The following is a 72089-nucleotide window of genomic DNA, read 5'->3' as shown; positions in this document are numbered from 1 at the left end:
ATTATTTACAAGTCGGAACCAAAAATCGCGTGGAAACCCGAAAGTCTCGAAAAATCAAACATTTTTGGTCTAAATGGGATTACGACCGTAAACGTGTTTACGGCCGTAGACTCGTTTACGACCGTAAACTGGTTTACGACCGTAAACCCTGTTTACGGTCAGTGACGAGTGGACCCCATTTTCACCCTATAAATACGATACCCCCACCCTCATTGGAACATTTCTGGCCGCATTCTCTCCTCCTCTCTCTAAGAATCTCAAACCGTAAACAATTAAAAACGCATTTAAGCTTCGGAAAACATCGAGAAACCACGTTTGGAGTCACTGGGAAACGCCTGGAAACGATTATCTCTTCAAAAACGGCAAGCAGGACCATTTTCTTGAGTTTATGGTCCACCTTCAAGAACCGTAAACCCTGTTCTTGAGTTTACGGTCCAACCATCAGAAACCGTAAACTCTGTTCTTGAGTTTACGGTCCAAATTTAAGAAACCGTAAACTCTTTTCTTGAGTTTACGGTCCAAGCCTTCAGGAACCGTAAACTCCTCTTCGACCGTAAACACCTTTTAAGTGGTGTTTTTGGCTGAAAACCCACCTCCTTCGATTCAAGCAAGTCTCGGTAACATTCCTCAACCAAATTCAAGGGTTTTCCGACACTTTATCTAACGAAATCGCTAATTTAGATGCATATACGTATTTATTTGTTAATAGGATTTCGTTAAGTGTCGCGTGCAACAACTCGGGAACCTTCTTTTCAGTCAACAACTTCACGCAACAACTGTGAGTTCATACCCCTACATTTTTCCGCATTTTTAATGTTTTTAGGGGGGGAATACAAGCTAAACATAAATGTTTTCTTTCAAGCTAAACAAAAGTGTTTTCAGAAATACACATAAAACTTATGCAAATTTCATACTTTAATTCCCTTTTGTACCATGTCGAGCATAAGAGACGTTTTCACAAAAATTGCATAGTTTTTACGGATACGCTATTCGCTACATGTAAACTATAATCGGTATAGTTTGGGATTTCTCTAAAAACTTATCAGACATGGAAACTTTCTCTACTAAACATACGCACTGGAACAGAAACCGTTTACAGTTTATATCATTGCTTTAACATGATTTTCATAACTGTAATTTATCACTATACGCGGTATACATTCGAATTTTCACTACGGTAGAACGCTACTGCATTACTTGTAAACTAGATTGTACGATACTGTGAGGCGCTACTTCACTACTGTACCCTTAGGTGTACAGGGATAAATCCTACCACTGTATAACCAGAGTCTCCTGGAGGGAGAGCATGAGGTTTGTGAATAGATCTATTCGGGACTGACAATCCCACATCTGGACTGTTAGCTACAGTTTGGCGGGCACGCCTAAGATGTACAAATGTCATTTAACATCAACGCCTGAAGAACGTTGGAAAGGTCACTAGTCATATCAAGCATGGTTATACGACTCACATTATGTATAAATCACAGATAGTTTACCAACCTGGTTTTCTTTAATAGTTTTATTTATACCAATAGAACTAAACATACAATGCATACTGGCCGAGCCAGGGTTTTCAAAACCGAATCATTTATGATACGTTTTTACATTAAAATACATATACTTCATGATTAGCTTTAGCTAGTCACATGAAGTAGTATTTTGCATATCACTACGATTTTTCAGAAACGAACATTCATGGTTGTATACGAAATCGATAACACTACGTTTTTCACTAAAGAAAATATCGGATTTTCTTGAGACTACACAAACATTTCGGCTCACTCATTAACAAGTTCTCATTACAAAATTGCTGCTTATGAACTCACCAGCTTTATGCTGATATTTTTCAAACTGCTTGTATTCTCAGGAAATCAGTAGACAGGTACTTGCGGGATTTTCGAGGAACCAAAGCATTTAGAGTTTTAAGCTTTTATTTTGCAAAACTATTGGATGTATTTCAAACTGAGTTTCAAACCGATGTAAACATTTTCATACAAATATTCACTGTAATGGTTGTGTTGCTATGATTGTTGTTATTCATTGGTTGTGATGCTATACATGACGTCCTCCGCCCCGGAATGTTTCCGCCAACGGTTTCGGGGTGTGACACAAGTAGTACATGTTGTTTAATTCACTTTAAACAACATAGTTAAAGTCCTGACATTATAACCAGAATCTCCAGCCGGGGATCGAAACAATGTGTGTATAGATCTATATTGGGATTGACAACCCCGCACTCGGACTGCTAGCTACAGTCAGACATACACGCCTGTGAGTGACAAATTGTTATCAACATGTTTTCAGTGCACTCATAGCACTGGGTCAGGCCATCTAGTCAGTATGGTTATAATAACTCATTAAAAGATATTAACAATACGTTAGTGTATAATTAACTAAACTTAAGTACTATTCCAAAGTTCTAGTTTACAAGATACAGTTTACAGTATTACATTACATTTTACAATAACAGTTGATGGATTCAGACATACTCTCAGATACTCATTTACAAAAGGATTACAAATACAGAACAATGATTTACAAATAGAACAGTTTAATGTAACTAAAACTACTTTTCACATACAACATAACATATAGGATTTTATGGAAACAATTTACATATTCGAGAAAACAAAAAACATTCTTTCAAAACATAAATACTTATGCACTCACTCAACTTTATGTTGATACTATCTTTTCAAATTACTTGTATTCTCAGGGAACCAGTAGACAGGTACACCCCGAGCTTTTGAGAAGATGGAGCTGTTATGTCTTGTCTTCTTCTTTTATACAAATTTTTTAGTTACAGTATACAATGTTGAAACAGATGTAAATATTTATACTTTTTAATACAATGGTTTTTTGTACTTTGATTACTATAATGCATGTGTTGTGATACTACAAATGAAGTCCTCCACCCCTAGACGTTTCCGCCGTCTGGTTTGGGGGTGTGACACATAATCTCCGCACGGAATGCGCCCAAACGCTCGTCCACTATCTCCAAAACACAACGAGAGATCTCCGATGAAATGAACTCCCGCAACTGCTCGCTAATCGACTCAACACCTGCACCTGAGCCGGAACCCGAACCTGAACCATCTCCCTGAAAGCTCATCTCCAAACTGAAATACAATCAAGCCAACATTTAGAACATACCCAAGAATCCACCTTTCATAAGCTTCTTAGATTCTCCCAGACTCTAACCAATTCAAGTATGGATCCTGTGCTTTCAGTAGTATGGGCCCAATACTACATTCCACACCTATCCATACTTTCCTCAACAATCTTCCTGAATCCTCTAAGTCACTTCTTCAAACCATTATGCCAGTACTCACTGAACCATACTACTAACCTATTGCAGCATATCCTAGGCTTTCCTAGGTTACCGAACCTACCCAGTCCCCAGCTACTGAAGGATTCCCATTAATGTCAACTAGCTACCTTATGAATATAGCCACATGAAACAGAGATCAGATAATCCTTCGATTATAAGACTCAACCCTAGAACGGTTGGACTCAAACAAGAGCCGCACAATAGGGTCAAATCCATCACTATGAGATTATCCAGCCTATGCCACATGTGACTTAGTATATTCACTTAGTAGCTAGCTCACATTGCTATGAGTCCCACAAAGCACAAAGCAAGCAGCATTCGGACAAGGGCAAAAACTAACCAACATACTCCAATCAGATCATTCTATCCTCTTATCTGGAATCTGTACTAGCATGCAATTCGAAGGCTAATACAATCAGGAATAACCTAAACAGGCCATCCTACCACTGGCTTATCAGTTCTAGCATGCAAATCTACAAGCTCATATAAGCATACCAAGGCATCTCTCCTAGATCCTTAGCTGTAATCTAGCATGCGAATCACATAATCATATCATATCACATAACAAACATGTATTGGTATTTTGGGAACCACTTACTTGAGCTCGGTCGATTGCATGTATCACACCCCTTTTTTTACTTAGAAGTTCTTTTGTAATTAAATGTTTTTTTATAAAATTTCATCAAGCCCTCAGTTTGAGTTCAGGAACACCCGAGAGTATGCCCGAATCCCTCAAACCAAGGCTCTGATACCAACTTGTAACATCCCAAAATTTCAGGGTAAAATTTTCATTTTTAATATAACTAAAAAACTATTGTAACTTTCTTCACACATTGAAAAGCATTTTAAATAAAACATTTGTCAGAGCTCATTCCCAGAAATCACTTATTGCAGAAAAACATAGGTGTATGTGTTGCGATCGTCCCGAGCTCCTTTATTTGAAAACTGGAGGTACCTTAAACCAAAACTGAAAACTGTAAGCACAAAGCTTAGTGAGTTTCCCAAATTCCACATACCATACATATATACTCATCCATACATGCCATACATATCATTCATACATCATAATCAATAAAGGTGCTATGTGCCGCAAATAGTCTTGCCATTATGCCACAGGCCGCCACGTGGTCTTTCTTGCCAAGCCGGGGGCCACCTCCTGGGTCTTACAGACAAGTTCTAAGATCCACCTCGTGGTTTTCCATGAAAGCATCACAAAGACAACTAGCATACATAGTACTCTACTTAGCTAAATAACATACAGTATGCCAGGAGCCACCTCCTGATCTTTCATACATAATGCCTAGGGCTAACCCCTGGGTCTTCCTACTATACATAAGCCAAATGGGCCGGCATTGGTGCCTTCGAACCATACAAATAGCGAGGAGACTCACCTCACACTGCTGAAGTCCCGCAGATAAAGCTATGGCTGCTAGCTGATAGATCCCCAAACTGTCAAAATCAAAACAACACCCAATTAATAATTGGGTTCCAATACATAACCATAAGTCCATGTTTGGGGTAAAAAGACGACTTTACCCGCAACCTAGCTTGATCCTAACCCAAGGCCCAAACACACACTCTGAAGGCCCAAAAGCCAAACAATGAACCAAGGCCCAACATATGGCCCAAATTTCCAAATTAAGCCCAAACCCTTCACATGGGCCTTACCCTAAAGCCCATCCAAATTTCCTAGTCCATATACTTGTTATTAGAGGGCCCATCCAGAATCCAAACATCTAAGACCAACAAAAAAGCCCAACTCAAAACCCAACACAATTAGGGTTTTCACATAAAATGACGATTAGGGTTAATTAAAAGCACTTAACCCATTAAGGACTTAATCCATTAAGTCCATCATTCTACTAGGTCAATCATATGGTGTGGTCGGGCGTAATTCAAAATTCAATTCCAATGGTCCAAAGTGCAAGTCTCGACAACTCCAAAACTAACATATCCAAAATTAGGGTTTACTAAACCCTAATTAGAGTTTCCAACCCAATCACATGCCAATTATTCCAATGGTTAAATTTTTTGGTTAATTATTCTTAAATAAGTCGGGCACCACCCACTACCACCTCGGGTAGTGGTGGTCAACGGTGGTTCACGGCGGTAGCCACCACCTCACGGTGGTGGTGGTTATGATTTTAGGCCAAAACCATAAAGCATTCCAAACACCTGTCCAAACGCACACACATATACACACAACCACCCAATGTGTCAGCTGGTGGAGCAAACCGCGACCAAATAGCGTCATGAGGTGGCAGCCACCACCTCACGGTGGTGGTGGTTTTTCTTCAGTGTCCGGTCAAGCAACACCTAAACACAACTTCAACTGAAATAAACACACACATAACACCATTTCACACACACAACCACTTCTCATGGTGGCTGGTGGTGACAGAAGGAGTTGCATGGGTGGCCGCCACCATGGTTGGCTGCCATGGTGGTTTGATCTTGTTCTCCGACCAACAACACACACACACACACACACACACACTTATCCAAGGACCACCGTGAAACACACCTTCATGCAAGACAACACACACACAACATGTCCTTTTTATGGTGGTGAACCTCGACCGGAACAACTGAAAGGTTGGTTGTAAGAGTGGCGGCGGTGGCTAGCTGCTGTGGAACAAGGCCAGAAGCTAGCGATGGTCGGACATCACTGACAATTGTCGTGCATGGCTGAGGATGGCAACAAAAAAGAAAAGAAGGAGAAGATAGGTGGTGAAATGACGGGAGCAGGCACACCCAGCTCCCGCGTCGTCAACTTGCTCTCGCCGGAGGAGGTGGCAGTTACGACGCACGGCTGTGACAACAACAAAAAATGATGGCGGCGCCGGAGGTGGTAGAAATAAGGGTGGCGACTGAATAGTAATGTTAGGGTTAGGGTTTTGAGAAAGTGGTCACATAAGGTCAAGATGAGGGTGACGGGTTTTAACCCGTCTCCAAATATTAAACTTAATGCGATTTTAACAGTTCCAGTCCCTCGATCCCTCTTCTTTTCAAGTTGAGTCCACTAATTACCCAAACAGCCCCTCCTCTGTGAAATATTTTGCATTTATGGTCCGGATGTTACAAACTGGACCCCAACTTCCTAAAATTATAACTTTTAGCTCCTTAACGCTAACACTGATAAATTACTAAGGATTTAAGGCTAAAATAAAATAAAATATAAAATACATCTCGTGATCTTTGGGCTTATTATTTATTATTATTATTATTATTATTATTATTATTATTATTATTATTATTATTATTATTATTATTATCCTTATTTATTTATTTACTTATTTTTATTTATTTAATTTATCTTTAAAACGAATGTTACATGGGCTACTGGACTCCTTAATTAGGAGTGGACGAAATCATATAGGGAGGCCCTATAGATTTCGTCCAAAGACTCATAAGGAGGAGTCCATGGGCAGCTTAAGCCTTAAACAAGAATTAGGGTTTCCTCCAGAAACCCTAGTAGCCCACAGCTATATAAACCCCTTCATACACTAGGAATTTCGGCCCTATACTTATTTGAAGAACCCTAGCCGATTTCTATTGTCTCTCCTCTCATCCTTCGCATTGGGTGTTTGTGACTCCATTAGAGGTGCAACACTTGGGGCACTAAGATTGCAAGAGTCAATCATCTTTAAGGATTGTCTTGTTATTACTATATAACAAGTGAGGTAATCTTCTAACCCTAATTTCATATGGTTTTCGAAAATTGTATGCTAGATCTAGGGTTATTGATTTGGTGTTCTATTTGGATGTTCAATTAGTGAAAAACTTAGATCCAAAGCAATTAGGGTTGCATGATCGCATAGGAATGTAGATATGCTCAAAACCCATCAGAACACTCGCACATCTCTTGTATGCACTAGTGGGATAAAGGATACCTAACCGCTTAGTGTTGTCTTTTGATGGCTGGGGTGTCTTCACGATTTTTATAACCAAGTTATAGGCCGATTACACAAGTTTTTCAAGTTGGATGATTTGATCAAAAATATTTTGTGATAAAGGATACCTAAGCAAGAGAAATCCGAGGCATAGATGGGATCAAACATGTCTAATTAAATTTGTTATTAGAGATCCCATAAATCTATGAATTATATAGCAATATATAATTGATAATCGATATCTACCGGGTTGAATTCAAATAGATGGGATAAAGGATACCTAACCATTTATATGTTTTGCAACCTGGATCCTAGACTTTGATAATTAATATTTTTGGAAACTAAACGGGTATTAATTATTAAAGATTAAATATTGAAAATACTATATGAATTTTGTTAAAATTTTGTAGTTAAATAATCCATTCTCATTATCATAATTTATCATTTTCTTTAATGACTAAATGAAACAATAACATTCAATATATAAAACTTCAATGAATGGGTTCTTGTCTTAAGAGAAAATCTCGTAAGAGATTTGAAATTGTATACACTTAAAGGACCTAGTCCGAAACTATTTGCTTTGAGCAATAAGCTTGAAAAATGATACTTAGTAAATGCATCACTGTGATGCTAAAGATGCTTCTAACATCAAGCTAGAAATAGTTATTCATGACTTCTAGGAAGTCTTGGATAATTTAAACATATATCTGATGATATAACAGGTCAAGCAATATTCCAAAAAATACAGTGATATTTTATTTAAAGCTAGTTTAAACATTGGAATAATGCACGGCTAAAAGAATCACCTTGTGTGATCTAGGAGGCTCATGTTTTATGGATTGAACACATTTAAGCCCAAGAAATCTACTGAAGCCCACATAGATGGATCTTATTTCTTTTGTGAAGAAACTGGACACTGGAAGAGGATTTACTCCTCTCATTTGGAAAGAAAGTCTGGAAGAGACTAGTACTTCTAGTATCTACTAGATAGAACTCATACTTTTCATATAACACTTAGGTACTTGGTACTTAAATGTTAATCTAATATTTGTAAGTGGCTTGCAAATATTTATTGAAGAGTAACCAAGCTGAGCACAATCAAATTGGAACTATACTCTAGGAGTTTAGTTTATTATTTATTCTTAGAACATAAATTAATTGTAATATAAAACAATATTTGTTTTGGAACAATGTATGTTTTAATTTAGCATGTCTAAATTTATGTCTCAGTTATTTATTCAAATGTTTGATCATTTACTTAATCGTTTTTCATAACGATAATATTCATATTCTAAAATGATTAGCTTCTATTTATGAGAGTAGACCTCTTAATAGAATTATAAAATAAATTTAAACATTTTTATAAATAAAATTAAGTTCTATATGCAAGCACTTTTTGACTTAAACTTGTTTTAAATCAAACTCATCGTTGACATTGTTATCTTTATTACATAAATGACATTCACATAATCCAACTTCAAGAAAAGAGATCTTTAAAGGCAAATAATGTAGTTTATTTGACATACGTGAACCTTATTTATATGTAAAGGATTCCTAATGATATTTTCACTAAAGTGTAGAGAAAATAATTAAGGAACTATGCACTTTGGTGTATGACTTCCTTTCTAATGAATGCCTGAGATTAAGCACAAAATACCAAATCAACTTTATTAACAACTACAGTAGTTTTAATTATATTTTACGTGGTAAAGCATAATTGTGAAATCTTTGTTGAATATTTCAAAAGTTGAAATACAAACGGGTAAGAACCATCTAATGCCTTAATGATAATAAAGGATGAATTAAATATTACTTGGTATGATTTACTTTCTAATCGGTAGAAATATCCTCTTTTAATCTTTTTAGGATAATACTTCAATCACTATTAATTGTATCTTGAATACAAATACCAACTAATAAGTAGATTAAACACTTTATAAGATTTAGTATGGAAAGGCTCCGTCCTCATCTTACTAAATGTTTTATGGATTTGAGGCCGATGTTGGACTCAAGCTTCTAAACCCAAAATCTACTAAATACATATTTGTATAATACTCTAAATGTGGCTTAGATTATTATATGCAAACCCACCAAGAATAGGTTCTCTTATTCTTGTGAAAGCTAAGTTAGTAGAAAGCAAGCTTCTAATGAAAAAGCAAGTGAGAGGTACATGGAACTTGAAGCAGCTCAAGAACCATAACTTTATGTAGTAATAGTTGGCACTAGTTTTAAAAAGGATTGTTAAAATTGAAAAATAGCTATTCACAAACACAAATTATTCGCATTAATGGTAGAATTCATCTATGACTTGAGAAATATGGAATCTCTCATTGATGAGATTTTATTAATGGTTTCTGGAAAATCCACCAAATACCAAGATGCTATGTGAGATCTTGAATCTGATAAATGACTTAGAGTCATGAACATGAGATGTAATCCATGTATGAGAATCAAGTATGGGCTTGATTAAAATTTATCCCTATAGCAAGGCTAGAATTGTAAATGATTCTTCTAGAAAGAATAAATTACATGGATAACCACATACATTTAAAGCAAGACTTGTAGTAAAAGGATTTTCTCATACTCATGTAATTGACTATGGTCCTCATCATACTCATGACATTGATTGTGATCCAAACTTTTTAACAGGTAGCTATGATTAGATCAACAAGGATATTATTTTCTATAAATTCATATTCCTAATATCAGATATAATAAATAGATTTCAAGAAATACCGCTTTTCTTAATAGACATCTACTGGAAGATATCTATATAGATTAGCCTGGAGGTTTTCTTAATCCATGTTATCATGACAAAATGTGTAGAGCTTGAGATCCACTTGTGGATATAAAGCAAACATCTAAATGTTATAATCATCATTTTATGTAAAACCGCAAGGTGTATTTTTATATCAAAATTAATAGAACATGTGTGTTTACTAAGAACTAGTGTGAGCATAGTGAAATTCCTAATCTTGTATGAATAAGACATAATTAATCATTTGAAATCACATTCTGACTAAGTAAGGTCGTTTTCACCTTGACTCGGAAAGTGTTTCTAAAATGAAAGACTTTGGAAGGAGAAGATACATTCTTGGAATGTAAAATCTATAAGGGATAGATAAAATGAATGTTAAAAGTTTCATGTCCTTATACATATATCGACAATATCTTGAAAGGGATCAAGAAACATGATTCTTTTGGAGAATTCTTGGCATTGTCATATGGCACAACTTTGAGTTAGCCTCAAAAGTACATAGCTCATAGGCTTGAACTAGATGAAATGATTCATATTCTATTTTCTTGGCAAATGAATTCATCATTTACGCCATATTATACATAGGACATGGTATTTGATCATGCTGTAAGCATGTCATAGGATACTAATTGAGTACATGGTTAAGTCACTGGATGAATAAAAGAGCATTCTAAGAGTACTTTATAAGATCTAAGAGAATGTATATGAGACAAACTGTTTAGAAAGGATCTTTATGGAAAGAGCTACACAAGATGTTAATTTCTAAACAAATATAAATAATTATGAATTATAATTGGATTTTGACTTCATTATAGAATGAAGGGTAAGTCTTGTTGGAATGAGGTCCAAGCAAAACATTATGACATACTCTATCACAAAATAAGAATACACTACTCTAGAAGTTGAATTCAAATATGATTGGATGAATGGGATCATTGAAAAACTATGTTGATTTCTGCCATTCAAGGATCACATAGAAAGCTTTATGACTACGAGAGTATACTTAATCAAGCTAAGAGACTCTATGTCACAAAAGAACACCAATCATATTCTCCATGATATTTAACTATACTTACGAGTAATGTTAAGTATGGAGATGATAGTATTCACAGAATTCACACAAAGCAATTTTCTCAAACCCATTGATAAAGTCATTCTTTTGAGTTAAGTATGAATGGTCACACTTCAGCTGTAACACTTTATTATTCTAGAAATGGGATTTTGATTTGGATTTAGTATTTGGATATTGGAACATTATAACAACTATTAGATAATGTTATGATATATTGGGATATAGTCATCACATTAACACTTGTTGTGTTCTATATTAACATGTTCAATCTATGAATAATGTTATTATTCTAAAAGTTCATAGTCAGTTATAATTATAGGAGCAATTATGAAGTAAGACTAATATGAATTGGATTGGTTGACTCTCACTAGATGAAAGTAGGCAAGTGGTTGTAACCAAGTTTCATAGGTACTTGTTGTTGGATAAGGTGTCTAAGTCCATAACTATTTCTGGTATGTACTTGACCCGACCCGGCATGGTCCATTTGGGTTGCATGGCACCATGCAATTGGATAAACTAAAATGAGAGAAATAACACTTATGGTTTATTAATATATTATAAGTTCTAATATATTAATAATATTATTTAATTAGTTTGATCAAGAATTAATTTAGAATTAATTAAGTGATCAAAAGATAACTAATTAAATATATGGGTAGATTATGTAAATCTTCCATATCTTATATAGTGGGCTAAGAGGCTCCATGGATTATCAAGTTGGGTTCCACCCATAGGATGCTCCATGGGAGTTACAAACCCATGGGTCATGGAAATGAAGAGTCATGACACATTAGGGTTTACATGGTGTAACCCTAGATGTGTCAACACTATATAAGAAACTCATTCTCCACCAAAATTGGCTACACATAAGAAACAAGAGGGCTAGAGCCGATTTTGCAAGTGTAAGATTCTCTTAAAGTTTACTCCTTTTCATTTGGTGTTGTGTGAAGCATTTGAGGCATCACACTTGGGGTGCTAGGCTCACAAGGTTTCAAGGATCATAATCAACAACAAGGTAAGTTATTCTATCTTTCATTCAAGTTAAAAATGTTCCCCATGTATGCTAAATAGGAATATAACCTTGAAATTCAACTTTGCATGATTATTAGACAAACATAGATCCAAGGTTATTAGGGTTGCATGTACACTTAGGAAGTGTTAGAATGCTCTAAACCCATCAGTGGTGTCAGAGCCTAGGTTTGTTTGTTGTTTATTTTTGTGTGCAAACACCTTGAAAAAAAATCGTTTTTCTGTTTTCTGCTCGTATGAAAGTTTGCACATTTGTTGCTGGAAATGGACTAGAAACATTACCCTAAACTGTTTTGATGTTTTAAAGCTTGTTTTAGATGGTGTAATGTTTATGCTAATCCATTTACAATGGCAATTATTAAAATTACAAGTTTTTTTAGTGTAATTTTTGATTCTTGAAAGTGTTCATATTCATGTTCTTGAACTTATGAAGATTAGATGATCATAGGAATTGTTTGTAACCTTCATGGTAGTTTAATTCATGATCATAATGTGTTTTAATGGAGTCCATAACTAGTCCTCAAGTTATGGAAAACCAAAAGTCTCACTTTTATTAAAGCCATTAAAAGAACACAAGAGTTAAAAAATGAATAGTCTTCATTTTTATTACTCAATTAATTCATAAGTTATAAGAAATGAAAAGTTTTGGAAGCTTACAAAACTTGCCCTCAAGTTTTGGAACATGTAAAGTCTTGATTAAAACTTTAGTTCCAACCCTTAGAATTTTAAAAGTTAAAATTCAACCCTTATACTTTATAATATTATAAGTTACTAATATATATATGTATAACGTCAAGTCGTCTTACCGCTAGTACGCCTCATTCACGAAGCCGGTCTATAAGGGGGGTATAAGGTTGTTGCCTATAAAATGGCAACTTAATGGGTGTCCACTCTCACCCACCGCTTCCTTGATCGGTCGAGGGTCGTTAGCCGAACGGGTAGGACAAAGACTTATAAATTCTCATTAAAAGTATGATGAATATTATAAAGTAACTAAATGCTTTTATTAAATTCCCAATCTTAGTTACTTTAGGAAAATGTGAATAAGGTGCTAATCCATGAAATTACACTTTACACTTTGTTTAAGTCGTTAGTGGAGCTCGTGTGGTTAACCGGCACACTAACTTGGACTTAACAAGGAAGGTAAAGGGTGACTTAAAGTTTATTATAGGTCGGTGGAGCTCGTGTGGTTAACCGACACATCGATTGAGTAATAAACATTAAGTGTACCAAGTGATTTGCATGGTTACTTCACACCTCGTTTTGTGATCCTCGGTATCCCAGTCACAAAACTTGGAGGGCACACTCGAGATTGAAACATGCCTTTGAAAAGTTCATTGAATCTCAAAAGAATCTAGGAATTTCTAAGAACCAATTAAAAACCTAATATCTATATTTCGTTTTTCATGGTGGAAATTGGTGAATCGTCATTCACCTACCTTTCAAATATATTATAGCTTGGATTACGGCATACCTCTTCTAAGTTATAATATATTGTGATTGGATCCTAGCCTTAATATTACATTTGGGTGTTTTATTAAGGACTCTCTTAATATCTAAACTAATCTTGTTCTCTTCTTTCAGATGTCTTCAAACAATGCTGCTTCTGGCTCTAATCCTAATGGCTCCTTTACCCTTATGAACTTGTGTGGGAAAGTCACTTTTGATGGATCCAACTTCAATGAATGGATCAGAAACATCAGGATGATTACCCGCTACGAGGACAAAGAATATGTCCTTGACAAGGAGCTTAAGGAGATTGATGAGACCACTACAACTCCCCAGGAGATCGCTGACTTCCGGGCACATGAAAGGGATGCTACAAAAATGGCATGCATCATGTTGGCCACCATGACAGCGGAACTCCAAAAGTCCTATGAGGACTTCTACCCTTTTGAAATGCACCAAGATCTGATGGAAAGATACCATCAAAGTGCACCACAAGAGAGGTATGAAATCATATGCTCTATCATAACAACCATGATGAAGGACGGAGAATCCGTCACAAGCCACATGCAGAAAATGCAAAGGTATGTGGATCGGTTGCTGAAGCTTAATGTGAACTTCCCTGAGGAGCTTGCAATAGATATCATTTTGCACTCCTTACCATCGTGCTATGATCAATTCCGCATGACATATCACATGAATAAGGAAGAGGTCACACTCAGCAAACTTCAGGGACTCCTTAAGACCGCATAAACATGTCTTAAGGGTAAGTCGGTTGTTAACACTCCTACTCCAAACTCCGCCCCGGTTTTGGCAATCGGGAAAGGTAGAGGGAAGAAGAGGAAGAGCTCTTAGAAGGGTACCAAGGCTAGGACCCTTGATGGCTCTTCTTCAAGTGGAACCAAGAAAGGTTTTGTCACTCCTTCTTCTGACCCTAAAGAGGCTAAATGCTTCTATTGCCATGAAAAGTCACATTGGAAGCGGAACTTCCCAAAGTACCAGCAAGATGTGAAGGATGGGAAAGTTAAACCCAACCATGCAGGTATTTACACTATCTTATCTAATAACTCACCCCATTCTAACTCTTGGGTCCTTGATACCGGTTGTGGTATTCATATCTGTTCTGATTTGCAGGGACTAAGAAGAAGTAAGAATGTGGAGCATGGAAGAATAAACTTAATCATGGGGAATAGGAAAGCTTTACCTGTCACCAAGATTGGAGTTTATACTTTATCGCTAAGTAGTGGGTTTAGTTTAGATTTGAATAAATGTTGTTATTCGCCAGAAATGGCAAGAAATATTATTTCCTTTCATGCATTGTATAAACAAGGTTTCACCTTTTCATTTGATAATGAAGTTGGTTCGATTAATGTTTTCTTTAATAATGTTCTTTATTTTAAAGCATTACCTTGTGATGGTGTGTATGAAACTGTATCTGTGGTTGATAACTTAGGAAATAATGTATTGTGTATTGATTCTGTTAATGATAATAACTTGGATAAAGCATCATTATGGCATTGTCGTCTTTGACATATAAGCAAGAAACGCATAGGCCAACTCCAAAAGGATGGAGTCTTGGAATCATTTGACCTAAAGTCAGTTGATAGTTGCGAATCATGCTTACTTGGAAAAATGACAAAGTCACCCTTCACAGGTTCTTGTGAGAGGGGTGAAGGTTTGTTGGATCTTATACACACGGATGTGTGTGGGCCCTTCAAACATGCCACAAGGGATGCTAATTGTTATTATTTGACTTTTACTGATGATTACAGTAGATATGGATATGTCTACTTAATCAAGCATAAGTCAGAGACTTTTGAGAGGTTTAAAGAGTTTAAACAGGAAGTCGAGAATCAATTGGGCAGGAACATTAAGATGCTTCGATCCGATCGAGGTGGTGAGTATCTTAGTTCAGAGTTCCTCGACTATCTTAGGGAATGTGGGATTGTCTCACAATTGACACCTCCCAGGACACCGCAGTTGAATGGTGTAGCTGAGAGGCGCAATCGAACCTTGTTGGATATGGTTTGTACCATGATGAGTCGAGCTTCGCTACCAATCTCATTTTGGGGGTATGCCTTAGAGACTGTCGCCCATATCCTTAATCTAGTTCCACAAAGAAAGTTGCCAAAACTCCTCATGAGATGTGGACTGGTAAAGTACCCAAACTAGACCACATTAAGATTTGGGGTTGCGAGGCTTTCGTGAGACGCGAGACTCATGATAAGCTCGAACCTCGAAGTGAGAGGTGTATTTTCATCGGCTACCCACTGAAATCCTTTGGTTACCTCTTCTACAGACCTAGTGAGAATGTGGTCTTTGTAGCTAGGAGGGCTTTCTTTCGAGAGAGAGAGTTCATAAGCCAATGAGACAGTGGGAGGCAAGTTGACCTTCAAGAAATTCAAGAGTCAAGTGGTGAAGGAACTTCAAACCCTAGCACTCAACTTGAGGAGGAAACTCCTGTTGAGCCAATTGACAAGTCTGTACCTCTGAGGCGTTCCACAAGGGTTAGGAATGCACCTGAGCATTACTATGGATTCCATATTACTGCGGAAGGTGATACACTTATCAGTGATGAGACACTGATAGGTCTGGATGAACCTAACAGTTACGCGGAAGCCATGGCAGGCCCTGAGTCAGCCAAGTGGAAAGAGGCAATGGACAGCGAGATACAGTCCATGTATGACAATCAAGTTTGGAACTTGGTTGAGAATGTACCAGGTCGTAAGACTGTAGGGTGCAAATGGATCTTCAAGAAGAAGACCGACATGGATGGTAATGTACACACTTATAAGGCACGACTGGTTGCAAAGGGTTTCTCACAAACTCCGGGAGTTGATTATGATGAAACCTTTTCTCCAGTGGCCAAGATTAAGTCTATTAGGGTTCTGTTAGCCATAGCCGCATTTCATGACTATGAAATATGGCAAATGGATGTCAAAACCGCTTTCCTTAATGGAAAGTTGGCTGAGGATATTTACATGAGTCAGCCAGAGGGTTTTGTCAACACAGAGTACCCTAATAGAGCGTGTAAGCTTGAGAAATCCATTTATGGGTTAAAGCAAGCACCTCGCATATGGAATATTTGATTTGATGAGAAAGTCAAGGAATTTGGCTTTTCTAGGAGTGAAGATGAATCTTGTGTATATGTCAAGACTAGTGGGAGTATAGTTAGCTTTTTGGTATTGTATGTGGATGACATACTACTCATAGGAAATGACATCCCAACTCTGCAGGAAGTTAAGTCCTGGCTTGGGAAGTGTTTCTCTATGAAGGACCTAGGAGAAGCTGCCTATATTCTAGGGATAAGGATCTTGAGAGACCGGAGTAAAAGACTAATTGGACTTAGTCAGAGTACCTACTTGGATAAGGTGCTGAAGAGATTCGGCATGCAGGACTCCAAGAAAGGAGAGTTACCCATCCAGAGTAACGCCAGATTGAGTAAAACACAAAGCCCTAGTACTGAGGCTGAGATAGCAGAAATGAGTCGAATACCTTCTGCTTCGGCTGTAGGATCGATCATGTATGCTATGACATGTACTCGACCTGATGTAGCATTTGCTTTGAGCATGGTTAGCAGGTATCAGGGGAACCCTGGCAAGGCACACTGGACTGCGGTAAAGAATATCCTCAAGTACCTACGGAGGACTAAGGACTGGGTCCTTACCCTCGGTGGGAGTGAAGACTTGAGAGTTGTAGGGTATAGTGATGCTAGCTTTCAGACTGATAGGGATAATTTCCGCTCTCAGTCAGGCTGGGTCTTTACCTTAAACGGAGGAGCAATTTCTTGGAAGAGTTCCAAGCAAGAGACAGTGGCTGATTCAACTTGCGAATCAGAGTATATAGCAGCTAGCGAGGCAGCAAAGGAGGCGATATGGCTGAAGAACTTCATTGGAGACCTTGGAGTTGTACCAGCTATTAAAGAGCCAATGGAAATTTTCTGTGATAGTGAAAGTGCAGTTGCCTTAGCCAAGGAACCAAGGGATCACGGGAGATCCAGACACATCGACAGAAAATACCATTTCATCAGACATCGAATAGAAGAAGGACTCCTCGTGGCAAAGAGGGTATCATCGGATGAGAATCTAGCAGATCCCCTCACAAAGGGACTGACTCGGGTTAAGTATCTCCAGCATGCTCGGAGCATAGGGCTGAAGGATAATATTAGATTTAGTAGTTAGATAACCTTGAAATTTGTAAAGTGTAATTGACATTAGATGATGAATAAAAGGTGTTTTATTTATGAGTAAAGTGTTGCTATCTCTTGTCGATCGTTTACTATATTTCTTTTGCATGTTTTGACTTCCAGAATAATTATGTTTGGTATATCATATTATTCGAACCTCCACAGTCGGTCATATGTCGGAAGTAGGTATGAATCAAGACTGTCATGATTGGTTGCAGAGGTCTAAGTTGTTGGACATGGCTACAACACTCATGAGTGCTCATAAGTTCTGAGCATTGGACTCAACCCACGCTCACTGGAATCACTTCATGGAATTTATCTCGAGTGATCGTGAGACGGTAATATCATATAAGTCTTCAAACATAGAGATATGATTTGTTACTTATGAGTTGGTTATGCATTGATTGTACGTTAACGCATTGGTAACTCGATGTTATAAAACGTGCTTTTGTGTATAATTCAATGAGTGGTAGAACAAATATATGAGTCGAAGTTTATCTGTTCCTTCTTGGATTAGAAGCTAATATCTGGGCCCCTCAATGATTTTGTTTTGACCTATGTACCGGGCCCGGTCAGAACTAAGTTGATGTGTTCAATTAAGTTCTTTGTCAAACAAATCGGAAATCGGGAAACAAACTGTTGGACACAAAGTAAGACACTGTTCCATGTATTTGTCCGACTGATATCTAGACCAGAGGATTATATGATCACTTATCTTAAATGGTGTATCATCATCTTCTCAGTTCCAGAGACCTTGAAAGAGCTACGATTGCCGATCGGTTCCTGAAGTATTGCAGTTATAGTTATTAGACTTATCCAAGTGGGAGACTGTTGGATAAGGTGTCTAAGTCCATAACTATTTCTGGTATGTACTTGACCCGACCCGGCATGGTCCATTTGGGTTGCATGGCACCATGTAATTGGATAAACTAAAATGAGAGAAATAACACTTATGGTTTATTAATATATTATAAGTTCTAATATATTAATAATATTATTTAATTAGTTTGATAAAGAATTAATTTAGAATTAATTAAGTGATCAAAAGATAACTAATTAAATATATGGGTAGATTATGTAAATCTTCCATATCTTATATAGTGGGCTAAGAGGCTCCATGGATTATCAAGTTGGGTTCCACCCATAGGATGCTCCATGGATGCTCCATGGGAGTTACAAACCCATGGGTCATGGAAATGAAGAGTCATGACACATTAGAGTTTACATGGTGTAACCCTAGATGTGTCAACACTATATAAGAAACCCATTCTCCACCAAAATTGGCTACACATAAGAAACAAGAGGGCTAGAGCCGATTTTGCAAGTGTAAGATTCTCTCAAAGTTTACTTCTTTGCATTTGGTGTTGTGTGAAGCATTTGAGGTATCACACTTGGGGTGCTAGGCTCACAAGGTTTCAAGGATCATAATCAACAACAAGGTAAGTTATTCTATCTTTCATTCAAGTTAAAAATGTTCCCCATGTATGCTAGATAGGAATATAACCTTGGAATTCAACTTTGCATGGTTATTAGACAAACATAGATCCAAGGTTATTAGGGTTGCATGTACACTTAGGAAGTGTTAGAATGCTCAAAACCCATCACTTGTCAGAGAACTAGTATTGAACTGGCTTGCATCAAGAACAACTAATGAGACTGATCGCGATCCATATCTCATGTTCAACATGATGTCTATAGCAAAGGGATAACTTATAAACTTACCTTATACACCAATTGTAGCTTTGATATTTTTGGGAATTGGGTGTTGATAGAATGGCACAAATTCGTATGTTGATAGGGGCATTGAAATGTTGCTAGACGTTCACCACTTTCTATATCAGTCTACTATGAGTCTTGCTTCATGGAAATAATAATTTTCATTAGCAAGTAACATAACATTATATTATATAGTATGAATTAATAAGTCATGCACAACTTTTTGGACGAGTTGAAACCCTTTTGTCTTTTACCCAAAAGACAAAGTTTATATTTTATAAAACTTAAGTTTATAAAATCTAAACAAACTCTTCCTTTTTATATATAATTTCTGAAAATTAGATAAAGGAAAAGAGTTATGGGCTTTCCATTAGTTTATTCAAAAGAAATGAAGCATGGGAGAAAGCATGCTTGGACATGTTTATGACATGGGGACATATGTGCTTACAATGTTAAGACATAATGGTTAATACTTCCACTTAACGCATATAAGTTTGAGGTTTGCATTTTAGCTATTGATTCATTCCTTCCCTTAATGCAAAATCTAAAACTTGCATCCTCTCTCTCTCTCTCTCTCTCTCTCTCTCTCTCTCACTCTCTCTCTAGTTTTGGTTAGAAAACTTGAAGAACACTTACATCTTTAGCTCTCTTTGTGTTCTTATTTTGATAAGAACGTAAAGCTTAAGAGTTAAGAGTTTTGGACTAGCGTCTACATCAAGTTGAGTCATTGTTGGTGTCTCAAAGGTTCCACATTCTTCATCAACTTCCAAGCCTCCCAAGAGGACCCAAAGAAATACAAAGGTTTTCATTTCTTCACCTCTTCTTTGGTTGGTGTTTAAATCGTTCTACAACTTGAAAGAAGATCCTTGGTGGGTATAAATTGTTTTTGTTATTTCAAAAATTAAAGTCTTCCGTTTGCCATATTTTTCTAGTTTATGAACCTAATTTTGAACTAAAACCCAACAATAAGTAGTTTTTAGAAGTGTTGTATCAATAATTAATAACAAAAAGTTAACAAAAAACACAATAGTTGTATCCCCGATTAGAAAAGACATAACAAAGAGCAAAAAAAATGTCTCAAATGAAAAAACACGCATCATAACATGCCATAACGCGCCATGAGACGCCATATCACACCTTACCACACGTCACACCCAACATCAATGTTATGAGGCTTTTCGTAACGGCGAGGCCACGCCTCACGCCATATATATATATATATATATATATATATATATATATATATATATATATATATATTACATAAAAGAAAAAATTAGATATATTTAATAGCATATTTGTAAAATTTTTGAAAAATCTCCGTAACTTTATCAAAATCTATCTCAAAGTAGTTTATCAAAAGTTGGTTTATAAGTGTAACATTCCAAATTCTTAGTCTGTATATATATACATCGTAAATTTCATAAAACGTTCTCTCAACCATCAAATAAAAATCCAATACAACTAAACAAATATGTTCAAACGCTAGTCTAAACAAAAGAAAATGACTATTACGCGTTGTTATCCTCTAAATAACACTTCACCTTCAAGCCTTCTTCATCCCTTTATTGCTATTGATATTGCCATCGACGAGGTTCCCTAGGATTGTTTATATTTTTAAAAATTGTTATTGACATAAAAGCAAATGAATGTTTCACTTTTTGTTTTAAATGATTATTTAACTTTTTAATTTGGACCCGTTAGACCTTTAAACTCAAAATTTATCTGTCTAAAAATAATATTTTGCTCAAAGTGAAACGTCCTAAAATTTTCAACCAAAATTTTCTTTTAAAAATCAGAAGTAGAACAAACGAAACCGATTTCATAAATATTTTAGGGAAACATCCATCAAATCAAAACTATGAACTCAAAAGTATATCAAAGGTGTGGAAAACAAATCATAACGATCAAATGTGAATACAGTCAAGTCGTGTCCTTCCCTTTATCAACTGAAGTACCTAAAAAACATTTAAATTTCAAAGAGTAAGCACAAAGCTTAGCGAGTTCCCCAAAATAATTCATATTCAATTACACATGTAATGCATACCACCTAATGGCTAGTGATGTTACATCGTTCCGCCAGACTCATAGTCTCACATTGTTCCGTTAACACTTGAAGACTCTCAACCTCACACCGATTCATCAAACTCATGGTCTCACATTGGTTTGTCAACATCTGAAGACCCTCGGCCTCATGCTAATTCGTCAGACTCATAGTCTCAAACTGATCCAGAAACATATAATACTAGTCATAAGAACAAATCGTACAACCAAACAATAAAAAAATAAAAAATAAAGACTATACTAGTCTAGTCATACATCACTACTGTTGCATCCTACCACATAATGCCACACATAGTATAGCAAGAAAACTTACCTAAATCTGAGACCTGAAAGTCGCAAACACTCACGTCCTCAAAGGAATCAGCTACACGAACCATATAAATAAAACATAGTCCAAACCTCGGTCAAATATTCAAGTCTAGCAAAGTTTGATCAATGGTCAAATTGGTCAAAAAGCTAATAGTCAACGATCAGCTGGTCAACGGTCAACTTGCCACGACCCATCTTCTGGTCGTATCGCGATCACTATACAATAAAATAGTTGCGTCACGAATCTATATTGGTCGTGTTGCGCTTTTTGAGGCGAAAACCTTCTTTCCATTAAGCACTTAATCCCTCAAGACTAAGGCTCATATTGTCATATCTGAATCGAGCAGATATCTTAATGGATAAATTTTCCAACTTTATCTAAATCCACAACTCTATCAAAGTAAAATATCAAATCCTAACTCAAAACAAAAATGGCCAAAACTATGTGCATGGCGTAGAGAGAGTTCGTGCACACTCTTTTTTTCCACCACCAAATGTCTAAAAAATCATTCCACAACAAGTATAAGGTCTTGGAGTTTCCTAAAATCCAATAACATCATGTCAAAGGGACTATAAATGACCAAAACTCAACCCAAACCTAGATCTATGGAAGAAACACATAGAGGAAGAGGATTTGTGGCTTATAGTTGTATGGAAGCAAGTGATAAGGTTGTATCTTCTCTGGAGAAAGCTTCTATTGACACCAAAATGCTACCTTCTTCTTTGAGGAACACCAAAAGCACCAAAAACACAAGGAAATAGTGGTAGGAAGCTAGGGTTCCCCACTTGAATTAGATTTTGTCCCCGAAATCCTCATCCATGAACAACTAAGGATAGTGTTAGCGGATTTCCTGTTCGGGATCCTAAGTCCACTTAGAACCCTTCCGGTGCTTTAACTACACCTTCACTAAACTAATCACCTTGTTTTGCAAGGTCTTCGTCTTATTTTCCAATAAGGGATCATATATTATATGATGTTCTCCATGCTCCCACTTGCTTAAACAACTCTTTGTAGCAAGTTCTTAAAAACTTCATAAAATATTCCAAAACACTTCAAAAACCATAGGTATGAATGTTTGATCTTCAATATGTTCACCATCTTGCTTCCATACAACTATAAGAACTTGCTACAAAGAGTTGTTTAAGCATTCATACCTATGGTTTTTGAAGTGTTTTGGAATATTGAAGACTATATATTTAGTTATTACATACCATATGAAAACTATAGGTATGAATGGTTTTTGAAGTGTTTTTGAAAACAACTTGTTTTGGAATATTTTATACCTATGAAAACTTCAAAGTTATTGAAGTGTTTTTGGAAACTATAGGTATGAATGGTATGTCATGGCGCGTTATTACATACCATATGAAAAATGGTTGTAATATTTATTTATTCTAACACTAGTTTATTACTTACAATAGTAAACAAGATGAAAACTATATATTTAGTTATTACATACCATATGAATAAATAAATATTACAACCATTTTAGTAACTTAACAGAAACAACATCATAAATGGTCCATGGCTAGTTTATGCACTTTAAATATACATTTACATATAAAACAACACTTTGTTTTCTAAGACAACTTTTATGAAAAAAAGATGCATGTAAACTTTTGGTCACATAAATAATAATTATAAACATTTTAAAGTTTATTTTCTTACCAAAGAAAATCTTCGATGTTTTCCAAAATCAACTATTATCTAAATAATACAAATAATCTAACCATGCATTAAAATAGCTCTGATACTAATTGTTGAGTTTTATTTAAAATTTCGATTTAAAAAACGATAAATATAGCAACAGAAGCATTTTAAACTTGAATAGCATAAAATTATTTTATTCTCACCAATGATCATTTTGAATGTATAGAAAGATTAACACAACCATAAGAAGAAAGAATTACAACCTTTGAAAACTCTGATTCCTCTTGGGAGCTTGAAAGTTGATTGAGTGATGGCAAGAATTCAAAGAGAATTCCTCGAGAATTAATCCACCAATAATAACCAAATAAACTAAAATTCTTGTCCTTCATGCAACAAAAGAATTTATTAAGCCTTTAAGTACATAAAAAAGATTTTGTCTTAAAGGAGAATTCAAGTATCACCATTATTTCTAACATGTGTTTAACCCTTTAAGTGACAAAAAGAGGGTAGATAGAGGAGAAGAAGTTATGTAAATCAGTGAGTGAAATAGGAAGAACAAAAGCTAGATTTAAGCCCTTTCTTTCAAGTCTTTATCACATGGGTATTAACACCTTAAGAACCACATTTCATCTTCACAACTAGCCATGATTCTAAAGCATGTCATGAGCATTAAATTAACAAAAGTGATTATATATTGTCTCCTTATCTAATCCATGGTTTATATATATATATATATATATATATATATATATATATATATATATATATATATATATATATTAAGAATTTTATAAAAGTCTTCTAATTTTCATATCTTATAAAAGCATAACACTTTAACTAAAAGACAAAAAGCCTTTAAGTCCAAAAGATGTACATGACTTTATTAAACATACCTTATGATATAAACCATGATACTTGTTATTGAAAGTATTATTTTCATAAAATAAATAATTTCCAATTAATTGCAGGAGTTATGAACAGTTATTAAGATCAAATCTTTATAAATATTCAATTGATGTTTACTTGTTATTGGTGTGGCCCTATAAGATCATATGTTATTAGCAAATATCATTCTATAATTATTTTTTAGCATGTAGATCTTTCACAGATGCCATTCAAATTTATCTGCAAACAATTCCCCTGAGTGTTACTGTTGCGAAGACCCATATTCATATATGGAGAACTGTATGTTGTATTTTCTAGAGTAACAACCGAGGATGGTATAAATGTGATAATCATGGACGAAGAAGGGAACCTAACAAACACAACGACCAACGTTGTACACAAGGAAGTACTTCATGAAAGATCTTTATACCCAAAAGTTATTATAAGATGATATTTGCTAATGACATATGATAATATAGGGTCACACCTTATAGCAAGTTACTACTAATTGATTAATTATTAAAATAATTTGATTATTAATAAATATTATCAACACTTGTATTTAAATGGAAAAACATAATTTTATGAAAATAATATTTTACCAACATATTGAGAATTATTGTTTCTAGGAACTAATAACAAAAGAGAACATTAACTAGTTATATTCATAAGAAATGAATATATAAGTTATGTACAAATTAAATAGGCACTTTTGTTGGGTTTTTATACAAAAATTAGTTTCAAAAACAAGATTTTAGCAATTGAAGTCTTGAGTATTTTGAACAACATAAAACAAGTTTATAACCTACCAAGGATCTTTTTGCAAATTTTGGAAAGAAAATAAGCACCAACGAAGAAGAAGAATAGTTTAACAACCTTTGTAGATTTTGAATCCTCTAAGGTAGGATTGGAAGTTGATGGAGAATGTGGAACCTTTGAGTCACCAACAAGTTACCAAATTGATTTAAGATGCTAGTCTTGTAAAAATCTTAAAACTCTTAAGCTTTAATTTCATAACCAAAGTATGAACTTAAAGAGAGTACGAACATGAAAGTAACTTCTATCTTTTCTTTGCAAAAGAGAAAGTGAAAGAGATAGAGAGCATCTTCAGAATATTCATGCAAGAGTTCTAGTAAAAAATGAAAGGCTTCTTACTAGTCATAAAGGTAAAACAATGTCCATAAGCTAGTTGTCTCCCATGCCTTAAAGCTAAGCCATACTTTTGTATAAACTAATCAAATCCGCCATGCTTTGACTTCTTCCTCTCAACCTACGGTTTTAGTGAAGACGAAAAGCAGGCATCCCTTTTAAATAAATAAACTAGCTTTATTTGTTTATAAAGTATAACATTTATAAATTTTATAAACTCGCTTTTATAAATTATAAATCTTAACCTTTTGGTAAAAGAAAAAGTCCTTATAGTCCAAATTGTTCTACATGGCTTAATAAATCATACCATATGATATATTATATTACTTGCTAATGAAAATTATTATTTCCAAGAAAAAATTAATTTCCAATTAATTATAAGAGTTTATTGAATATTTATTAAAACCAATTTCTAATAAATAATCACTTGTATCAAGTTGTTGTTAGTGTCACCCGTTAGTATCATATTTTAATTAGCAATATCACTTGAGCATACTAGATCTTTCAATCCCCCAGTTGCGCAAGACTCATTTTAGACTGATATAGATATTTGTGAACATCTAGCAACATTTAACTGCCGCTAACAATATATGACTTTTATTCAATTCTACCAATGCCTAATTCCTAGAAGCTTAAAGCTACAATTGGTTTATAAGGTAAGTTATCGATTATCCCTTTGTCACAAACTGTTGGGTTTTGAGCATTCTAACACTCCTATGGTGTGCATGCAACCCTAGAAACCTTGGATCTATGTTTTCTCTATTATACATGCAAACTTTCATTTTTCCAAGGTTTCATCCTAACTAGCATATCATGGGGTATATGTAATATAAAACTAGTAGAATGACATACCTTTTTTGTAGCTTTGATTCCTTAAGACTTTGTGAGCCTAGCACCCCAAATATGATACCTCAAATGCTTCACATAACACCACTAACAAACGGAATAACTTGAGAGAAGATTATATTGTACCAAAATCGGCTAGCCCTCACTTGTGTATCCTTAAGTGCCGATTTTGCTAGAGTGAGGCTTCTTTACATAGTGTGCACATTAGGGTTACACCATGTAACTCATGCCTTTCCACATTCCTCATGATCCATGGGTTGTAACCTCCATGGAGTATCCATGGGTCACCACATGGGTTTAGCCCATCATGAAGAACTATGGATCATAAGTCCACCATATAAGAATGAATGATTTACCAAATCAATCCCCATTTATTTAATTAGTCTCTTTTGATCACAAAATTAATTCCAAACTAATTCTTGATCAATACTAATTAAATAATATGATTTCATATTAATATATTAGAACTTATAATATATTAATAAATCATAAATATTCTCTTCTCACAAAAGTCTATCCAAATTGTTCCGATGTCATGCAACCCAAATGGACCATGCTAAATCGGGTCAAGTACATACCAAATATAGTTATGGACTTAGACACCTTATCCAACAGTCTCCTACTTGGATAAGTCTAATAACTAAAGCTGCAAGTACGACTTCAGGGTCCGACCAGCAATCGTAGCTCTTAAAAGTCTCACGGAACTAAGCTGTGCCATTTTATATAAGTGATCATATAATCCTCTGTTAAAGATATCAGCCAGACAAATACATGGAACAATGTCGTACTTATTGTCCAACAATTTGTTTCCCGATTTCCGATTTGTTTGACATAGAACTTAATCGAACACATCAATTCAGTTCTGACCGGGCCCGACACATAAGTCAAAACAAAATCATCGAGGGGCCCAAGATATCGATTTTAATCCTCCAAGGACTAAAAGGAACAGATAAACTTCGACTCATATGCTTGTACTAACTAATCATCAAATTGTACACAACAACACGTTTTATAACATCAAGTTACTGATGCGTTTTCGTACTATCAATGTACAACCAACTCATAGTCAACAAATCATATCTCTTGGTTTCAAAACTTATATGATATTACCGTCTCACGATCACTCGAGATAAATTCCATGAAGTCATACAAGTGAGCGTGGGTTGAATCCAATACTCAGAACTTATGAGCACTCATGAATGTTGCAACAACAATTGCTATGTCTAATACAATTCAGACAAATCTACAAACCTAATTCAAGACAATCTTATTTCAATACCTACTTCCAAAGTATGATCGACTGTGGATAGTTGGAATAATATAATTATTCTGGAAGTCTAAACATGCAAAATGAAACAATAGTAAATGATTGACACAAGACAGTACCATACTCGTAAATAAAAACACCTTTTATTTAAACATCAAATGTCAATTACATTTCAACTATTACAAGTTTCGAAAGCTATCTAATTACTAAGACTAATATCATCCTTCAGCCCAATGCGCTTCGCATGCTGTAAATGCTTAACCCTATACACTCCCTTCGTGATGGGATCTGCTGAGTTCTCATCCGATGATACCCTTTTTGCCACGAGGAGTCCTTCTATTTGATGTATAATGAAGTGGTATTTTCTGTCGATGTGCCTAGATCTGCCGTGATCCCTTGGTCCTTGGCTAAGGCAACTGCACTCTCGTTATCACCGAAAATCTCCATAGGTTCCTTAATAGCTGGTACAACTCCAAGATCTCCAATAAAGTTCTTCAGCCATATCGCCTCCTTCGCCGCCTCGCTTGCTGCTATGTATTGTGATTCGCAAGTTGAATCAGCTACTGTCTCCTGCTTGGAACTTTTGCAAGTGATTTCTCCTCCATTTAGGGTAAAGACCCAACCCGAATGAGAGCGGAAATTATCCCTATCTGTCTGAAAGCTGGCATCACTATACCCCACTACTCTCAAGTCATCACTCCCACCAAGGGTAAGGACCCATTCCTTAGTCCTCCGTAGGTACTTGAGAATGTTCTTCACCGCAGTCCAGTGAGTCTTGCCCGGATTCCCTTGATATTTGTTGACCATGCTCAAAGCAAAGGCCACATCAGGGCGAGTACAAGTCATAGCATACATGATCGAGCCTACAGCGGAAGCATATGGTACTCGACTCATCTCAACTATCTCAACCTCGGTACTCGGTGTAACATCCCAAAATCAAGACCCAAAATTTTTTATTTAATTATATTACTTCAGAAATAGCTCACAAAAAACATAAGTAAAATTATTTCAACACCAATTTACAGATTGCAAGTCTCGAACACCATAAAAGTTAAGTGGAAAAATATGAGAGTACAATCCCAGAAAACTCAATGCGAAAATCATGTGTGTGTGTGTGACGCGCTGCTACACCGCCAGCTCCTTCCCCTTGGATGAAGAGGTACCTGAAACCAAAATTAAACTGTAAGCACAAAGCTTAGTGAGTTCCCCCATCATACCACATACCAAACAACGTACATACTGTCAGACAGTTCTGGGGTGCCCGACCTACCCATGTCAAGCCATTCTGGGGTGCTGACCTACCCATGTCAAGCTATTCTAGGGTGCCGACCTACCCATGTCAGGCTATTCTGGGGTGCCGACCTACCCTCCGGTCTATCTCAACCGGACATGGGGACTATTTCACCCCTACTACTAGCATATAATATCATATCATAATCATGCTGGCATATAAACACACATCAGACAATAGCAAACCAGACAATTATCACAAAGATGATTGTCTCCACTAAACAACTACTAGTGGGCTGGCATTGGTGCCTTAGACCCACTTCTACTGGAAGGTAACTCACCTCAATATCGTGTAGTGTCTGTACTTCCCTCGATGTGAAGATCGACTCTCCTCGACTTCTCTGTCCCTACACGACAACCCTTCTAAGTTATCAATTCGTACTCACAACCCCTACAATGGTCAACTTAAATCCGGGTCAAAGTCAACTTTGGTCAAAGTCAACCTCCAGTTGACTTGACTCGCCGATTTGGTCCACCAACTCGTCGAGTCCCTATTCTATCAAAACGATACAACCCCCAACTCTACTCGTCGAGTCTAGCAAGAGCTCGACGGGTTCTCCTTCAACCATACCATCGGGACCATCTTCAACCGACTCGCCGAGTTTATCCTTGAACTCGTTGAGTTCATCTTCGTCGTATGAATGTGTTCAGTCTATGACTCGCCGAGGTATATGAACAACTCGCCGAGTCTGTCTTCATGGGTTGGGAGATTGCCTTGGACTCGCCGAGTTTGCTCATACACTCGCCGAGTCCCATGATTCCCAGGTCCATAATCACGCCCATCTTTGTTGAGTCCCCTTCTAGACTCAACCAGATTCCTCAAAAACAGAAAAGGTCGGGGAATCAATACCCGACTCGCCAAGTCCCCCAAAGTCCATGTCCATAACTCGATTTCTGTTGAGCTGATCTCATCCAAAGGGTAGATCTGACCTCCTAGGGTCGATATAACACGTAAAGTCACGAACTTTACGTCCATGCATGGGGCTTTAAGCTCAAAAGATCCAAAAATGAGGTCTACAAGATGCATGGGGCTCTCATGGCCATAAAGTTGGCACCTTTATACCATGAGAAACCTCTAAGGTTCAAGATCTGAAGCCATTTCTATACATTACACCCTACAACCTGAAAATGGCTTAGAAATGCCCCAAAGATGACAAAACCCAAGCCCTAGAGTAGATCTAACAAGTAAGAAGTCAAGGTAGGAGCTTTTTACCTCAAACAAGCTGCAAATGCAACCAAATCAGTGGATCTACTGACGTCCTCTTGAATCCCCAAGTCTTTCCTTCCTTCTTCCAACTTCAAATAACAAAGAATGGGACAAAATAGTTCAAGAACACTCAAAAGTTGACTAGGGTTTCATGGACAGAGTTTGGAGGTGATGGAGGCTGGGGTGGAGGCCTCATAAAGTGTTTAAATAGGGTGCAAACCCTCAAATTAAGGGTTTCACTCAGACAGCTCCTACTCACTGAGTCGGTCTCCCGACTCGTCGAGTAAGTCACTTAACCCCCCCCCCCCCCGATCCGCAGCCGATCCTACTTGACGAGTTGGGCCTCCAACTCGCCGAGTCCCAGTGTAAAATATGAAGTTTTGCTTGAATTCAATTACGTAACTGAAACCGGGTGTTACAACTCTCCCCCACTTATTTTAGACTTCGTCCTCGAAGTCTGCTGCTGAGTCTTGAAAAAGCTCGGGGTAGTGCTCCCTCATCTCTTCCTCCGGCTCCCAACTCCATTCCGACCCCTTGCAGTGCTGTCATTACACCTTCACCAGCTCCACCTTCTTGTTCCTCAGATCCTTCGACTTCCTGTCGAGGATCGCCACTGGCCGCTCGATGTAGTTCAGGTTGTCATCTACCTAAATATCCTCCAAGGGCACCACTGCCGAGTCGTCCACCAGACACTTCTGTAACTGGGAGACGTGAAACGTACTATGAATCTGACTGAGTTCGGCTGGCAGGTCCAGCCTATACGCCACCTTGCCCACCCGGGTGACAACCCTGAAAGGTCCAATATATCTGGGGCCTAACTTGCCCCGCTTCCTGAATCGGATGACGCGTTTCCAAGGCGACACCTTCAGGAGGACCATATCCCCGACCTGGAACTCCAGGTCTGAACGATGCTTGTCGGCATAACTTTTCTGTCGACTATGAGCAGTCTGAAGCCTGCTCCTAACCTGCTGAATCCTCTCTGTTGTTTTGAGCACCACTTCGGTGCTCCCCATGACCCTCTGTCCGACTTCACCCCAGCATATCGGGGTTCTGCACTTCCTCCCATACAACATCTCAAAGGGAGGACGATCGATACTCGCGTGATAGCTGTTATTATAGGAAAACTCCGCCAGAGGAAGGTAAGTATCCCAACTACCTCCGTAGTCTAGAACACATGCCCGCAACATATCCTAAAAAGTTTGGATGATCCTCTCGCTCTGACCATCCATCAGCGGATGAAAAGCGGTGCTAAAGTGCAGACGAGTGCCCAACTCGTCATGGAATTTCTTCCAAAATCTGGAAGTGAACCGTACATCTCTGTCTGAAATCACGGAGACTGGCACTCCGTGTCGAGCTACAACCTCTCAGATGTAGATATCGGCCAGCTTCTCGGCCGAGATGCTCTCGTGGATCGGTTTGAAATGGGCACTGTTGGTCAACCGATCCTTGATGACCCAAATCGCATCCACTCCTCGTGCGGTCCTGGGAAGCTTTATGATGAAATCCATGGTAATATCTTCCCATTTCCACATAAGGATATCCAACGGCTGCGTCTTGCCATGAGGCCTCTGGTGCTCTGTGACAACCGTCACTTTCTGGTCAAGTCAAAGTCAAATAAAGTCAACAAGTCAAGCCGGTCAACTCAATTAACCATTGTATATTAGGGTTTACATTATGTTTACTATTGTACAACACACTATCTTAATGCAAAGTATCACTTAGAGTTTTCACGTGTTTAGAAAATCTAAACCCTAATTAGGGTAAGTGATGGATCTACTCGATAAAACATTATTACATACCCTCCGGGGGCGTATAACACTCATAACGAGGCTCAATGGGGTTTACAAACCTTGCGTTGCGACGCTAAACCCTCACAAAGGTCACAAGCATGGTATCTCCAAAATCTCTCCAAAATTCCTCTTAAAATCACTTTTAACTTTTTATAATCACTCGGGGCATCCCGACCCTTAACTTAGTCAAAAATCACTCAAAACGAGGAGTTTATTTGAAAAACAGCCATATAGAATCGAAACTAGCCTTAAGGACCGAACCCCTTAGAGCCGAACCCCATAGGACCGAAGCTACATAGATCCGAAACCTCTTAAGAACCGAACCTGCTTAAGGACCAAACTCACCTTTCGGTTCAGATTAGTCACTTCGGTTCGGATCAGGCCCCTTCGGACCGAAGCTTCGCCCGCTTTCGGTTCATTTCGCCTTCGCTTCCCACATAACACTTTCGCCTACGAGCTTCTCAGACCGAACCTACTTTCAGTCCTCAGCAACATGAACCGAACCCTCACAGATTCTCTTCTGTCTTCCCGGTTTTCGAGTATCTTCGCGTTTTAGGCCCGTTTTTCATGATTTTAACATGAGATTTTCACCCAAATCCATATTTTATCATTTTCAACCCTCTAACATCATGATTTATCCATATGTTGGAGATTTCTAAGATATAATCCATAATATTGATTAGGATAAAGTGCAAGTACAAGAAGGTACTTTTGACTTTTCCCATAAAGCTATGACAACAAGTCATCCCCCATACCCACTCTATGAGAACATCCAATCACTATTCACACTTTACCATATCAAATCACTGTCCTTTCATGAACCTTCCAACACTCCATATGATTCCCTAACCAAATCTTAGACAAACATTACCTTATCCTCTAAGACTTCACTCTTTCACCAAAAGCGAACATATCTCTCTCTCATTTCCTCTCTCTCAAAACTCGAGATTTCAAGGGCTGATCTCAAGCTTTTCATCCACTTTTGGTAAGTATCATCATCCTACTCTAGAATATTCTACTCTCCTTCACTCGAATCATGGATCTCTCATACAAATATCGTCATATTTGTTCTTAGGATATTCAAATCTTCAAGCATCTTCCAAGTGTTCTTGACTTGGGAAATTCTTTTCTTCAACATCCATACCAAGAAATCACTCAAGGTGAGTTCATACCCCTATATTTTCATGTTTTCTTCAAGTTTTAGGGGGGGGGGGGGGGAATACAAGTTAAATCACCTTAACATAACTCAAACCCATACTTCAGCTTTTCACAGAAAAGTTGAGTTCTATTAACGGAATTTTATGATCATCTTAAACTTAATATCTTCCAAAACTGTTTAATATGCAAGTATTTCAGGTTTATACCTTTCTAATGACTACTTGCACATGTTAATACGATTTTTCTACAATTTATGACGATTTTTACAAAACTGCCTATCATTTCAGAAACAACTTCGGACCAGTCTGTGAAGTTGAACATTTTAACACAAGTTAGAGACTTCTAAAAATCATAATAAAAATTATGAACAAACTAGACATATTTTCTAAACTCTCAGAGTTTACGGATTCAGTTTTCAACTTCGTATGATTTTTCTGTGATTTTTCTAAAATAGTGCAGAAAAGTTAAAAACTAGTTACACAACTTACAATATTAACAACACTTTGTAACATGTTGAGCAAAGTCTATAACAATAAGTTTCTAAATGTTGAATGTATTTCTTGTTAGTTTAACATCATAAACAGAAATTAGTCATTCATGATAAGGGTTTTCATTCACTTCGAACATGTACAATAAACTATAATAGATATAGTTTATGGATTTTATATTACAAACATACTACATAAAAGGGGATTTACTTCCACCACAGAAAAGGTTTTACAGTCAAGCCACACGTAAACTCGTTAACGTAAATTTTGAGACATGACTTCATTGTACTCTTAGAACACGGGTTAAAATTCTTGTAAGTTATAACCAGAGTCTCTTGTAGGAGAGCGTGATAATTGTATATAGATCTATATTGGGATTGAGAACCCACACCCAAGCTGCTTGCAACAGCCCGACCGGCCGGTTGGGGGTGACAAATGTCATAACAGTTCCGACGCCTGAAGAACATCGCAGCAGGTCTACTCTATCATAGTATGGTTATAGTGACTCACATAGGGAGATAACGACACATATAGTTTACGAGAATTTCTACTTTAAAAAGGGGTTTTATCTATTTAAAACTGCATACATCGTTACAAAATACGAAACACACACATACATTCGGTCTTGGGATTTAATACTACGTAATATTTTATAAGGAAACTATTGGATTTTTCTTGAGTATACATTACATTTACAAACACGTTACAAGTACGAAACACACACATACATTTGGTCTTGGGATTTAAGACTACATGACATTTTATAAGGAAAATATTGGATTTTTCTTGAGTATACATTACATTTACAAACAAAGGTTTTCAAACTCTACATCTAAAAGCTTATGAACTCACCAACTTAATTGTTGACACTTTTTCGAAACTACTTGTATTCTCAGGAAATCAGTAAAACAGGTGACCCACAACTTTTGAGGATGGGACGCTAAGGCGCCAACCATTTCATTTTGTCATCATCGTGTAATTGATTTTGAAACATGTAAACTCATACTATGGTGTAACTTTTTCAATTATATTTATGATGGTTGTATTTGATTTGGTCACTACTATACTCGTTGTTATGATACTATACATGAAGTCCGCCACCCCCCGGACGTTTCCGACATCCTTGGTTTGGGGGTGTGACATGCTCGGCCTTGACCTTCCTACATGTCAGGCATCTCTCGACATACCAGGCTACATCCCGCTTCATGCAGGGCCACCAATAATCAGGACGAAGATCTCTGTACATCTTCGTCGCCCCGGGATAAATGGAAAATCGGGATTTGTGCGCCTCCTCCATCAGAAACTGGCAAACACCCCCGTGGTATGGAACCCACACCATGCGGTGTAGAGTCAATAACCCTTGGCTGTCGTATTCGAATGAGGAAACCTGACCCACAATATGCTCGCTCTTCCGATGTTCCTCCTTCATAGCCTCCTGCTGGGCCTCTCGGATCTGCTCCAATAGTGGAGTCACTACAGTCATCCGCAAGAAAATATCTATGATCGGCGCTGCCTTGCGGCTAAGCGCATCAGCCACAACATTGGCCTTCCCTGGGTGGTAAAGGATCTCACAATCGTAATCCTTCACTACGTCTAACCACTGACGCTGCCTCATGTTCAGATTCGGCTGATCCATAAGGTACCCAAACTCTTGTGGTCCGTGTAAATGGTACATCATACCCCATAGAGGTAGTGTCGCCAAATATTGAGGGCGAAGACGACCGCCCCCAACTCCAAATCATGTGTCGGGTAATTCGCCTCGTGAGGGTTCAGCTGCCTTGAAGCGTAGGCGATAACATGCCCCCTCTGCATCAACACCGCACCCAAAACCGAGATGTACGCATCGCAATGCACCACAAAATCATCCACGCCCTCAGGCATGGCTAAGATTGGCGCCTCGCACAATCTCTGTCTCAGCGTCTCAAATGCGACCTGCTGCTCAGGCCCCCAACGAAATACAACGACCTTCTTCGTCAGCCGGGTCAAGGGTACGACTATCTTGGAGAAATCCTGGATGAACCTCCGATAGTAGCCGGCTAATCCCAGGAAACTCCGAATCTCAGATGGAGACTTCGGAACTTCCCATCTCATCACGACCTCCACTTTGGCCGGGTCGACCAATATCCCGTTCTGGTTGACTAGGTGCCCCAGAAACTGCACCTCGCGCAACCAGAACTCGCATTTGGAGAACTTGTCGTACAAGCTCTCCCTCCTTAGGGTATCCAAAACCTCTCGCAGATGCTCCTCATGCTGCTCCTGCGTCTTGGAATAAACCAAGATGTCGTCAATGAAAACAATCACTGATCGATCCAACATTGGTCTACACATGCGGTTCATGAGATCCATGAACACGACAGGAAAATTGGTGAGCCCAAAAGGCATCACCACGAACTCATAGTGACCATATCGCGTCCGAAAAGCAGTCTTCTTCACATCCTCCTCTATGACCCTCATCTTATGATAACCCGAACGCAAATCAATCTTGGAGAACCAAGATGCTCCCTGAATCTGGTCAAAGAGATCATCAACCCTCGGGAGTGGGTAACGGTTCTTCATCGTTACCTTATTCAGCTCCCGGTAATCTATACACATCCGATGCGACCCGTCCTTCTTCTTTACAAATAAAATTGGGGCTCCCCAGGGTGAACTGCTCGGTCTGATGAATCCCTTGTCTAACAAATCCTGTAGCTATGTAGACAACTCCTGCATCTCAGGAGGAGCCAATCGATACGGTGCCTTGGCTATCGGAGCCGCACCAGGGACTAGGTCGATCCTGAACTCTACCTGCCTCTCCGGAGGTATTCCAGGCAACTCCTCTGGAAATACATCCGAGAAACTCTCGCACCACTGGCACATCACTCACCGTCGCCTTACCCGCCTTCCGGGTATCTAAGACATAGGCGACATACCCTGCACACCCCTGTTGGAGACTGCGCCTAGCTCTCGCTGCTGAACATAAAGCTGGTCCATGTTGTGGCCTCTCGCCCTGAATCACCAGCTTTCCCCTACCTGGGGTGCTGACCCTGACCAATTGCTGCGCACAGTCGATCACTGCCCCATTGGGGCTCAACCAATCCATGCCTTTAATAACCTTGTTCCCCCGCAACAGTATGTGAATCAAGAGTACCAGGTAGCGCTCCTCGAACAACCTCAAAACACAATCCCTGAAAACCTCCGATGCTCGCACTGACCGGTCGTCCGTAATCTCGACCTCCAGAGGGCAATCCAACATGCCCGAAGACTCGGGGAACCTCTTGCTAAGCGCAAGGGAGACAAACGATCGGGTAGCACCCGAATCAAACAATACCTAAACTAGAATACCGTTCACATGGAAAGATCCTAAACAGAGCACATAATATAACATATCAAAATCACAGCGACATATAATAAAAGATTAGAGAGAATAAATCATACCCGTCACCAAATCAGGTGCGGCGCGTGTCTCCTCGGCTGTCAACTGAAACGCTCGGCTCTGCACCACTGGAGCCTCTGTCTTGACCTTCCGGCCATCCGTAACTCGTGTTGTCGCTGGAGTCGGCGCCACCACCGGCGCTGCTGCTGATGCTGCTGACAAACTAGGGCAGTTGGCCTTTTTATGGTCCCTCTGATTGCAATGAAAGCAAATCAGGTCTGATGTCTGAACTGTGGGGGCGGGGGCAGTACAATCCCTGCCAAAGTGCCCCATCTTGGCGCACGTGTAGCAGCCCGACGATCCCGCTCTACAAGCTCCCTCATGCGGCCTACCACATTTCCTACAGCGGCTCTGGCCCGACTGGCCCTTCGACCTAATGTCGGATCCCTTGGGTTTCTTTCCCGAAACGCCGTAACGTACTGTGTCTCTGCCTTCCTCTTCCTTAGGTGCTCCAAATCAATCTCCCTCTCCCGCGCCCTGGAAATCATGGACTCTAGGGTCGGGCAAGCTGAATAGCTGACATTCTCCCGAATATCAGCCATCAACATATCATGGTAGCGGGTCTTCCGCATCTCCTCACCCCTGCATACTGAGGTACCAACAAGGCCCTCTCCCTGAACTTGGCAGTGATCTTCGCCACTGTCTCGGTCGTCTGTCTCATGTCGAGAAACTCCCTGGCCAGCTGCTGAAGCTCCACAGCTGGCGCAAACGCAGCCCTGAACCTGGTCACAAAATCTGACCAAGTCATAGCCTCGATGGCTGGGGCTCCCAGTGAGTCACCGACTGACTCCCACCAATCCCTAGCTCTATCCCTCAAACAACCCACAACAAAGCGGACCTTCGACCCCTCCGGGCAGAAGCTCGTCAACTGCACAGACTCAATGTCTGCGATCCATATCCTGGCAGCAATGGGGTCCTTCACCCCATGAATGTCTGGCGCACCACTCCCCCTGAAGTACTTGAAGGGCAGTGTGCGCGTACCCGACTGACTGGACGCCGAGTCCCTCCTGAATGCCTGGAGGCGATCCTCCATAAACTCGATAATCCCCTCCTTGATCGACCCAAAAATGATATGGGTCGACTCAAGGATACCTCTAGTGATCTCAGACGTGATGAACTCGCGTAAACCGTCATCAACCTGCTCGGATCCCACACCCGAGCCCGATCCCTAACCTGATCCAGACCCTGAACCTCCCACTCCATGACGCGTAGTCACCATTCTAAAATAAAACACATAAACCTCAGGGTCATACACACTCTCGAGAGGTCTCGCACGCTCGCCAGGTCCTTGGTTCCATCTCAGCCTCCCTTGGCTCGAGTACGGATCCTCTGCTTCCAGTAGTACGAGCCCATACTACCTTCCACATCTATCCATACTTTCCTCAAGAATTGCCTTGACTTCACCAAATTCCTTCTACCAATTCTGCTCTCCAAGCTAATCTCATCCTAGGCTTGACCTAGGGCACTCTCCGACCTACTCTCCGCCATCAGCTGCACAAGGATTCCCTACCATCCTTCCCTAGCTAGTTTGCGGATACTTTTACATATCCACTTACTAGTTAGTTAAGGCTAGATAGAACCCCTTATAAGCACAAAGCAAGAAGCATTCATGCATCGAGTAACCAAATCAAACATAACCCAATCAGGCTATCCTATTGCTGACTAGACAGCCCTGGCATACAGCTCAATAAGCTCATACAACAGGCACATAAGGCATCCTTCCTAGATCCTTAGTTGTATTCTAGCATGCAGTTCTCATAATCATATCATATAACATAACGTAACAAGTATGGATATCTTGGGGAAAACTTTCTTGATCTCGGCCGGTCGCACGCATCACACACCTTGTTGTTTCTCAAAATTCTTTAACTTAGATTTTAGAAGACTGTTTTCTTGTAAAAATCCTTCAAGCCCTCGATTTGAGTACAGACACCCCCGAGGGTGTGTCCGAATCCCTCAAACCAAGGCTCTGATACCAACTTGTAACATCCCAAAATCAAGACCCAAAAATTTTTGTTTGATTATATTACTTCAGAAATAGCTCACATAAAACATAAGTAAAATTGTTTTAACACCAAATTACAGATTGCAAGTCTCGAACACCATAAAAGTTAAGTGGCAAAATATCAGAGTACAATCCCAGAAAACTCAATGCGGAAATCATGTGTGTGTGTGTGACGTGCTGCTACACCGCCGACTCCTTCCCCTTGGATGAAGAGGTACTTGAAACCAAAACTAAAACTGTAAGCACAAAGCTTAGTGACTTCCCCCATCATACCACATACCAAACAACATACATTCTGCCGGACAGTTCTGGGGTGCCCGACCTACCCATGTCAAGCCATTCTGGGGTGATGACCTACCCATGTCAAGCTATTTTGGGGTGCCGACCTACCCATGTCAGGCTATTTTGGGGTGCCGACCTACCCTCCGGTCTATCTCAATCAGACACAGGGACTATTTCACCCCCAACTACTAGCATATAATATCATATCATAATCATGCTGACATATAAACACACATCAGACAATGGCAAACCAGACAATTATCATAAAGATGATTGTCTCCATTAAACAACTACTAGTAGGCCGGCGTTGGTGCCTTAGACCCACTTCTACTGGAGGGTAACTCACCTCAATGTCGCGTAGTGTCTGTACTGCCTTCAATGTGAAGATCGACTCTCCTCGACTTCTCAGTCCCTACATGACAACTCTTCTAAGTTATTAATTCGTACTCACAACCCCTACAGGGGTTAACTCAAATCCGGGTCAAAGTCAAACTCCAGTTGAGTTGACTCGCCGAGTTGGTCCACCAACTCGTCGAGTCCTTATTCTATCAAAATGATACAACCCCGAATCTAGTCGTCGAGTCTAGCAAGAGCTCGAGGGTTCTCCTTTAACCATAATATCGGGACCATCTTCAACCGACTCGCCGAGTTTATCCTTGAACTCGTCGAGTTCATATTCATCATATGAATGTGTTTAGTCTATGACTCCCCGAGTTATATGAACAACTCGCCGAGTCTGTCTTCATGGCTTGGGAGATTGCCTTGGACTCGCCGAGTTTGCTCATACACTCTTCGAGTCCATTGATTCCCAAGTCCATAATCATGTCCATCTTTGTTGAGTCCCCTTCTAGACTCAACCATATTCCTCAAAAACAGAAAATGTCGGGGAATCAATACCCGACTCGCCGAGTCGCCCAAAGTCCATGTCCATAAACTCGATTTCTGTTGAGCTCATCTCATCCAAAGGGTAGATCTGACCTCCTAGGGTCGATATAACACGTAAAGTCACAAACTTTACGTCCATGCATGGGTCTTTAAGCTCAAAAGATTCAAAAATGAGGTCTACAAGATACATGGGGCTCTCATGGCCATAAAGTTGGCACCTTTATGCCATGAGAACCCTCCAAGGTTAAAGATCTGAAGCCATTTCTCTACATTACACCCTACAACCCGAAAATGGCTTAGAAATGCCCCAAAGATGACAAAACCCAAGCCCTAGAGTAGATCTAACAAGTAAGAAGTCAAGCTAGGAGTTTTTTTTACCTCAAACAAGCTGGAAATGCAACCAAATCACTGGATCTACTGACTTCCTCTTGAATCCCCAGGTCTTTCCTTCCTTCTTCCAACTTTAAATCACAAAGAATGGCACAAAATAGTTCAAGAACACTCAAAAGTTGACTAGGGTTTCGTGGACAGGGTTTGGAGGTGATGGAGGCTGGGGTGGAGGCCTCATAAAGTGTTTAAATAGGGTGCAAACCCTCAAATTTAGGGTTTCACTCAGACAGCTCCTACTCGCCGAGTCGGTCTCCCGACTCGTCGAGTAGGTCACTTAACGCCCCCCCCCCCCCCCCCCCCCCGCCCCGATCCGCAGCCGGTCCTACTCGACGAGTTGGGCCTCCAACTCGCCGAGTCCCAGTGTAAAATATGAAGTTTTGCTTGAATGCAATTACGTACCTGAAACCAGGTGTTACACTCGGGCTTTGAGTCTTACTCAGTTTGGCGTTACTCTTGATCGGTAAGTCACCTTTCTTGCAATCCTGCATGCTGAATCTTTTCAGCATCTTATCCAAGTTGGTACTTTGACTAAGTCCAATTAGTCTCTTACTCGTGTCTCTCAATATCCTTATTCCTAGGATATAGGCAGCTTCTCCAAGGTCCTTCCTAGCGAAACACTTCCCAAGCCAGGACTTAACCTCCTGCAAGGTTGGGATGTCATTTCCTATGAGTAGTATGTCATCCACATACAATACCAAAAAGCTAAGTATACTCCCACTAGCCTTAAAATACACACAGGACTCATCCTCGCTTCTAGAAAAACCAAACTCTTTGACTTTCTCATCGAAGCAAAGATTCCATCTGCGAGATGCTTGTTTCAATCCATAGATAGATTTCTCAAGCTTACACACTCTATTAGGGTACTTTGCATCGACAAAACCCTCTGGCTGACTCATGTAAACATCCTCAGCCAACTTTCCATTAAGGAAAGCGGTTTTGACATCCATTTGCCATATTTCATAATCATGAAATGCAGTTATGGCTAGCATAACCCTAATAGACTTAATCTTCGCTACTGGTGAGAAGGTATCATCATAGTCCACTCCCGGAGCTTGAGTAAAGCCCTTCGCAACCAGTCGCACCTTATAAGTGTGTACGTTCCTATCAATGTCGGTCTTCTTCTTGAAGATCCATTTGCACCCGACTGTCTTACGACCTGGTACATTGTCAACCAAGTTCCAAACTTGATTGTCATACTTGGACTGAATCTCGCTGTCCATAGCCTCCTTTCATTTGGTAGATTCAGGGCCTGCCATTGCTTCCTTGAAGTTGTTACGTTAATCCAAATTTATCAGTGTACTATCACTGATAAATGCATCACCTTCTGTACTAATATGGAAACCATAATAAAATTCAGGTGTGCTCCTAACTCTTGTGGAACGCCTCAGAGGTATGGACTCATCAATCGGCTCAACATGAGTTTCCTCCTTAAGTTGATTTCTAGTGTTTGAGTTTTCTTCACCGCTTGACTCTTGAAGTTCTTTAAGGTCAATTTGCCTCCCACTGTTTCCTTGGCTTATGAATTCTCTCTCATGAAAGACTCCTCTCCTCGACACGAAGACAACATTTTCACTCGGTCTGTAGAAGAGATAACCAAAAGATTTCTGTAGGTAGCTGTCGCACCCCCAAACCAGAACGGCGGAAACGTTCGGGGGCGGAGGACTTAAGGTAAGTATCACAACACATGTAACATAGTAATCAAAGTACAAACAACCATTGCATTAATAAGTATAAGTTTTACATAAGTGTTTAAACATTACATATTCAAATACTAAAGTAGGTACATCAGAAGACAAGAGTCGCGGTACGGTACTAGGTAGTCTTCTCAAAGATTCAGGAGTGTACCTGTCTACTGGATTCCTGAGAATACAAGTTATTTGGAAAGAGTAGATCAACATTTAAGCTGGTGAGTTCATAAGTATTTTAGTTCTGTTAAGTATACCCTAAGTTCTTTGAATAAGTTCACTGGTTTCTCTAGGTAATCCTATATCTCCTGAGGTGATTAACTGATAACCTCAATAGTTTCCCTCTGTAATTACTTAGTTTATACTGAATATACATAACATAATATTGAATTGACAGTTAAATGGGTGTATCTGCCCTAAGCCCACAACCAAACAAGGAACAGGAAGTAAGGCGGAAGTCACACATTTCACTGTCAATATGATATTACTTATGTACAACTCTGATGTAATAACTAAGGAATTATAGAATTAACCACTAAAGGTCTTTTATGTTATACTAGTTTACAAAGATTGAATGACTAAGTTTCATTTGATAAGTGGTTTAATCCCATAAACCGTTTCATTTGTAAAAGTAGTTTAATCCCATAAACCGTTTCATTTGTAAAAGTGTTCTTAGTTATATCTGTTCTATAGTAAAAACCTTAGTATTAATACTGGAGAGTATTGTATTATCCATAATACTGCTTTGTGGTTTTAAATGTTCAAAACCAGAAGTACAATACATGGTTTCATGATACGTAGCTTTTACTGTAAGTAAAAACTACTGAAGGTATATCTGGTCGGGATGTAATTAACTTTTCTTACTGTTATAAGAGAGGTATATTACTTTGTAATTCACTCGTTGTTTTATCCATGTGAGTCCTATTAACCATACTAATATGACGGAAATACCTGCATCGACGTTCTTCAGGCGTCGGAACTGGAATGATATTTGACATCCTAGGCCTGCCGGCCAAACTGTAGCGAACAATAAAGGTGCGGGATTGTCAGTCCCATATAGATCTATACAGAAATTCACACTCTCCTTACAAGAGATTCTGGCTAATAGTTCAGGACTTAAAAAGGTCCTACTAAGATAAGTACACCGTGAAGGGTCTCACAAATTTATTGTTTCAACGAGATTTTCCGATGTATTATTATTATTACCCGATGAATGCTAACTCTGGTACTTTGTATCGTACCCTTGGTTAATGCAAACCCGGTAAGATGTATTATTACCTCGAGTTCGCTAACTCGGGTACTCTATATAGTACCTTTGCTAATGCCAACCCGGCAGAATGTATTATTACCCGTGATTGCTAACTCTGGTACTTTGTATATCGTACCTTTGTTAATGCAAACCCGGTATGATGTATTATTACTCGTGATTGCTAACTCTGGTACTCTGTATCTCGTACCTTTGTTAATGCAACCCGACATTACCACGTGTTTGCTAACCCTGGTACTCTGTATCGTACCTTTGTTAATGCAAACTAGGTATGATGTATCTTTACTTATATAATATGTTGTTCGTATATTAAAGGTATTATACATATCTTGGTATAGTTGAATGAATTTTGGTAATTTCCTTGGAAAGTATACAGTTGCAAATCATACTTGTATCTTTAGTTTTGAATGATAAATTATATCTATTATAATTTATATGTTCTATCTGATTAGCATGGTTTCTCATGGATGAACACCTTTGCTCAGCCTGATACAAAGGTGAAGATACCAAAAGGAGTAACATTTGGTACTCATATATGTATAATATATATATAATTAAGAAGGAAACGACCTTCGGACAAACAATACAACCCTAATTCCACATCCAAACAAGGAAAACTATATAGTATAATTCATTAGTCCTAAGCCCTTCAAATCTTATTTATATATTTATACATATATAAACATGATTTTGGCATTTATACTTTGAAATAGCATATAAAACATTTTTCAAAATATTTAACGGAGTTTTTACATGACTTTAAATATTTAACATGGCTTCACGTTATTTTGGAAGTATTTGATAATTCTTAAAAGCATACAGAATCATTTTGTGTGATTATTATCACATACAGTTATTAACACAATTTAATATTGTGTTAAACTTGTACTCCCCCCTAAAAAGCATTTAAAAACCATTGAAAAGGTAAATTATAGGGGTATGAACTCACCTTGATAAGCGCTGATTTGGGCAGCGTTTCGTTTCCCGTAAAGAGTTTATTTAACGAGAAACCGGCTCAAACCGGGCAGAGTTTCGACAGGAGAGAGGATGAAATCTTGAGAATTCTGAGGCTCCGGGGGTTGCTTCGGGCTTTAGACGTGGTACCGGGGCCTTCGGGGGTCGTGAGAAAGTTTACGGGGCTAAAATGTGAAAAAGGGGAAGTTTTGGGGTGAAAAATCTCTTAAATCCGAGAAGGCTCGCACCCTTTATATAGGGGTGCGAGGGTCCGGTCCGAAAGTGACTCATCAGCAACGTGGAAGTGAAGGAAAGCAGACGCGTGTCTCGGTTCGGACAGGTGGCGAGGGCTCGGTCAGGCGGTTCGCTGCCGGAAGCTTCGGATTGGACCAACCTTCGGTCCAATGGGAGAAGGTCACGTGCGAAGGAGGGTGTCCGAGGTGTGTGCGAGGGGTGTCTTCGGGGCATCTCATGCGAAGCTGTTCACTTCTAAGTGGACCTCGGCTGTGGTCCAATCAGGAGGTGCCACGCATGGGTTCGGTCCACTCAACAGCTGCCACGTGCGAGGTGACGTGTCACTTGCGAAATTGCCCGGTTTTCCTATTTTTCTTTATTTTTGTGCCAAAACTTGTGAAAATCATAACTTTCGCATACGAGCTCCGTTTTTGGCGTTCTTTATATGCACACGTAGGTAAAATCATAATCTACGACTTTCGTTTAGACTTCGTCGGCTAATTTTGAGTTTATTTTTAATATTATTATTTTAAACAGACCAGGACGCGAATCCGTTAAAAATTCATAACTTCTTCATCCTACGTCCGTTTTTGTCTGTCTTTTGACCGTTGTGCTACTTTTGACGAGACCTTTGATTCTCGTTTAAGTTGCGTCGGCTAAATATCGATCGATTTACATTTCGAATTTTTAGCTGTGTACTGCTAAACCGAAACTTCGAAAAATCATAACTTCCTCATACGAAGTCGGATTTTTACGTTCTTTTTATGAACGTTCTCGGTTTAACATATTCTACAACTTTCATTTAGATTGTTAAGGCTAAAAAGCCTTTTATCGAAAATTCACTTTTTACACTGAAAAGTGTTTTGCCGGTTTTTCCGCGGATTTTCGATTGGTCATAACTTGTTCGTTATAACTCGGATTTCGGTGTTCTTTATATTTTGGGAAACCTTGTTACAAACTCTACCACTTGGTTCATCCCAATTACGATTATTGATCAATTTATTTTTGACCAAAACTTGACTGGTGTCACATTATCCCCCCGTTAGAGGGAATTTCGTCCCGAAATTAAGTCTAAAGTGATACTCATGGACTAGGTCTAATCTTTACTTTCCCAAGTAAATTAAGGTCCCCGGTTTGTAGTCCAGCGAACCTTCACTAACGGGATAAGACTTTGCTTGGTTATTTTGATTTCCCTATCCATGGTTTTCATTGGTTCTACTACAGAGTGTAGACTTTTATTTAACTTGATTTCATCGAGTGAAATAACAAGTGTTTCAGCGGGTAGACACCTCTTTAGATTAGATATGTGAAAGATGGGATGAATGTTATTAAGGTTTTGGTGGTAGTTTAAGTTTAAAAGTACAAGACCGATTTTGGTAAGAACCTCAAATGGTCCTATGTACTTTGAGTTTTGTATTTCACGCTTTCTCAAGCGCATCTTGTCCTTCCTGAGTGAGACCTTCACATGACAAGGTCATCAATCTTGGAATTCCAAGGGTTTTCTTTTATCGAAGCCGTAGCTTCTCTGGTTAATTTTGGAAGCTTTATGGCGCTTCCTTATTCGTATTTTGTTTTTGGTAGTTTCTCGGATGAATTCCAGATCAGCAAGGGTGCTGTGTGGAAATTGGATCTCTAGCTAATTGCGTATTACCTACTTTAGTCCAGTGCAGATAGAATCTGCACTTTTGACTGCAAAAGGTTTCGAATGGAGCAACTTGAATGCTAGCGTGATAAAGGACTCGACTAATTGGTAAATGGATATCCCATTCTTTACCATAGCCGATCCCATAGAATCAGGAGTACTCTGGTTCCTAGAGGTTTTTGAGTGACGGCCTGAACTGGGAGATGATTCTATTATCTTGGTGGAGATAACAGATATTGGCATACCGTACACTCACACGTTCTAGTTATCTTCTCTACTTACCACATTTTCAGGTTTCAAGGCTTCCTGTTGAGCCTCCTTACTTTGTGTGGAGAGATTTGAAATGGTTATCATAGTCCGTGAGTGGCACTATGACGTGGGTACTCTTTCCGACTTAGGGTGTCAGCTACTATATTGGATTTGTCGAGATGATAACAAATTTCAATTTCGTAGTCATTTAGTAGCTCGACCCTTTGTCGTGGTCTCATGTTGAATTCTACCTGGTAGAATACTGTTGGATTAATGTCTAAGTCCATAACTATAATTGGTAAGACTTGACCCGACCCGGCATGGTCCATTTGGGTTGCATGGCATCATGCATTTGGATAGACTACAATGAGAGAAATAACACTTAAGGTTGGTTAATATATTATAAGTTCTAATATATTAATAAGGTTATTTAATTAGTATTGATCAAGAATTAATTTGGAATTAATTAAGTGATCAAAAGGAGACTAATTAAATATATGGGTTGATTGTGTAAAACATTCATTCTTATATATGTGGGCTTGTGATCCAAGATTCCTTATGTTGGACTAAGTCCAAGGGGTGACCCATGGATACTCCATGGAGGTTAAAATCCATGGAGCATAAGGAATGGGTAAAGTTATGAGTTACATGGTGTAACCCTAATAGCCACCATATAAAAGAATCCCATGGCTCAAGAAATCGTGCACTAATGTGTGAGTGTGAGGGCTAGACGATTTCAAGGAGTGTTCAAGCTTCTCTCAAGTTATTCCAAGTGTATTTGGTGTTGTGTGAACCATTTGAGGTGTCACACTTGGGGCACTAGGCACTCAAGCTTCATGAAGACATTCTACATCAAAGAGGTATGTATTCTATCTTGTTATATTTATTATTTTGTATGCTAGATTAGGATAATACCTTGGATGTTCATAATTGTATGTATAATAGAGAAAACATAGATCCAAGGTATTTATGGCTGCATGTACACTTAGGAGTGTTAGAATGCTCATAACCCAACAAATACATGATACTGGATTTTGCTCCGAAGTTCATGATCAGACTCATACTTGGCTCATCCATCATCACCTCGTGTATACAAGTCGTATATAATTTATATTTCACAAAACGTTCGGATGGGTGACTCTGCCCCAGGTCCACAACCAAACAAGGAACATGAGATAGGGCGGAAGCACACATCTTTAATCTTGTTAAGTCTAACTTATATACCACCCTCGTGTATACACTAAGCAGCGATAAATTAACTTAATGAGTTCTTAGTCTCTATTCTTGAACTTGACCTGCGGTACAATGATTTTCCTATGAGATCTATTGAGGTACTTCGGTTGTTACTGACTTCTATGACTACTTCGGTGCTTTTCGTTTGAAGTTTCCTGTCTACTGAGTAGGCTAGAATGGCGGGGTACTCTTCGCATGGGTACTTCTTAAGTTTTGAAACGAGAGACAACCTAAGGGTTTTGTGTTATGGATTGAAAGAATTTCATCTTACGGCTGATTAAGGAAAAAGTTCTCTTATACAGCATAAGAGTTTTCACATGGCAAGGGCCAGGCCAAACCATGTCGAATGAGGATGTCAGAATTTTCTCGACGAAATAGATATTAAGTCGTTCTGGGACGGATGCTTACTAGGATGATATCCTATGTACCTAAGTTCTCAGCGTTTCTAGTTTTATTATGTTATTATCGCTACGAACCCCTTTTGATTCGAAATTGGCGGGTACTACCAATACGAGGGTTCTGACAATTTGAAATTATGAACTTTCATGAAACGATCCTTACTAGGTCTCTCTATAATCGCTTGGTGTATAAAAGTCATGTATAATTAAGATTGGTAAGACCTTTGACTGAGCAACCCTGCCTTAAATCCACAACCAAACAAGGAACAGGAAATGAGGCGGGATTACTCATTCTAAGTCTACAAATCTTAATTATAAATGACCCTTATGTATACACTAAGTTATCATAGCTTACCTGTTAGGGTTTCAAATTTTTATATAAGTAATTATAGATAATTATCGGGGTTTGGAAGCGTACCAAAATATAGCAGGGTTCTTTGATGTTTTCCCATGTATTGGGATCAAAATCCTCCTGCTCCCCCGTCGTTCTTCTCTGTTGGACAATCCCTTTTGTAATGTCCTATTTCACCACAAAGGTGACATATAGGAATGGTTCCAACATTGGCAGTTGAAGTGATGAACTCGACCGGAGTTCTACAGATGCAGGCGGTATGCCCGTTCATGTTGCATCTATTGCAATGCAGCTCTCGGCAAACTCCATGATGATGGTAGTTGCACTTGCTGCAGTGTGGGAGGTTTCCTAAGTACGGCTTCGTTGGTGCTAGAATAACAGGGCTGATGGGGGTATCGACTGCCCCAGTTCGTTGCCCTCTGCTAGGTTCTTGAGTTAAACAACTCCCTTTCGTGTTCTCGAACTTTCATTTAAGGATATTAGGCTTAAGGTTCGAGATGTCCTTATAAGTAGGTGCTCGTTGCTGTACTTGGCCATCACCACGATCGGGGTTACCGATAGCATTACTACTAACATTTGTATTGTTAGCATTAAGGTGTGCCATGATAGCTGCTGTGACCGCAGCTTGAAACGTAGCCGCATCTATCTGAAGGATTGGTGTTTCGCTGGTGGGTTGGTTACACTTCTTTGGAGGCATGATTCTGTTACATGATAAGAAAATGAGTTCGTGAGCGACTATCGTGTCTTTAGATGTATTCTAACCATTTGTATCTATGTATTAATCTTTCGTTCTGTTATATTGTTCTTAATGATTCGACCTGCATCCCTATGATGGAGTCCTGGTAAGGAACATAGTTAAGTTTCTAGAATGGTTAGGAACCGAGTATTATCCAAACTAAGTTACCTTTGTTTGGTGGATATCGTTTCTCAATTTTCGAAAATATTCGAAAATAATTCATAACAGTGTCTACATAAAATAGACTTATGAATTTGAGAAGTAATCACTATCAATTAAGATTATGTGATCTGATTTATTGTTATTAGCCGTGACAGGAAAAGAGGATAAGCTCCAAACCTAATGTGAGTAATGAAATCACTAACTCACTAGGTTGAACCGATTTAGTAGTTATTACGTAGACGAAAAGGTGCTCGAACACTTCACATGAATCATGCGTGGTTTCCCTTTTGTTCTATTCTGGGTGGTAATGATTTGTTCTCTCCTGGTATCTATAGGGTGTCCTTCTCCTCTGTAGGTATATTGAATTCCCGGGCTGTCTTACTTCCGATTCTGACACTGATCCCCATTACTTTGTAATGAAGATTTTGAATCTTGGAAGTTCATGTGAATCTCTCATTGGTGTCCTTAATAAGGTAAGGGCACTAAATGATTTCTATAGTTTGTTTACTTCTCCTATGTTTCTTCTTGGGATTCTCCTAATGAAGTTTTGTTGGATCCTCCTTGACTCTTCTCTTGATTGCTGGAGTAACTATGTTTATCTAACGGGTTTATACGAGAATGGGAATGTCTAAACAATCTATGAGAAAATTTGAATTTTTACGAAGGTGATTCTTTCTGGTCCTTCTATAATCACATGGTGTGTACCGATTATATATAATCCAGATCAAATAGACCTTTGAATAAGTAATCCTACTCTAAAACCACATCCAAACAAGGAAAAGGAAGTAGAGTGAAAATCACATATTCTAAGTCTATAAAATCTCGGCTATATATAATTTTAACGTATCCACTTAGTAATTATAGACCTATCAGAAAAGATCTTTTAACATTTCCCCAAAGGTATGAAACATACCTCTATGTTATTTTAGTTCTGAGTTTGATTCTTAGACTTCTAGATACAAGAACTTAACAAGTTTTCAGTTTTCTTGTTATAGCATCCTAAAATACTCCCATAGTATTTTAGTCTTTGGTTCTAGAATTCTTCTGGTGCTTAGGTAAGTTTTAGACCAGTTGCAACATTACAATCACTCCCCTAAACACATGTTGGTCATATCTCGGATGAATATAGTTGATCAGGCTATATTGATCCCAGATATGATTACGTCACTGTCTAGGTTTAACTGCAATGTCCAACATCCAAGTACTTTTGTTTTGTTCTTCTTGTGATACTCATTCTAGTATATATACTCTGCATGTACTTATACTTTTATAAAATATTAATATACTTTTAAAGTACAACTCTTGGTCAGAGTGTTTTTATCCCAATGGGTTTATAGTTGTATATCTTTTATGACTGATATACTGAGTTCACTATAAACACTGCTCTGATACCAATCTGTCGCACCCCCAAACCAGAACGGCGGAAACGTTCGGGGGCGGAGGACTTAAGGTAAGTATCACAACACATGTAACATAGTAATCAAAGTACAAACAACCATTGCATTAATAAGTATAAGTTTTACATAAGTGTTTAAACATTACATATTCAAATACTAAAGTAGGTAAATCAGAAGACAAGAGTCGCGGTACGGTACTAGGTAGTCTTCTCAAAAGCTTCGGGAGTGTACCTGTCTACTGGGTTCCTGAGAATACAAGTTATTTGGAAAGAGTAGATCAGCATTTAAGCTGGTGAGCTCATAAGTATTTTAGTTCTGTTAAGTATACCATAAGTTCTTTGAATAAGTTCACTGGTTACTCCAGGAAATCCTATATCTCCTGAGGTGATTAATTGACAACTTCAATAGTTTCCCTCTGTAATTACTTAGTTTATACTAAATATACATAACATAATATTGAATTGACAGTTAAATGGGTGTATCTTCCCTAAGCCCACAACCAAACAAGGAACAGGAAGTAAGGCAAAAGTCACACATTTCACTGTCAGTCGGATATTACTTATGTACAACTCTGATGTAATAACTAAGGAATTATAGAATTAACCACTAAAGGTCTTTTATGTTATACTAGTTTACAAAGATTGAATGACTAAATTTCATTTGATAAGTGGTTTAATCCCATAAACCGTTTCATTTGTAAAAGTAGTTTAATCCCATAAACCGTTTCATTTGTAAAAGTGTTCTTAGTTATATCTGTTCTATAGTAAAAACCTTAGTATTAATACTGGAGAGTATTGTATTATCCATAATACTGCTTTGTGGTTTTAAATGTTCAAAACCAGAAGTACAATACATGGTTTCATGATACGTAGCTTTTACTGTAAGTAAAAACTACTGAAGGTATATCTGGTCGGGATGTAATTAACTTTTCTAACTATTATAAGAGAAGTATATTACTTTGTAATTCACTCGTTGTTTTATCCATGTGAGTCCTATTAACCATACTAATATGACAGAAATCCCTGCAGCGACGTTCTTCAGGCGTCGGAACTGGAATGATATTTGACACCCTAGGCATGCCGGCCAAACTATAGCGAACAGTAAAGGTGCGGGATTGTCAGTCCCATATAGATCTATACACAAATTCACGCTCTCCCTACAAGAGATTCTGGCTAATAGTTCAGGACTTAAAAAGGTCGTACTTAGATAAGTACACCGTGAAGGGTCTCACAAATTTATTGTTTCAACGAGATTTCCGATGTATTATTATTATTACCCGATGAATGCTAACTCTGGTACTTTGTATCGTACCCTTGGTTAATGCAAACCTGGTAAGATTTATTATTACCTCGAGTTCGCTAACTCGGGTACTCTGTATAGTACCTTTGCTAATGCCAACCCGACAGAATGTATTATTACCCGTGATTGCTAACTCTGGTACTCTGTATATCGTACCTTTGTTAATGCAAACCCGGTATGATGTATTATTACTCGTGATTTCTAACTCTGGTACTCTGTATATCGTACCTTTGTTAATGCAACCCGACATTACCACGTGTTTGCTAACCCTGGGACTCTGTGTCGTACCTTTGTTAATGCAAACTAGGTATGATGTATCTTTACTTATTTAATATGTTGTTCGTATATTAAAGGTATTATACATATCTTGGTATAGTTGAATGAATTTTGGCAATTTCCTTGGAAACTATACAGTTGTAAATCATACTTGTATCTTTAGTTTTGAATGATAAATTATACCTATTATAATTTATATGTTCTATCTGATTAGCATGGTTTCTCATGGATGAACACCTTTGCTCAGCCTGATATAAAGGTGAAGATACCAAAAGGAGTAACCTTTGGTACTCATATATGTATAATATATATATATATAATTAAGAAGCAAACGACCTTCGGACAAACAATACAACCCTAATTCCACATCCAAACAAGGAAAAGGATATAGGATAATTCATTAGTCCTAAGCCCTTCAAATCTTATTTATATATTTATACATATATAAACATGATTTTCGCATTTATACTTTGATATAGCTTATAAAACATTTTTCAAAATATTTAACGGAGTTTTTACATGAATTTAAAGATTTAACATGGCTTCATGTTATTTTGGAAGTATTTGATAATTCTTAAAAGCATACAGAATCATTTTGTATGATTATTATCACATACAGTTATTAACACAATTTAATATTGTGTTAAACTTGTATTCCCCCCCTAAAAAGCATTTAAAAACCATTGAAAAGGTAAATTATAGGGGTATGAACTCACCTTGATAAGCGCTGATTTGGGCAGCGTTTCGTTTCCCGTAAAGAGTTTATTTAACGAGAAACCGGCTCAAACCGGGCAGAGTTTCGACAGGAGAGAGGATGAATTCTCGAGAATTCCGAGGCTCCGAGGCTTGCTTCGGGCTTTAGACGTGATACCGGGGCCTTTGGGGGTCGTGAGAAAGTTTACAGGGCTAAAATGTGAAAAAGGGGAAGTTTTGGGGTGAAAAATCTCTTAAATCCGAGAAGGCTTGCACCCTTTATATAGGGTGCGAGGGTTCGGTTCGAAGGTGACTCATCAGCAACGTGGAAGCGAAGGAAAGCAGACGCGTGTCTCGATTCGGACAGGTGGCGAGGGCTCGATTAGGCGGTTCGCTGCCGGAAGCTTCGGATTGGACCAACCTTCGGTCCAATGGGAGAAGGCCACGTGCGAAGGAGGGTGTCCGAGGTGTGTGCGGGGGGTGTCTCCGGGGCATCTCATGCGAAGCTCTTCGCTTCTAAGTGGACCTCGCCTGCGGTCCAATCAGGAGGTGCCATGCATGGGTTCGGTCCACTCAGCAGCTGCCACGTGCGAGGTGACATGTCACTTGCGAAATTGCCCGATTTTCCTATTTTTCTTTATTTTTGTGCCAAAACTTGCGAAAATCATAACTTTCGCATACGAGCTCCGTTTTTGGCGTTCTTTATATGCACGCGTAGGTAAAATCATAATCTACGACTTTCATTTAGACTTCATCGGCTAATTTTGAATTTATTTTTAATATTATTATTTTAAACAGATCGGGACGGGAATCCGTTAAAAATTCATAACTTCTTCATCCTACATTCCGTTTTCGTCTGTCTTTTTACCGTTGTGCTACTTTGGACGAGACCTTTGATTCTCGTTTAAGTTGCGTCGGCTAAATATCGATCGATTTACATTTCGAATTTTTAGCTGTGTACTGCTAAACCGAAACTTCGAAAAATCATAACTTCCTCATACGAAGTCGGATTTTTACGTTCTTTTTATGAACGTTCTCGGTTTAACATACTCTACAACTTTCATTTAGATTGTTAAGGCTAAAAAGCCTTTTATCGAAAATTCACTTTTTACACTGAACAGTGTTTTTCCAGTTTTTCCGCGGATTTTCGATTGGTCATAACTTCTTCGTTATAACTCGGATTTCAGTGTTCTTTATGTTTTTGGAAACCTTGTTACAAAATCTACCACTTGGTTCATCCGAATTACGATTATTGATTAATTTATTTTTGATCGAAACTTGATTGGTGTCACAGTAGGCGATTAAAATACACCGCTCACTTCGAGGTTCGAGCTTGTTGTGAGTCTCGCGCCTCACGAAAGCCTCGCAACCCCAAATCTTGATGTGGTCTAAAGTCGGAACTTTCCCAGTCCACATCTCGTGAGGTGTTTTGGCTACCTTCTTGGTGGGAACTAGATTAAGGATATGGGTGGCAGTCTCTAAGGCATACCCCCAGAATGAGATTGGTAACGAAGCTCGACTCATCATGGAACGAACCATGTCCAACAAGGTTCGATTGTGCCTCTCAGCCACACCATTCGGCTGTGGTGTCCTAAGAGGTGTCAATTGTGAAACAATTCCACATTCCTTAAGATAGTCAAGGAACTCGATACTAAGATACTCACCACCTCGATCGGATCGGAGCATCTTTATCTTCCTGCCCAACTGATTCTCCACTGCCTGTTTAAACTCTTTGAATTTCTCAAAGGTTTCTGACTTATGCTTGTTTAAGTAGATATAGCCATACCTACTGTAATCATCAGTAAAAGTCACATAGAAGCGGTTAGCATCACTTGTGGCGGTTCTGAAGGGCCTACACACATCGATGTGTATGAGATCCAACAAACCCTCACCCCTAGCACAAGTACCAGTGAAAGGCGACTTAGTCATTTTTCCAAGTAAACAATATTCGCAACTATCATCTGACTTTAGGTCAAATGACTCCAAGAATCCAGCCTTTTGGAGTTGGCCTATTTGGTTCTTGTTGACATGTCCAAGACGACAATGCCACAAGGATTCCTTATCCAAACTAGTGGAAGAATCAATATGCAAAACATTATTTCCTAAGTTGTCTACAACCGACATAGTTTCATATACACCATCACAAGGTAATGCTTTAAAATAAAAAACACCATTATAAAAAGCATTAATACCACCACATTCATTATCAAATGAAAAAGTAAATCCTTGTTTGTACAAACCATGAAAGGAAATAATATTTCTCGCCATTTCAGACGACTAACAGCATTTATTTAAATCTAATATTAACCCACTACTAAGCAATAAAGAATAAACTCCAATCTTGGTGACAGGTGAAGCTTTCATATTCCCCATGATCAAGTTTATCTTCCCGTGCTCCACATCGTCGCTTCTTTTTAGGCCCTACAAATTAGAATAAATGTGAATTCCACACCCTGTATCAAGGACCAAAGAATTAGTATGTGGTGAGTTATTTGACAATATAGTGTAAATACCTGCATGGGTGGGTTTCACTTTCCCATACTTAACATCTTGCAAGTACTTGGGGCAACTTCGCTTCCAGTGCCCTTTTTCCCGAATGTAGAAGCATTGTGCATCCTTCTGGTTGGAAGAGGGAGTGGCATAACCACCTTTGGTTCCACTCGAAGAGGAGCCATCAAGAGACTTTCCCTTGGTACCCTTCAAAGGGGTCTTCCTCTTTTTCCCTTAACCTTGCCCGATTGCCAGACCAGGGGCATTTGCGGTAGAAGTAGAAACAACCGATTTACCTTTGAGACCAGTTTCGGCTGTCCTCAAAAGTCCTTGAAGTTTGCTAAGTGTGACCTCCTCCTTGTTCATATGATAGGTCATACGGAACTGATCATAACATGGAGGTAGCAAGGTGCAAAGTGTAATTTCATGGGTTAGCATCAATTTCACATTTTCCTAAAGTAACTAAGATTGGGAATTTATAAAAGGTTTAGTTACTTTATATATATCATTATACTTTTAATGAGAATTACAGTCTTTGTCCTACCCGTTCGGATAACGACCCTCGACCACTCAAGGAAGCGGTGGGTGAGAGTGGACACCCATTAAGCTGCCATTTTATAGGCAACAACCTTATACCCCCTTATAGACCGGCTTCGTGAATGAGGCCTACTAATGGTAAGACTGACTTGATCTTATATATATATATATATATATATATATATATATATATATATATATATATATATATATATTATTAACTTATAATACTATAAAGTATAAGGGTTGAATTTTAAACTTTTAAAATTCTAGGGATTGGAATTAAAGTTTTCTAAAGTAACTTTACAAATTCCAAAGCTTGAGGGCAAGTTTTGAAACTATTCAAAACCTTACATTTCTATAAATTATGAGTTTTAATGATTTTAATGGAAAAGACTCTTGGAATTCCATAACTTGTGGACAAGTTATGGAGTCCATTAAAAAGCATTTAGATCAACAATTAAACTAACAAGCATGTTAAATAATTTCTATGATCTAACAAAACTCATAAGCATGCATAATTCATATCAACAATTTCCAAGAATCGTATGAACTTAATATAAAACTTGAAACTTTAACAATTATCTTTGAAATTGGATAAGCACAATCATTACCACATCAAAAACATGTTTAACAATCTAAAAACAGTTTAGGGTAATGATCCTAGTCCAATTCCAGCATTGAAACTCGAAATTCTGCACTATGGGCCTCCTACTCGTCGAGTGCATGAACCAACTCGACGAGTTGGATGAATTTTCAGATAGACTTGTCGAGTCCCTCCAACGGACTCGGCGAGTTCACTGAACGGTGAGCAGAAAATCGATTTTTAAGCAAGTAGCATCAAGTATAATTGAAAACAAGCCTAGGCTCTGATACCACTGTTGGGTTTTGAGCATTCTAACACTCCTATGGTGTGCATGCAACCCTAGAAACCTTGGATCTATGTTTTCTCTATTATACATGCAAACTTTCATTTTTCCAAGGTTCAATCCTAACTAGCATATCGTGGGGTATATGTAATATAAAAACTAGTAGAATGACATACCTTTGTTGTAGCTTTGATTCCTTAAGACTTTGTGAGCCTAACACCCCAAATGTGATGCCTCAAATGCTTCACACAAGACCACCAACAAATGGAATAACTTGAGAGAAGATTATATTGCACCACAATCGGCTAGCCCTCACTTGTGTATCCTTATGTGCTGATTTTGCTAGAGTGAGGCTTCTTTAAATAGTGTGCACATTAGGGTTACACCGTGTAACTCATGCCTTTCCACATTCCTCATGATCCATGGGTTTTAACCTCCATGGAGTATCCATGGGTCACCACATGGGTTTAGCCCATCATGAAGAACTATGGATCATAAGCCCACTATATAAGAATGAATGATTTACCAAATCAATCCCCATTTATTTAATTAGTCTCTTTTGATCACAAAATTAATTCCAAAGTAATTCTTGATCAATAATAATTAAATAATATGATTTCATCTTAATATATTAGAAATTATAATATATTAATAAATCATAAATATCATCTTCTCACAAAAGTCTATCCAAATTGTTCCGATGCCATGCAACCCAAATGGACCATGCTAAATCAGGTCAAGTACATACAAAATATAGTTATCGACTTAGACACCTTATCCAACACAAGCATCATGTTGGATATGAGATACAAATCACAAACAATCTCATATAGTGTTTAACTTTTTGTAAGGCGCCTTAGATGTCTAACTCTAACACATAAGAGGAAAAAAAATCCAATCTTGACTACATAAACCTCTTGTATAGTTGACACCATACCTAAAAATGGCTTTTATAACTACATGGTTGAGGACCAAAATTTGACCATATCAAAGCACACCAACCCCTACACTTAAGTCTCACTATGTATCTCAAGTGTTAAGGATACAAAGATAGTACCTTTTAATCAAGTATCACTCATGATAGCGATCCATGAGGTGATCTGTCACACCCTGCTAAAGCGGAAACACGGGACGCGACGGTATAAAGGGTCTCATAGCAAAAGTTAAAAGAAAACACCAACCATAGTATTAAAAAGTATTACAAATTACAATGTGTTTGAACATATTTTAAAAGAAATTACAATCCAATTGAAATACAACCCATGTGAATGCTCCTAAAAGTGATATGTCCCTAAGTGCCATCTTATAGACGAGTTCCTTAAAAAACATGTAAAATGAGCGGTCAACTACTGAAATAGTTGGTGAGTACTCACAGGTTAAAAATAATATTGGTTTAATGAATCGTAATCAAAGTTTTAATAGAAGTTTCCATAAAAAATATACATTGCTAAAATGAGTAAATAAGTTTACATAAACAAAGTTCGTTGTCATCATGAGAAATAAAGTATGTTGCCAAAATGAGATGCAAAGTTCATATTCTCATAGGGAATAAAGTTCGTTGCTAAAATGAGTAAACAAGTTTCATTGCTAAAATGAGTATACAAGTTTCATTGATAAATGGAGTATACAAGTTTCATCGCTAAAATGAGTTTACAAGTTTCGTTGATAAAATGAGTATACAAGTTTCATCGCTAAAACGAGTATACAAGTTTTGTTGCTAAAATGAGTATATAACTTTCGTTGCTAAAATGAGTTTACAAGTGTCGTTGATAAAATGAGTATACAAGTTTCATCGCTAAAATGAGTATACAAGTTTCGTTGATAAAATGAGTATACAAGTTTCATCGCTAAAATGAGTATACAAGTTTCATTGCTAAAATGAGTATATAAGTTTCGTTGCTAAAATGAGTATACAAGTGTCGTTGCTAACATGAGTATACAAGTTTCGTTGCTAAAATGAGTATATAAGTTTTTTTTGCTAAAATGAGTATACAAGTGTCGTTGATAACATGAGTATACAAGTTTCGTATGAGCATAAAGATTCCATTCATGAGTTCTTAACCCAATCCTAATGACCGAATCGTGCCCTATTGACTACTATATGTATCACAAACATAGAGAATAAAATGGTAAAATGCACTCAAGCGAATCGTGCGAGTGAGGAGTTGTCTACCTCCTGATAGCGCTATCCATAGTGACCATGGGCTCAAAAGAGTTAATGAGTTGTGTCAAAAGATTCCAGGTACTTAACTGCGATACAGTCCTCATGAATTAAAGTAACATACACATACATGAAAAATATAGCAACCAAGTTTATACGAGTCAAAATAAAGACACCGAACATAAATAGTTTAGGACATGCTTTTCCACCCCAAAACATTTGAAAACCGAAAATAGGGGGATGCATGAATATTCACAATGCGTTGAGAGGATGCAAATGATGCCTTGATCTATGTTCCACTTGTACCACTACAAATTCCTACAATAATCGTATACACTAGTAAGTGTCTAATCGAAATCTAACACCAGTAAACTTCTTATTACAATAGAATTATGCAAATATTTTGTCAAAATTTAATATTGGCAAGTTACAAACATTTTTCTGTGAAATTTAGATTTCTATGAATTAATTTGTTATATAACAACTTCAAGTGGAATATCCCATTATTGAAATGTTAAAATTTAACATTTTAGGAGGTGTTCCAATGATTAAATATTTAAAAATTAAGTCAATTTAGTTCCAAAATTTCCAAAACTTTGCATTTCAATTTTAATTGAAGTCAAAGACCTTAAGATAAGTTTTCTTGCATTTTGGATTTTTCTAGCTATTTTTCACCATTTTAATTTCTCGAATAATCATAAAATCATGAAAAATACTAAATAGTTAATAAAAATTACAAAACTTATGATTTTGGTTCAAACTATATTAAAAGACTTCTAGATAAATTTTCATGGATTATAGATATGTATAGCCATTTTTCTTATATTTAATTCTCTAAATAAATAAAAATTCATGAAAAATAGCAATCAGTTAAGAAAATTCCCCAAACTTTGCGCACTACTGTTATAAAACATATTCAATCTGGGAAAAATATAAAAACTGATTTTCAAATAGTTTAACATGATTTTTTGGATTTTTGGGTATTTATTCTATCAAAATAGAGATAAATAGAAAACAGTTTCAAAAGTTCCCCAAACTTTTTTTACAAGTGTTATTTAACATATACAAGCTGTGAAAAATATAAAAAGTTATTTTTCAATCAGTTTGGTTATTTTTATTTGTTTTATTCACTTAAATAATCATTAATCCGTGAATAATTATTAAACAGTTAAGGTAAATTACAAAACTTTTTGTAAAATTCATACACAGTGTACATAATCTGGGAAAAATACCAAAGGTGATTTTTATATATTCGAGTCTGATTTTGTGGATTTAAGTGTATTTAATCTTAGGAAAATAGAAGAAAAATAGCTTACAGAAGAGAAAAATTGTACAACCTTTTATGTGGCATCCTAATATATTATAAAGTGTTCTCATAAATGTTCATGAATTTTGGATAAGTAAAACTACTTTTCCCGTTTTTAGTCCATTATAAACACAAAAATCGTGGAAAAATAGATATGCATTATGAAACATTCCCAAAATATTTTTCTGAGTATGAAACATGACCTAGAAGAAGCTAAATTATTAAACTCTCTTTTAATATCTCGAAACTTAGTTTTATGATTTATTTGAGTTAATCATAAAGAAAATTAAACATCATAGAAAACACTAACAAAAATCGATGAAACTTCTTGAGGGATGTTTATTCAATTTATGGGCTATCCACATATTTTTATAGGGTTTATTGACCTTAGTAAGTATTTTATGTGATTTATGGCTTCTTCATAAATCTTTTTCAAATTAGAAATAATGTTTGTAATTTATTTTTATTGGTTTATTGGCATTCTATGTAGTGATTTTGAGATTCAAGCGAAATTGAGGAATCAAGTATACTAGTCCTAGTTTTCAACTTTGACTTAAGATACTATGAGACTCTGACCTAATTTCTACTTCTAGGTCAAGTGCATGATGTGTGTATATGATTCATGAAAAGGTGTTCAAGTCAAGGAATGACCTGAATTTGAATAGTTGTTACAATTAAGTAGTGGTATAATTCACACATCAATGTGAAATCTAAGTACATTATCCTTCAATTCTACCTGTTTCCAAGTTTCTAGTAGGTTATAACTTAGCTTCTAGTTACAAAGTCTAGAATGTGTCGTGCCTATACGTGCAACTAAGTTTATTCAAATCTAGAACTGTCTCGAATTTTGACGGTTGTCACATGATCTTGATGCGGGTCAGTTCAATACTAGTTCTCTGAAAAGTACTATAACATTCGAGTTTAGTGGTATGTTTCTATTTAACCCTTAATGTAAATTTCCATTCATTTTAACCCTCTATGAGTATGCTGAGCGTACTGGCTCGTATGTGGAAGGCGGAGGCACCCACGTATGCTGGGCGTACGTCAAGCACATGCAAACCCTAATTTTTAGGGTGTGTGCCCTATTTAAGCAACTTATGTTGCCTTGGGTGCATCTTATGACTAGCCTCCATGCCTCTATATCCTAAGTTCGAAACTGTAATTGCCATTTGTGAGATTTGATCTTGGTAGTGAGTTTTGGTGGTGTTTTTGGTGATTTGAAGGGAGAAGAACACTTAGAGGTTGTTTTGGAGTGACTTGAGCTTTTAGATCCAAAAGCATCTTCATTTTTGCAATCTATTTGAGGTATAAAGCTCTCAACTTGATGGTTCCTTATGCTACATCCAATTTAGGGTGTTATTTGTTCCTTTGTGGATCCTTTAAGCCATATTTGAGATTATCGTCTACTCAAAAAGCCATGGATGTTAGATCTTAGCACCTTTGAGGTCCCTTGTTCATATAAATGCAATCTTTACGAGTTATTTTGGTCCATGCATGTGTTAGGATCCTTATGATGGTTCTTTTTGGGTTTTGGGTCCAATTAAGTCATGTATGGTAGTAGAGTTGCCATCTTTACGTGTTAAGTCACCATTTACGACCAGTTCTGAGCCTTGGACATGATGGTTTAGTCGATTGAGTTCTTAATGGGTTGGCTTGGTCGTGTGTAGAGTACGCGGGGCGTACTAGCCCCGGAAGGAGTACGCTGAGCGTAAGTCTGAGTACGCCGAGTGTCCTCAACAGCTTGACTTTTGTTGACTTTCGCGTATTGGGCAATTTGTTGGAATTTTAGGGTTTGGGCCATGTTGGGCCAATAGTGTTTTGTTATTGGGGCATTATAAGGATTTGGGCCTTCTTGGATTAGGCCCATGATGGGTTTTGGGCCCAAGTAGGAAGTCGGGCCTTATTAGGATTTTGGGCCAAATGATGATAGGATAAATGGAATTTTACCCTAAGGGTTGGACTTCGGACTAGGATTCCAGTTTTGGATTGTGGACTAATTATTAATTGGATATTATTTGATGGTGTTAGCGCGGTGATTTTTACGGATCTGCAGTCTGAGATTTTATCCGAGAGATTCAAAAGATTGAGGTGAGTTTCATCATTGTGTCTGGCGGGTTGAAGGCATCAATGCTGACCCATAGTTTATTATGATTAGGATGCTAGTTGTCTACGTAACTCTTGCATGTATGATATCTGATATGTACATCAGGAGGGGCCCGATGTCGAGCGGGTCCCTATGCCGGGCGTGGCCTGATGATTATATTGTATGTTATTTATCTTTGTGATTCTTGGATGTGTTTTTGTGTTTGTATGCATACCGGGCGGGGCCCGATTTCAGGCGGGATCTGATGACTGACAGATTTGTTCCGAGAAAGGCTCGATGCCGGGCGGGGCCCATTATATGTTTGATATCTATGGTATGTGGTATTTTGGGGAACTCACTAAGCTTTGTTCTTATGGTTTTCAATTTATGTTTCAGGTACTTCTGGTTCGAAGGGGAAGAGCTCGGGGTGACTGAATTGCACACACCACATTGTTCCACATTTTATATGACTCTGATGTATTTGGATATTTAGTGACATACTCTGATTTCATTATGGTTTTATGAACGTGATCTGAATGATGGTTTTATTATTTTAAAATTTGAAATTTTTGGTCTAATTTTTGGGACATTACAAGTTGGCATCAGAGCCTTGGTTTAAAGGATTCATGCACACCATCGGGTGTGTCTGAAGTCAAATTGAGGATTTGGTAAATTTTTCAAAAATAAATATTTTACACAAAGGGGTTTTCTAATAAAAGAAAGGTGTGTGGTGCATGCAATCGACCGAGCTCAAGTAAGTTTTCCCAAAATAAATATACATGTTTTATGATATGCTGGATATGTGAATATATGAATTGCATGATAGATTAGGGATAAAGATCTAGGACAGATGCCTTTGTATGTCTGTTATATGAGCTTGTAGACTTGTATGCTAGTACTGATCAGTCAGTGATAGGATGGCCTGTTTAGGTTATGCTTGATTTTGGACACTCTATGCTCGAATGCCGCTTGCTTTGTGCTTTTACGAGTTCTCGCTAACTTCAGCTAAGCAGTAAAAAAATATGCTAAGTTACATACCATTGAGACTAAATAATTTTAGAAGGTTAGGTTTTAACTCTATTACACAACTCTTGTTTGACTCCAGCCGTTGTAGTGTGAGACCTTTCATTCGAAGAATTATATGGAAGAAGAGGATCCGTAATCGAGTCAAGGAAAGTTGCGATGATACCAGGAATCTTGTAGAGCACGAGACTCCTTGATGTACATGTATCTATGTTCTAACGGTTTATATGGTCTATTTTTAATATGGTGGCCACATGAGGATGTTCTGGAAGTGGTTCTAGTTCGGGCTCTAGAGCCAGATAGTCGGATGAGCAGATACCGTTGGATTAATGTCTAAGTCCATAACTATAATTGGTAAGACTTGACCCGACCCGGCATGGTCCATTTGGGTTGCATGGCATCATGCATTTGGATAGACTATAATGAGAGAAATAACACTTAAGGTTGGTTAATATATTATAAGTTCTAATATATTAATAAGATTATTTAATTAGTATTGATCAAGAATTAATATAGTATTAATTAAGTGATCAAAAGAAGACTAATTAAATATATGGGTTGATTGTGTAAATCATCCATACTTATATAGTGGGCTAAAGCTCCATGGATTGTCAAGTTGGGCTAAACCCCATAAGATGCTCCATGGATGCTCCATGGTGTATTTGTACCCATGGATCATGGAAATGAAAGGCCATGACAATTAGGGTTTACATGGTGTAACCCTAACTATATAATGATCTTATTCTTGGAGAAAATCGGCCACTATGTGTGATAATAAGGGCTAGCCGATTTTCATGAAGTGTGTATTTCTTTCTAAGTTATTCCAAAAGCATATGGTGTTGTGTGAACCATTTGAGGTGTCACACTTGGGGCACTAGGCACTCAAGCTTCATGAAGTCATTCTACATCAAAGAGGTAAGTAATTCTAACTTGATATATTCATATGAATCAATGTTATTATGCTAGTTAGGATGAATACCTTGGAAAGTTCATATTTGCATGTATAATAGAGAAAACATAGATCCAAGGTATTTAGGGTTGCATGTACACTTAGGAGTGTTAGAATGCTCAAAACCCAACAGTGGTATCAGAGCCTAGGCTTGTTTTCTCTTATACTTGATGCAAACTTGTTTTGTCAAAGCTGAAACTGTCCAGACCATAAAACTCGATGAGTTTATGCAAAAAACTCGACGAGTTCATCATTTTGGGCATGAACTCGACGAGTTCCTCAAGGAACTCGACGAGTTTTGGGTGCTGACAGCTTGCTATTCGACTGTTTTGGCTGGAATTGGACTAGGAACATTACCCTAAGCTATTTTGGACTTATAAACTTTTTTTATGAGGTAATGTTCTTACTAATCCAATTTCAAAGATAATTGTCAATAGATTCATGTTTTGTATTAGTTTAAGTGTTATGCTAATTACATGAAAAAGTTTGATTCCAATTATCTTGTTCATATGAGTTGCTTAGATTAATAGAAAAGGTTGATTGATTATGTGTCTTTGATCCATTTTAATCTAAGAGTGGATTCTAAAATGTGTTTGTGTAACTTGTCCTCAAGATACATGAAAAGTCACATTAAAGTCTCTTAAAACTCATAAAAGTTGGCAATGGTTACAAAATGAAGAGTCTTGTCCTCATTAAATGGTTTTATGACTCCATAACTTGTCCTCAAGTTATGGAGGTTCAAAAGTCACTTCATTAAATAATAAAAATGTGTAACCTTAATTAGTTCCATAAGTTATAAAAGAAGAAGAGTTACATTCTTTAATAGTTTAAAGTCTTCCATAACTTGTCCTCAAGTTATGGAGCTTGAAGAGTTTTCTTATTTAAAACTACTTTAAACTCATAAGTTATGGAATTAATTAGTTTTGAATATTTTCAAAAACTTGCCCTCAAGTTTTGGAATTTGTAAAGTTTCTCTCATTAATACTTTAATTCCAAGTTAAGCCCTTAGAATTTTAAAAGTTAAAATTCAACCCTTATACTTTATAATATTATAAGTTATATATATATATATATATATATATATATATATATATATATATATATATATATAGTCACTTCATTAAATAATAAAAATGTGTAACCTTAATTAGTTCCATAAGTTATAAAAGAAGAAGAGTTACATTCTTTAATAGTTTAAAGTCTTCCATAACTTGTCCTCAAGTTATGGAACTTGAAGAGTTTTCTTATTTACAACTACTTTAAACTCATAAGTTATGGAATTAATTAGTTTTGAATATTTTTAAAAACTTGCCCTCAAGTTTTGGAATTTGTAAAGTTTCTCTCATGAATACTTTAATTCCAAGTTAAGCCCTTAGAATTTTAAAAGTTAAAATTCAACCCTTATACATTATAATATTATAAGTCAATTATATATATATATATATATATATATATATATATATATATATATATATATATATATATATGTATAAGAGCAAGTCAGTCTTACCATTAGTAGGCCTCATTCACGAAGCCGGTCTATAAGAGGGGGTATAAGGTTGTTGCCTATAAAATGGCAGCTTAATGGGTGTCCACTCTCACCCACCGCTTCTTTGACTGGTGGAGGGTCGTTAGCCGAACATGTAGGACAAGGACTATAATTCTCCCTTCATTAAAAGTATTAATGATAAATACTAAGTAACTAAACCTTTTATTAATTCCCAATCTTAGTTACTTAGGAAAATGTGAATAAGGTGCTAATCCATGAAATTACACTTTGCACTTTGCTTAAGTCGGTTAGTGGAGCGTGTGTGGTTAACCGGCACACTAGCTTGATTTAACAAGGTAGGGAAAGGGTAACTTAATATTTATCATAGTAGCGGTGGAGCGTGTGCAGTTAACCGTCACATCGATTAAGGGGTAAATATTAAGGGTACCAAGTAATTTGCATGGTTACTTCACACCTTGTTTTATGATCCTCGGCATTCCAGTCACAAAACCTGAAGGGCACACTCGAGATTGAAACATGTCTTTGAATAGTTCAATGAATCTCAAAAGATCTAGGAATTTCAAATCCAAGCAAAACCTAATTAAATTATTTCGTTTTCATGGTGGAAATTGGTGAATCGTCATTCACCTACCTTCAAATATTTTATAGCTTGGATTACGGAATACCTATTCTAAGTTATAAAAGTATTGTGTTGGGTCCTAGCCTTAATATCTCATATTGGGTGTTATATTAAGGACTTAAATCAACTATCTTGAATATCTCCCAAAAGATGTCTAGTTCAGACATCTATGATCTTCCCAAATCTCTTGGAACTTCACTTCCTCCACCTCCTCCAATTATTCTCCCTAACCCACAAGTTCAAGGTCACTCAAGCCCTATTGGCAAGCAAGGTCTATGTGTGATCGCATCTTGGAGATGAAGTCAAATATTGACAAGCCAGGAGAGTTGGGTGTCAAAGTCTTAAGAAAGTTGGATGCTCAATCACTTTCTAAGTCACATAGTAAGTTCCTTATGGACTACCATGTAAAGGAATATGACATGAACCTTAATGATCTTATCTATTTGCGTTGGGGTGCTTAATCAGCAATGATTTGGAGCACTGGCAGAGCAAATCTGGTTAGTAGATCAACTTCCCAAACCTTAAAATGGACATTGACAATGGTAACATTGGATATCAAGGAAAAGCTTTCTCTTCCCAATGGAAAGGGATTGCCCATAGTTAACTTAGTTGACCAAATGGTAAAGAGAAAGTCAAGTCTGAGATAGTCTCGTGTACCATTTCCATAGAGTCCATATGTTTATATTGCCAAAGGAAGGGGCATTGGTTACAAAACTGCCTATTTACCTGAAGGATCATAAGGTTGATCAAGTCAAGAAGTTTGACTCTACTTCAGGTAAAGTCCACTATCTAACTCTATTAAGTTTCTATTCTGAGATTCTTATTACATGATGTGACTGGGTCACATGTTGATGTTTTAAGGATCAAAGAAAAGTGAAGAAACTTAAAAGAAGTATATGCAGATTCTGATCGCGAAGATGGATTTGGATCGCATGGTTCGGTGATCAGAATGTTTGGGCTGTTACTTAAGAGTTATGAGATATATTGCTTAGGAATAGATAACAACAAGTTTTCATATGGATTGTAAGGACAAGTTTTTCCGCAAAGTTTTAAAATAAAAGGTAAATTTTTATTTTATTTATTTTATGTATCCTTACAATGGCATTTGTGAAAAATTGTTGCTTATAAGATTCCAATAATAGCAATATTGGAAAATGGATTTGATTCTTTGATTTGTGGTAGTGTCTAAATTTGCCAAATAAGGAAAGATTCTCATCACCCAAGTTTCAATTGGACCGAAACCTGGAATCATGCAAGTTGTATACTATGATGAATGAGAACTTTCAGCTTTGGAAAATTAAGACTAATTCCTTATGTGAACAAGGGAAGAACTAAAGAGATCGATTACACATTCTTGTGCACTGGTCATGTCCACCACAAAGCTCGTTAAGACTATTCGTCATGATTTACCAAAGTTTAGAAAATATGGTTATACTTACAAGTTTAAGTATAATTCTGAAACATTGGAAAAAGTCTCAATGTATGGCAGAACGAATGAGAAGAATCAAATTAGACAGAAAGATAAAAGTTTCTCAAATCTGAAAAGATGGGAGAGTACTTTAGTATCATGTTTTGTGATCATCTTAATGATTAAAGAACCACATCACAATTGGTCTTCTAAGGACATCTTAGTGCATTCTTATGACCAAGAAGAGGAGTCATGAATTGTTGAAATGGTTAAATCAAGAAGATGAGTCATACTTCGTTTCAAAACAAGTCTTAGAGTGATACTCCAAGACTATAATTTGAGTGACATATCTTAAAGAAAGGTTTAAAACACTTGTCAAATGTAAGAGTAAAAGTGTCCTACTCTTGCACATTTGAAATTGGTAAGTTGTGATGTTTTGGGTTAAACAAAGACCAACTTAGGCCAAGTGTGTGAAGTGTTTGTCTTGATAAAGAAGCTGCACTATCTCTTGAATATTTGGCAAGATAGTCTTATATGTCAAGAGGACAGTGGGAGTCTTAGAGATTCTGAAAGCTTCAAGGTCTAATCAAGAATAAAAACCTGTAGTTTAACACTAGCACACGACGTGAGGTTTATAACCTATCGTGTTAACATATTTCTATTTCTGTGCCCATTCCAGTTAAAGTTGGCTTTGCATATGAGTTCTTAGAGTTCTCAGTTGGTTGCATAATAACTCGGAAGCAATGGCAGGCCCTTGAGCTGCCAGGTGGTAAGAAATTAAGATTGAGTTCAGTCCATATGTGTTTGGATTTGTCATTATCCTTGTCTTGTACCTATGGTTTTGACGACTCACATGGATAAGAACACATACACCATAAAATCTAAGGGTCATAAGGTTTCTCTCCGATTCATGAAAATGATGGTGAGGAAACACTTCCACCAAGTAGATTTGAAGCAGATGGCAAAAGGTCTAAACAATTGAGACTGTGATTACGGCATCCCTTTTCATAGTTCTGAAGTTGTTTAGACACACATGCATGCTATCTAAGGAAAGGTGTATGAGTTTGATAAAGTTGTTTATCAAAGCATCTCATATAAGAAGTTTGAACTTTGGTAAGGAAGTCAATAAAATATTGATTTCTAGAAGTCCAGCTGATTTCTGAGTACATGTCAAAGCTAGTGGGAGCATAAGTGTTATGCTAATAATCATCATGTTAGTGGGAGCATGATAATTATTGTTAGTGTTGCAAGTTAGCAATGTTAATTATAGTAAACAAAAGTTTCAATTTGTGAAGTTGCAGGGGTTGAAAAAGTTGTTTTGCTATAATTAAGGGACAGGATGTACTTCATTTCAGTTCTAAAGGCTTAGATTGAGACCTTAATCATCTTTAGTCAAGAATATATATATGAATTTCATGTTGGATTGGTTCAACTTAAGAAAATTCCATATATTGCGTTCTCAAAATTCGATTATGATTACGACATCCCTCTTCATAGTCAAATTTAGAGAACATGCCAATAAAAATATTGTAGCAAAAGACTAGTCTAGTATCATGTCTTTATGTGAGACATCATGAATCGTGTCCCATTTGCTTTGGGTACAGGATCGATTGCATGTGCTATAATATTTGTCCTTTCTAAATTTTCCAAATACCCAGAGGCATTAAGAAGGGAAAAGGTCTAGAATTGGATATGACTAAAAGGATTAAGCAATTGTCGAGGACAATATAAGGTTTACCAAAGATTGGTTGCTCAAGGACAGTTGGAAGTATACTGTTAATATTGGAAGGACCATATTGACATATTCTGAAAAAGAGGCATCTCTTATTCAGAAGTGATAGTCAAAATGAGAATATGGAGTTGTCTCCATAGGTGGAAGTTATCTGTGTAAGATTAGAAAACTTAATGCAAGAAGCATGTTCAAAGCAATGTACTTTCAATATGAGATTTAGTTTCCATGGAGTTGAACTCCATTGGAATACCTTATAATGACTGTTGACAAGTCTTTGTGGCTTTGTACATATTCATTACATGAAGGTCAATGCATATAAGTTTAAAATCTAAACAGTTTTCGATAAATGATAGGAATTTGAAATTCTCACATTTTTGGATAAGGACTTGCAAATATGAAATTAGAATCATTGAAATTATGTTCAATTGGTTTATTTCACAAAGTAAGGATCATAGAAAAACATAAAGTGCATACTTGGTGTATGGCAAAGCTATTGTTCAAGAAAAACATAGTGTACATGCTTGGAGCATGGGACAACTAGTGTTTTTTAATTCAAGTATAAAGTTGATAAAACCGAAACAATGAATAATGAGTAATCAGTGTGGTGATAAATAAAAGTGTTTATTTATATTCATAGGGTTTGATACCGTATTTTTGATTCATTTATTCTTGTGTTTCTCTTTGCATGTTTTGACTTCCAGAATAACTAAGTCGCTCTTCCTGAATGATTAAGTTATTCAAACCATCCACAGTCGGTCATATGTTGGAAGTAGATATGAATCAAGACTGTCATGAGTTGGCTTGTAGAGGTCCAAGTTGGTGGACAAAGTGGTGCTACAACACTCATGAGTGCTCATAAGTTCTGAGTATTGGATACAACCCACGCTCATTTGAATCACTCCATGGATTTTATCATGAGTGATCATGAGATGATAATATCTTATATTCTTCAAACCTAGAGATATGACTTGTTACTATGAGTTGGTTATACATTGATTGCACGAAAACACATTGGTAACTCAATGTTATAAAACATGCCTTTGTGTATGATTCAACAAGTAGTAGAAGAAACCATATGAGTCGAAGTTTATCCATTCCTTTTACCTTCGGGATAAAAGCGATATCTGTGGGCCCCTCGATGATTTAGCGATGACACATGTGAGTGCTTGGCCAAGCCAGGACTGATTTGATTTGTTCAATCAGTCAGTCGTCATGAATCGGAAATCGGGAAACAAAAAATGGACTGAGAGAATGATTGATAATCCATGTGTCAGTCCATATGATATCTAGAATGGAGGAATATATGATCACTTATCTATCGGACAAGTCATTGACAAAGGTCAGAGATCATCGGCAAGGTCAGAGTTCGACGGAAGCTTTTGAGAGCTACGATTGCCAGTCGGTTCTTGAAGTCATACGCAATAATAGTTTTAGACTTATCCAAGTGGGAGAGTGTTGGATTAATGTCTAAGTCCATAACTATAATTGGTAAGACTTGACCCGACCCGACATGGTCCATTTGGGTTGCATGGCATCATGCATTTGGATAGACTATAATGAGAGAAATAACACTTAAGGTTGGTTAATATATTATAAGTTCTAATATATTAATAAGATTATTTAATTAGTATTGATCAAGAATTAATATAGTATTAATTAAGTGATCAAAAGAAGACTAATTAAATATATGGGTTGATTGTGTAAATCATCCATACTTATATAGTGGGCTAAAGCTCCATGGATTGTCAAGTTGGGCTAAACCCCATAAGATGCTCCATGGATGCTCCATGGTGTATTTGTACCCATGGATCATGGAAATGAAAGGCCATGACAATTAGGGTTTACATGCTGTAACCCTAACTATATAATGATCTTATTCTTGGAGAAAATCGGCCACTATGTGTGATAATAAGGGCTAGCCGATTTTCATGAAGTGTGTATTTCTTTCTAAGTTATTCCAAAAGCATATGGTGTTGTGTGAACCATTTGAGGTGTCACACTTGGGGCACTAGGCACTCAAGCTTCATGAAGTCATTCTACATCAAAGAGATAAGTAATTCTAACTTGATATATTCGTATGAATCAATGTTATTATGCTAGTTAGGATGAATACCTTGGAAAGTTCATAATTGCATGTATAATAGAGAAAACATAGATCCAAGGTATTTAGGGTTGCATGTACACTTAGGAGTGTTAGAATGCTCAAAACCCAACAGATACAAGAGTTCATTTCGTCTGAGATTACCCGTATAATAATTGAGCAGACTCATGTGATCTTTGGGATGATCAAGGAGGGTATCATGGAGGTTTTGGAGG

Source organism: Lactuca virosa, chromosome 5 (genome assembly GCF_052849685.1).
Source record: "Lactuca virosa cultivar CGN04683 chromosome 5, Lactuca_virosa_CGN04683_v6, whole genome shotgun sequence".
NCBI lineage: Eukaryota > Viridiplantae > Streptophyta > Magnoliopsida > Asterales > Asteraceae > Lactuca > Lactuca virosa.
The sequence above is the reverse complement of the archived record's forward strand: the minus strand, read 5'-3'. Positions refer to the sequence as shown.